Source organism: Chiloscyllium punctatum, chromosome X, assembly GCF_047496795.1.
Source record: "Chiloscyllium punctatum isolate Juve2018m chromosome X, sChiPun1.3, whole genome shotgun sequence".
Classification (NCBI taxonomy): Eukaryota; Metazoa; Chordata; class Chondrichthyes; order Orectolobiformes; family Hemiscylliidae; genus Chiloscyllium; species Chiloscyllium punctatum.
In genome coordinates, this window is record NC_092791.1 from 30,394,254 (window position 1) to 30,466,342 (window position 72,089).

Below are 72,089 nucleotides of genomic sequence, written 5' to 3' on the forward strand. Positions count from 1 at the left end.
AAAAAGCCTATGGAGAGCTGCAAACCAGCATCTACAGGAAAGTGACACACACAGACCAGATACTCAACTACAGGAGCAATTATCCCAACACCCACAAACTAAGCTGCATCAGGACATTTAAATGAGCCACAACACACTGCAGCACCCAGGAACTACGGGATGCCGAAGAAAAACACCGATACAACGTATTCAGGAACAACGGGTACCCGATAAGCACAGTCCACCGATTCTCACACAACAAACCTAAACAAGAAGATACAACATGCCCAGATTCTCTAGCTGTACTACCATACATTAAAGACACCTCAGACAACCAGACTACTCTAGCCCCTTGGCATCATGGTAGCCCACAAACCTACCAACACATTGAAACAACTCTTGATGAACCTGTACCAACAACCAGCAGAATGAATGTCATATACAAAATACCCTTCAAGGACTGCAACAAACATTACAATGCAGACTGGCAGGAAACTAGCCAGCAGGATACACAAGCACCAACTAGCCACCAAATGACATGACCAACTATCACTAGTATCCACACATTATAGACAATGAGGGACACCAGTTCAACTGGGACAATACATCCATTCTGGGAGAGGCTAAACAAAGATACACATGGGAATTCCTAGAGGCCTGGTATTTAAACCGGAACTCCATCAATAAGTACATCGATTTGGACCTCATTTACCAAACTCTCAGAAAAAGAACCACAAGTGATATCACCCACCCACAATGGACCAAGACACACAAATAGAGAGCAGGACAGAACACCAGTGCTTCAACAGAGGCTCACTGATGATGTTACCGAGCATGGTGACGAAACATCTGAAAACAAACCTTCCAACTCAGCGAGCAAACTTACAATGTGAACCTCAACCTGAGCTACAAATCTTCTCCGAACTTCAGCTTCAGCCTGAACTATTTCAGCAGCATTTCCTGAAGCACGTGTGTTGCCCATATTTCCCTTCTGCTGCACAATATTTCAGCTGTGATAAATTTCATCCATCATAATTTATTATTTTGCATGCACCACAGAAACATAGAAATTAGGAACAGGAGGATGCCATTCGGCCCTTCGAGCCATCTCCGCCATTGAACATGCTCATGATTGATCATCCCCTTTGGTCTGTTAAGCCCTAAGAGTTATATCTAACTCCTTCTTAAAAACATCCAACATTTTGGCCTCAACTGATTTCAGTGACGGAGAATCCCACAGGCTCCCCACTCTCTGGTTGAAGCCATTTCTCCTGATCTCAGTCTGAAAGGGTCTATCCTGGATCCTTAGACTGTGAGCCCTGGTTCTGGATTCCTGCTCATTGGAAACATCCTTCCTGTGTTTACTCTGTCTAGTCCTGTAGAATTTTATAAATGTCTATGAACTACCCCTCATTCCCGTGAATACAATCCTAACTGATCCAGTCTCTCTTCATACGTTAGTCCTGCCATCCCAGGAATCAGTCTGGGAAATCTTCACTCTACTCCCTCCATAGGCAGAACATCCTTCCTCAAGTAAGGAGACTAAAGCTACGCACAGTACTCCAGGTGTGGTCTCACTCTGTCCAATAGCAGCAAGACATCCCTGCTCCTGTACTCGAATCCTCTTGTTGTGAAGGCCAACATACCATTTACCTTCTTCACTGCCTGCTGCTCCTGCAATGTTTACTTGCAGTGACTGGCGTACCACAGTGCTATCACATGGTGTGATTGCATCTGCTGCATATTTCCAGACAACAGTGTTACTGAAGTGTATGTCAGCTGGTAACCCATGGTGAACTTGTACTCCAGTATATACGGTAATGTGCACCAACCATATCTAGTTCCGGTTGTAATCTTTTTACGATTTCAGTCAGTTAGGTCAGTGTAATTCTCTTAAAATCTCCTCATTGAGAAATGCAGGATGTATTTGCACGTCTATTGAGCTGTAGCGATTAGCTTCCTTGTGACTTTAAGTATTCAAACTCCACCCTCTGGGGTGTGCTTGTCTCAGCCTGTTGCGTAAGCTTTCCTTAAATGCCGAGTGTTTTCACGTTGTCCCATCTTTTACTGCATTCAAAGTGGAAAACCCTCGGGAAGAGGGGACGTTGGATTGTTCCAATCTACCGTAAACCAGGAGCACGTGGGACAAAAGCGTTGTCCACCTTCTTATTGTCCAGGTAAATCAAATCCAGACGATGAAAGGCTGAACACAAGCAAAAGCAAATTGCCAGAATCTCTGTTGAAAATATATGCACAGGTCATGCAGACCTCGATATGGGCTATGACTGGAGAAAGGTTCAGCAATTCAGTCAGGGTAACTTGTTAAATAGGTTAAGTGCAACATGTCTTTTTCCCAATTTGTTTCAGGTTTTAACTTGCTCTTGGTAAAGATGGGTGATTTACACTGAAGGTAACCAGGGCAACAGATGCCGAGCCAAGAAATATGTTCACAGCCAGCACTAACTTTCTGTCATGTGACATTCTCTTCACATATGTCTTGCAGCTGGGATCCCTGGATAGCTGTCAGGACTGGGAAACCAAACTACTTCATGTCTTTTGCCTTTTCCTTCAGGCTTGAGATCAGTTGTAATGGGATGCCTTTGCTCAGAAGTCACACAGCCCCAGGTGACCACTTGGATCTCAAGGAATACAGGGAGAACAAGCCATTTGGATACAGAACTGGCTCGAAGGTAGAAGACAGAGGGTGGTGGTGGAAGGTTGTTTTTCAGACTGGAGGCCTGTGACCAGTGGAGTGCCACAAGGATCGGTGCTGGGTCCTCTACTTTTTGCCATTTACATAAATGATTTGGATGCGAGCATAAGAGGTACAGTTAGTAAGTTTGCAGATGACACCAAAATTGGAGGTGTAGTGGGCAGCGAAGAGGGTTACCTCAGATTACAACAAGATCTGGACCAGATGGGCCAATGGGCTGAGAAGTGGCAGATGGAGTTCAATTTAGATAAATGTGAGGTGCTGCATTTTGGTAAAGTAAATCTTAGCAGGACTTATACACTTAATGGTAAGGTCCTAGGGAGTGCTGCTGAACAAAGAGACCTTGAAAGTGTAGTCAGAGGTAGATAGGATAGTGAAGGCAGCATTTGGTATGCTTTCCTTTATTGGTCAGAGTATTGAGTACAGGAGTTGGGAGGTCATGTTGTGGCTGTACAGGACATTGGTTAGGCCACTGTTGGAATATTGCGTGCAATTCTGGTCTCCTTCCTGTCGGAAAGATGTTGTGAAACTTGAAAGGGTTCAGAAAAGATTTACAAGGATGTTGCCAGGGTTGGAGGTTTTGAGCTATAGGGAGAGGTTGAATAGGCTGGAGCTGTTTTCCCTGGAGCGTCGGAGGCTGAGGGGTGACCTTATAGAGGTTTATAAAATCATGAGGGGCATGGATAGGGTGAATAGGCAAAGTCTCTTCCCTGGGGTGGGGGAGCCCAGAACTAGAGGGCATAGGTTTAGGGTGAGAGGGGAAAGATATAAAAGAGACCTAAGGGGCAACATTTTCACACAGAGGGTGGTACGGGTATGGAATGAGCTGCCAGAGGAAGTGGTGGAGGCTGGTACAATTGCAACATTTAAGAGGCATCTGGATGGGTATATGAATAGGAAGGGTTTGGAGGGGTATGGGCCGGGTGCTGGCAGGTGGGACTAGATTGGGTTGGGATATCTGGTCAACATGGACGGGTTGGACCGAAGGGTCTGTTTCTGTGCTGTACAACCCTATGACTCTCTGACTATAACCTGGTGCTGTCTGATTTCTGACCTTGTCCACCCCAATCCAACGCCTGCACTTCCCCATCTTAGTTTGTTTGGATAGAGTCAAAGTCCAAAGTTTGTTTTCTTGATATGCTACCGTACAGAACCGAATTGCGCCTGTGAGCATGTACACGCAGAACGATATGTTTTATGAATAAAGTATATATTTTAAAATAGAAGAAAAGTGAAGGTGGGTTGGTTGTGCTAAATTGCCCGTAGTGTCCAGGAGTGTTCAGAATGGGTGGGTTAGCCATGGGAAATGTGGGATTACAGGGTTAGGATAGGGGGTGGATCTGGGTGGGACAGTCTTTGGAGGGGTGCTGTGGACTTGATGGAACAAATGGCCTGCTTCCGCACTTTAGCGATTCTATATTTCGACTGAATCCCCTGCTCTCTCCCCATTCTCTACATACACGCACACACACACACTCACATACATATACACACGCACACACACACTCTCACATACATACGCACACGCACACTCACACAGAGACACACACACGCACTCACGCACGTGCATATACACACACACGCTCGCACACACACTCTCACACACAGACACACACACACTCACATACACACGCACATACACACACTCTCACACACACACACACACACATACAGACACACACACATACACATGCACACACAGACACACGCTCACACATGCACACGCACGCACAGACACACACTTACACACGCACACATACACTCTCACGCTCACACACACGCACATACACACTCTCACATACACACACACATGCTCACATGCACACACACTCCCGCACATACACACACTCACACACACACACACGCACACAAACACACCTCCACACACATGCACACACATGCACACAGACACACACACATATGCACACATACACAAACACACAAGCACGCACACACACGCATACGCACACTGACACACAAACATATGCACACATACACAAACACACACACACAGACACACATACACACGCACTCAGAGACACATACACAGACACACACAGGCACACACTCATACATGCACACATACACTCTCACGCTCACACACACACACTCACACGCACACACTCCTGCACATACACACACACTCACATGCACACACTCAGACACACACACGTACACAAACACACCTCCACGCACACTCTCACACACACACGCGCACACACGCACACAGACACACACACACACATATGCACACATACACAAACACACAAGCATGCACGCACACACATACACACACACACATACACACACTCATATACACACACTCACTCACATATACCCACACCCACACACCCACACCCCCACACCCACACACACACACCCACACACACACACACACACCCACACACACACACCCACACACACACACAATGCCGAGAGCTCATGACATGACTGGCCGAATGGAAGTCTGGACAATGGTTTCTGGTTTAAGGACCATCGGTTGTCAGATAACGATCAAACTATATGTTGGGGAATGCATGTAATCACTTGAAGCTGACAGTTCAGTCTGTTTGATATGTTCCTTTCACTGGAGACTGAAAGATAAAAGACATTTGCTGTTCACTGTGATAATCTCCTGAATTACCAGCTCAACTGGTTTTGGGAATGGGTTGTATTATTGAGCCGATGGAGCAGATTTGAATCTCCAATCACTGAAACCGAACTCCTTCATTTTCATTTTCCACTTCAACAGCAACAATTTACTGATTTTATTAAAATGTTAAAAGTGCAAGACTGTCAACGGAGACCAAAGGCACATTCCATGCCAATTTTCTTTCTTATGGCAAAGTTTTGCAGCTGACGGATGTTAAGAGACCAGTTCTCACACTGCAATGCACAGTGTAAGTTTAGGGGTGGTTTTGATTCACAGAGGCATAGGTTTAGGGTGAGAGGGGAAAGATATAAAAGAGACCTAAGAGGCAACTTTTTCACTCAGAGGGTGATACGTGTATGGAATGAGCTGCCAGAGGAAGTGGTGGAGGCTGGTACAATTGCAACACTTAAGAGGCATTTGGATGGGTATATGAATAGGAAGGGTTTGGAGGGATATGGGCTGGGTGCTGGCAGGTGGGACTAGATTGGGTTGGGATATCTGGTCGGCATGGACGGGTTGGACCAAAGGGTCTGTTTCCATTGCTGTACATCTCTATGATTCTATGATATGATGGTTTTTCTTATGATGAGAGATTGAGCAGTTGATGTTAATACTCGCTAGAGTTTAGAAGAATGTGAGGGGATTGAATTGAGGAATAGAAGACACTAAAGGGGATTGACAAAGTAGACGTAGAGAGGATGTGTCCTCTTGTGGGGCAATCCAGAACGAGAGATCACAGCTTTAGGATAAGGGGGTAGCAGATGAGGAGATGAGGAGAAATTATTTCTCCCAAAGGAACGAAGCTGTGGAAGTCACTATCCTAGAGTGCAGTGGCTATCAGAGTATTGAGTAAATTTAAGGGTACAATAGGCAGATTTTTAAACAGTAATAGGTTAAAGGGTTATTGAGAGTGGGTGGGAAAGTGGAGTTGAGGCCAAGATGAGGTAGTATGAAATGGCAGAACAGGCTCAAGGGGCTGAATGGCCTCATCTCGTTCCCAGTTCTTTCTCCATGTTTTGATTTCAATTGAGAGGAATGTGTAATGGATGACTGATTGACATCATCTGGTCAAAATAACATCACTGTGTTAAAATCCTCTTTCAAAAACATTGGACTGTTGTCCAAATGTCCAGTGTGATTGAAATCAGAACAATGTAGAACGCCGAATTATTTCAAATTGTTGTCCCTCTTTCTATTCTTATCTCTGTCACGTAAAGAGGTTTAGAAAGCCTTTCACAGGATGTGACTGGGCCCAGCATCTATTGCCCCCATCCCTAATTGCCCCTTGAGAAGGTGGGGGTGAGCTGCCTTCTTGAACCGCTGCAGTCCATCTGCTGTGGGTTGACCCACAATGCCCTGAGGGAGGGAATTCCAGGATTTTGACCCAACAACAGTGAAGGAACAGTGATATATTTCCAAGTCAGGATGGCGAGTGGCTTGGAGGGGAACTTGCAGGGGGTGGTGTTCCCATGTACCTGCTGTCCTTGTCCTTCTAGATGGAAGTGGCCGTGGGTTTGGAGGGTGCTGTCTGAGGATCTTTGGTGAATGTCTGCAGTGCACCTTGTAGATGGTACACACTGCTGCTACTGAGCGTCAGTGATAGAGGGAGTGGATGTTTGTGAATGTGGGGCCAATGAGGCGGGGGCTGCTTTGTCCTGGATAGTGTTGAGCTTCTTGAGTGTTGTTGGAGCTGCCCCCATCCAGGCAAGTGGGAAGTATTCCATCACACTCCTGACTTGGGCCTTGTAGACGGTGCTGGAAAAGCGCAGCAGGTCAGGCAGCATCCAAGGAACAGGAGAATCGACGTTTTGGGCATCAGCCCTTCTTCAGGAGCCCTTCTTCCTGAAGAAGGGCTGATGCCCGAAACGTCGATTCTCCTGTTCCTTGGATGCTGCCTGACCTGCTGCGCTTTTCCAGCAACACATTTTCAGCTCTGATCTCCAGCATCTGCAGTCCTCACTTTCTCCTTGTAGATGGTGGACAGGCTTTGGGGAGTCAGGAGAGGAGTTACTCGCCGCAGTATTCCCAGCCTCTGATTTATTTGGCTGATCTTGTTCAGTTTCTGGTCAATGGTAACCCCCAAGGTGTTGACCAGATTTCATCTCCAGTAGGTCTGAGTATCCAAATCGGTTGTGATATTTGCCAACACATCTGTGGCTGCACATCAAAACCAGCTAAATATTTGGTGGGAGAAGGTTCTTCGAGAGCAGAAACACCAGCATGATCCAGATGGGCCAAATAGCCTGATTCTGTGATATAAACACACTTGGTTCCTGGATCTGTAGTCATGAGCAACCTGAATTTTTTTTTTAATTTGTGAAGTATACTTTTTATTGAAAGATTTTATCAGCCTGTTCAAGAGTTAGCACACAGCTCTGGAACAGGTGGGACTTGAACACAGGCATCTGGGTCCAGAGGAAGACATTCTGCCACTACACCACAAGCATTCTCTTGTGTTAGGTGAAGGGCTAGATGTAGGGGTACGGGTGGGTTGCGCTTCGGGCGGGTCGGTGTGGACTTGTTGGGCCGAAGGGCCTGTTTCCACGCTGTAAGTAATCTAATCTAATCTAGTCTTAAACATGTGATGACTCCAATCCAGGGCAAGTGGAACTTGAACCCGGGTCTTCTGTCCCAGAGATAGGGTTGCTACCGATCCAACCAGTGCATCTCTGTACAACACAACCACCGTGTTGCAGTGTGCCTCCATTCCAGCTCAGTCGATGTTCTGATTTTGCTGGTACGCTCCCGTTTTACCGGAAACTGTCCCGTTTTCCTGACAATTTCCTAAAGAATAGTTCTGGTGTCCCCATTTGTAAACTTTTTCCTCCTGTGTCAAATGTTGACTGGGCCTGGGGAAAGAAAATCTGTGTGAAATGTTGTCCTCTCTGTGAAAAACCCATCACAGCTCATTTGGCCACAGGCAGTGGGCTTGTAGCCCTCCCCCCGCAGCGCCCCCTCCTGATCCTTCTCCTCTTGGCAGCTCCAAAGGATGCATCATAATCTTCTTGGCATTGCAAGGTGACATCATTGATGATGCCTTTTCATGAAACAATGGAACTGGCTGGGAGACACCATCACATGGCCTCTCACCATCACCCAGCCTCTGGCCACCCACTATGTCATTTATAGTTGGGTTCGGCCTTCCCACATTTCTTCAAGGCATCCCTGTTTTGACTTTTGAAAGTCAGCTCAGCCTTGCTTCCATGGGCTTGCTAGCAGTTACACCACATCACACCATCCAGCTGGTCCTTAATGTCCATCATCACTTGCAGGTTTGACATCCGAGTCCAGGTCATAGAATCCCTACAGTGCGGAAAGAGGCCATTCGGCCCATTGAGTCTGCAAAGACCCTCTGAAGAGCATCCCTCCCAGACCCAGACCCTCCCCCACTCCATCCCGCGTGGGGTTTTTACCGTGGATAACCCACTGAACATGGACACCATGGGACAATTGTTTGTTAGCATAGCCAATCTACCTAACTACACATCTTTGGACTCAATGTTGGGCAAGTATATAATTCATTTCCAATGAAAGCAATCGGGGCAACCGTTCGAAGCAAGGCAATGTTGTTTTTTTGTAGTTCCAAAAATACACTTTATTCACAAAAAAAACTTTGTATATATAGATAGTCACGAATGCAGTTTGGATTTGTACAAGAAAACGAACAAACATTGCAGTTGGACTCGATCCGAACAAACCAAGGACATCTCTTACACATACATGCATTTGAGGCACTAGGAGGGTCCAATAACTGAACAGACCCCCAATTAACTTCAGCAGGAAGACCTCAAACAGTGGTCTTTCCCCAATGTACCTTGCCAATGTAGGAATTGGAGCAAATCTTACTGGAAATTCCAGAGTAAATTTATACTTGGCTAATTTCACCTATTACCCAGATTCTCCCAGCTCACCTTTACATGTTTTTTTATATAAATATTTTTATTGAAAAGAAAGGCGTTTTGGTTTTTTTTCAACAAAATTACAGAATAGTGTAACCACTTTATAATACAATGGCAACATCAATATGAATTAAGAAAAAACTAACTACTAATCTACTTTACAAACTACCAACACACAAAGTAAGATAGAAGAAGAAAGACTACAATATTTTTATATTGTATTTTTATATTTTTATTTTTATACTGTAAAAAGACTACAGTATTTTTAAAAAAGACTACAATATCGTACATAACTAACAACAAAAAGGAAGAAAAAATCAGCACTCAAAATAAGATTATATCAAGTGATAATAAGAATCGGATTTCTACGGGATTCTTCCTCCCAGGGGCTCGCGAACCGATGGACATAATCCTAAACAAAGGCCCTAGACAGGATGGCGGGTTGATTTGCTTAAACATAAATTTGTACAGAGTGCCCTCAAAGCTCACCAGCTGAACGACTTTGAGAATGCAGTGACGTTAGACAGAGGCAGAGTTCCCTGCACAGTGAGGAAGCGACATTTGACATTTCAGTCGAATGTTTGAATCGGTTCCTATATTGAAGGCCATTGGAAATGGAGGGCTGGATGCTTGAGCTGAAGTAGCTGGTCTTTATTTGTGTTTTCCCCATCCACACTTCCCCAGGCTCCAAGCCACCGTTGGAAGCCTTGATGGGAAACACTCTGTCTAGTCCATGCACTTTGTCAGTATCTCTTTGGCTGGCTTGTCAGAAAGATCGCTCCCCTTCCCCCCACCCCCAGCCAAAAAAATGAACAGAGGCAAAGCCAATATCAGTCACCAGTCTGTCCTGACACAGGCCTGGATTTCTTTCATCACTTGTGAAACTGACAGCTTCAGGTATATTACTGTTTCATTTCCTGCCGAAGTAGCAAGATGTTTAGATTAGATTACTTACAGTGTGAAAACAGGCCCTTCGGCCCAACAAGTCCATACCGACCCTCCAAATAGCAACCCACCCAGACCCATTCCCCTACACCTAACACTACAGGCAATTTAGTATGGCCAATTCAACTAACCTGCACATTTTTAAACTGTGGGAGGAAACCAGAGCACCTGGAGGAAACCCACACAGACACGGGGAGGATGTGCAAACTCCACACAGACAGTTGACTGAGGCAGGAATTGAACCCGGGTCTCTGGCGCTGTGAGGCAGCAATGCTAACCACTGTGCCACCCACAAGGGTCATGCCCACAAGGTCATGCCCAAAGGTTGAAAATGAGCCAGGCTAGTTAATTATAACAGAAATGAATCAGCACACCCCTACAATGAGATTATTCCCGTTCTTTAGTGATTATCGCTTTAGATTGTAATCTATTGATGCCCTGTATTTATCTTCTTCATTACTGCTTATGGCTGCTTTCTCATGCTCTGTATTAACTGGGGCCTGGTTTGCAAGCGCTGCCTAGTTTATAGCATGTGCTCGGCTTTAAGCAAGATTAACAAGGTGAATCTAATCCTCAGTGAATGCTATTTTCACTGAGCGAGTGCCTGTGTAATAATACTGGGCTGTGAGAGTGGCCTGAAAGTGAGATCAGGGTAAATGCTGAGAACATAAGAGAAAGTCAGGCCAGTGGGATCAGTGCTCGGAGCTTCAGAGTTTGAAAGTTGGGGGATTCTGATCAGAGGTTGAAGTTCAAATGCAAGAAATCCAACCATTGTGCACTCACTGTCTCAGCTAGGCTGCCTGGCACCTTTCACAAAGCCTAATGCCAGGAGTGCCCAGTTGCAACTTCTCTACTGACTGTATAAGATCGAGTAGAAGAAGCAGGCCACTCGGTCCATCGATGCTGGTCTGCCATTCAATGAGATCACACAGTGATCTGATCACCCTCAACTCCACTCTCCTGCTCTCTCACCCCTAACCCTCGATTCCCTTCCTGAATAAAAATCTGGCTCTCTGTATATTGATGTGGAAGTGCCACTGGGGTGGATGAGGTCAGAAGTCACCCAAGCCCAGGTTATAGTCCAACAGGTTTATTTGAAATCACAAGCTTTCGGAGCACTGCCCCTTCATCGAGTGTAGTGAGGGAGAAGAGCACACAGACACAGAGTTACAGCCGGAGAGATCAAGGACAGCGAGGTCAAGCGATCACACAACTGGTGTGAGTGGAGTGTCTGCAGGTGACCAAGTGTGTTAGACAGTGTGAGGAAAGTGTCAACAAGCGATAATCTGATTAAATGAGGCAGAGAGATACTTACACTGAATTCAAAGTATGGTGGACAAAGTTAAAACTCACACAACACCAGGTTATAGTCCAACAGGTTTATTTGGAAACACTAGCTTTCGGAGCGACGCTCCTTCATCAGGTAGTTATACGAAAGCTTTAGGGTCTACCTAAAGCAACAAGTAATCCAAAACTGTACAAACCAACTAAGGGAGAGAGATCATAACAATTTCTCAGGGTGATGGTGTCAAAACAGGCCATCTTCTTCACACCCTTCCGCATACCATCGATGACAATGAGCACCCACATGGCTGCCTGCTGAATGACAGTGCACGGTGACGCCCTGGAGACAACACCAGGGCAGTATTCCAATTGGTTCGCATTCAATTCACATAACCCCACAATCACTATAAGAAAGCCCTAATGCACACATCACTGCCATCTGTGTTGCCCTCTACCCAGTCCAGCTCTTTTTTTTTTGCCAACTGATGCCCTCTTTTCTTAGTTCTGGTCGCCCTGCGATACTATTAGATTGGAGAGGACACAGAAAAGCCTTTGCCAGGATGTCACCGGGACTGGAAAGTTTGGGTTTATAAGGAGAGGCTGGGTAGGCTGGGACTCTTCACACTGGAGCGTAGCAGGCTGAGCGGTGACCTTATCGAGGTTAATAAAGTCATGAGGGTCATCACTTAAGGTGAATAACAAAGGTCTTCTCCCTAGGGGACGGGAGTTCAAAACTAGAGGTGGGAGGAGAACGATTTAAAAGGGATCTGAGGGGCATATCTTTACACTGGGGATGGTTCATGTGGGGAATGAACTTTATGAGGAAGTGGTGGATGTGGGTACAGTTACAATATTTAAAAGGCATTTGGATAAATACACGAGTAGGAAAGGAGCAGGCAGGTGGGACTAGGTTAGTTTGGGGATTATATTCAGCATGGACTGGTTGGGCCGAAGGGTCTGTTTGCGTGCTGTATGACCTGAGGCGTTTAGCCAGTCTGGATATGTGTATCTCTCCCAGTCCGCCAACACAACTGAAAGACAAGTCCTGTTTCGTCTTAAACCTTCCGATCCCAATCGATTCTAAGCTCCTTGTATTTCTGAATTCTGAGCACAAAAGGATTTGTCTGAGAGTCTCTGTTAAGTTAATCCTAATGCAACCTCTCGAGTGTGGATTTAGATTTCAGCCACTAAATCCCATGGAAGTAGCACATTGTTTCAAGAAAGGAATTACTTCTAAGCTGCTCTCTGAAGTGCATTATTAAGCAAGTTAAACAAGCTGCAGTTCTGAAGGAGAGTTGGACCAGACTTTCTCCACAGAGACGGCCAGAGTTTTTCCAGCATTCTCTGCGCCTGTTACAAAACAAGCTGGGTTTGTGCAGTTCCTGATGCTCTCCACAGTTTACAGGGCGATGGAGTAACTTTAAATCTTCTCGCTAATTTGTCACAGTCCTGTCCATTTTCACTGGGGCACTGCCTATGTTTCAGGTAACTCAGGGCTGATCAGGTCCAAGCCGATGATTTCAGTTGTCAAGACCTTGAGCCTTTAAGGTCAAAGAAGCAGTTGTTGTGAGTGATGCACAAATTTGTTCCTCTGAGACAGGTAAGAAGGGGTAAGATTAAGGAACCTTGGATGACGAGAACAGAGGAACTTCTCGTCAAAAGGAAGAAGGCAGCTTACGTAAGGTGGAGGAAGCAAGGATCGAGCACAGCTTTAGACGATTACAGGCCTGCTAGAAAGGAGCTCAGAAATAGACTGAGGAGAGCCAGGAGGGGGCACGAAAAAGGCTTGGTAAGAAGGATTAGGGAGAATCCAAAGGCGTTTTACTCATACGTGAGGAATAAGAGAATGATCAGGGAGAAGGTAGGGCCGATCAGGGATAGTGGAGGGAACTTGTGTGGGGAGTCTGGGCAGAGAGGGGAAGCCCTAAATGAGTTTTTTGCTTCGGTTTTCACCAAGGAAAGGGGCCTTGTTGTGAATGAGAACTTGGAGGAGCTGGGAAACAGGCTTGACCAGATCAAGATTGATGAAGTTGATGTGCTAGGAATTTCGGAAAACATGAAGATTGAAAAGTCCCCAGGGCCAGACCAGATTTATCCTAGGCTGCTCCGGGAAGTGAGAACGGCGATTGTTAAAACTGCTGGCAAAGATATTTGCCTCCTCACTCTCCACAGGAGTCGGACTGGGGGATTGGAAAGAGGTGAATGTTGTTCCTCTTTTCAAGCAGGGTAATAGGGAAATCGCTAGCAATTACAGACCAGTCAGTCTTATGTCTGTGGTCAGCAAGGTTTTGGAAAGAATTCTGAGGGATAGGATTTATGACTATTTGGAAAAGCATAGTGTGATTAATGACAGTCAGCATGGCTTTGTGAGGGGCAGGTCATGCCTCACAAATCTTACTGAGTTCTTTGAGGAGGTGACAAGACAGGTCGATGATGGTTGAACAGTGGATGTGGTGTATATAGACTTCAGCAAGGCATTTGATAAAGTTCCCCATGCTAGGCTCATTCATAAAGTCAGGAAGTATGGGATACAGGGAGATTTGGCTGCCTGGATTCAGAATTGGTTGGGTGACAGAAGGCAGAGAGAGTGGTTGTAGATGGAAAGTATTCTGCCTGGAGGTCAGTGGTGAGTGGGGTCCCACAGGTCTCTCTTCTTGGGCCTCTGCTCTTTGTAGTTTTTATAAATGACTTGGATGAGGAGGTTGAGGGGTGGGTTAGTAAATTTGCAGATGACACAAAGGTTGGAGGTGTCGTCGATAATATAGAGGGCTACTGCAGGCTGCAGCGCGACATAGACAGGATGCAGAGCTGGGCTGAGAAATGGCAGATGGAGCTCAACCTGGATAAATGTGAAGTGATGCATTTTGGAAGGTCGAACTGGAATGCTGAATATAGGATTAAAGACAGGATTCTTGGCAGTGTGGAGGAACAGAGGGATCTAGGTGTGCAAGTACATAGATCCCTCAAAGTTGCCACCCAAGTGGATAGGGTTGTTAAAAAAGCATATGTGTTTTGGCTTTCATTAACAGGGGGATCGAGTTTAAGAGCCGCAAGGTTTTGCTGCAGCTCTACAAGTCCCTGGTGAGACCACACTTGGAATATTGTGTCCAGTTCTGGTCGCCCTACTATCGGAAAGATACAGAGGCTTTGGAGAGGGTGCAAAGAAGGTTTACCAGGATGCTGCCTGGGCTGGAGGGCTTGCCTTATGAAGAAAGGTTGAATAAGCTTGGACTTTTCTCTCTGGAGAGAAAGAGGAAGAGAGGAGACCTGATCGAGGTGTACAAAATAATGAGAGGAATAGCTAGAGTCAATAACCAGAGACTTTTCCCCAGGGCAGGATTGACTGGTACGAGAAGTCATAGTTTGAAGATATTAGGTGGAAGGTATAAAGGAGACGTCAGAGGTAGGTTCTTTATGTAGAGAGTTGTGAATGCATGGAATGGGTTGCTAGCTGTGGTGGTGGAAGCAGAGTCATTGGGGACATTTAAGCGACTGCTGGACATTCACATGGAGAGCAGTGAGTTGAGGGGTGCGTAGGTTAGGTTACTATATTTTACATTAGGATTAAATCTCGGCACAACATCGTGGGCCAAAGGACCTGTTCTGTGCTGTACTTTTCTATGTTCTATGTTCTAAGGAAGGGCCTAGAGTAAAAGCAAACCAAGCTGATCACATATGAGAACTGTTCAAACTTGAGCAGAAACACGTGGACAGATTAAAGAAAAGCAACTCTTGAGAATTGGAATTGTGGCCATCTTAAAGCTGCTGTAAGGTCAGTTAGAAAGCAACTGTTAGAGAAATAGTGAAATCCACTTTAGATACTAAAGTATGTCATGCTGCCAATAGAGAGAGAGAGAGAGAGAGAGGACTTATACACTTAATGGTAAGTTCCTGGGGAGTGTTGTTGAACAAAGAGACCTTGGAGTGCAGGTACATAGCTCCTTGAAAGTGGAGTCACAGGTCGATCAGATAGTGAAGAAGGTGTTTGGTATGCTTTCCTTTATTGGTCAGAGTATTGAGTACAGGAGTTGGGAGGTCATGTTGTGGCTGTACAGGACATTGGTTAGGCCACTGTTGGAATATTGCGTGCAATTCTGGTCTCCTTCCTATCGGAAAGATGTTGTGAAACATGAAAGGGTTCAGAAAAGATTTACGAGGATGTTGCCAGGGTTGGAGGGTTTGAGCTATAGGGAGAGGCTGAACAGGCTGGGGCTGTTTTGCCTGGAGCGTCGGAGGCTGAGGGGCGACCTTTTAGAGGTTTACAAAGTCTTGAGGGACATGGATAGGCTAAATAGACAAGGTGTTTTCCCCAGGATAGGGGAGTCCAGAACTAGAGGACATAGGTTTAGGGTGAGAGGGAAAAGATTTCAAAAGGATCTAAGGGGCAACTTTTTCACGCAGAGGGTGGTGCATGTAAGGAATGAGCTGCCAGAGGAAGTGGTGGAGGCTGGTACAATTGCAACATTTAAAAGGTATCTGGATGGGTATATGAATAGGAAGGGTTTAACGGGGATATGGGCCAAGTGCTGGCAAATGAAGCTAGATTAGGTTGGGATATCTGGTCAGCATGGGCCGAAGGGTCTGTTTCCCATAAGTGGTGGTGGTTTAACCAGCGGGTCACCTCAATCAAGGGGGGAGAATTTGAGAAGGAGAGCCCTTCATGGTGACCTCAGCTAGCTATGACCCCATGCTGTTGGTGTTACTCTGTGTTATAGACTAGCCATCCAGCCAACTGAGCTAACCAACTGCCCAGCTGCTCGGGGACTGCATAGGGCAGCACGAGATGGACTTTCAGAATGTGGTGAAGGTTTGGAGCAACGTTTCCTCCTGTAGACTGTGGTCAGGCACCAGGAATGCAGGGAGCTGTTCACACTGTGCTTGTTAATGTCAGGGGAGAACATCCTTGAAAAGATTAAGAGGTCTGAAAGCACATTGAGCGGCTGGCTGAGGCAGCATCTTCCCCCGCAGTAACTGAAAGATTTGTGAATGCTATTCCGCTGTTTGCTGACATCTAGGGGCCATCGCTGGCAGGAAATTAGTGTCACACAATGTTCAGAAAAAACAGTCAGTCAGAAAATGCTGCAACCATTAGCTTGATGTCAGTTGGGGGAAATTTGTGAGATGGGATTTTTAGGGTACTCCTTGTAACAGGTCATGCCTCACAAATCTTACGGAATTCTTTGACAGTGACAGACTAAAGACAGTCAGGAGTAACCTCTGGACAAGGAAGTCAGGATTTATTAATCTGATGGAATTTTTTAAAGAGATTACCAAACTGCTGGTAACCCAGTCAGCATTTGTAAACAACAAATGCGGTGGGAGTGATGGGCAAGTCCTGTGTTCGACTTGGGGTTACATCCTCTTCAGATAGTTCCTGATCAGGATTTGTGCGGGGAGCTTGGGTGTTGATGGTGCACACATCACGGTCCGCACTGCTCTCCAAAACCTTACTGAAAAGAAAAGGTCACTACCCCAGCCAGACACACTGGAGAAATTATATTTAATATTGACGAAAGTAGCTTGGTACACATTGGTCGGGCTAGTGCCAAACATATATATGCCATGCTGGACTTGAATGTAATATTGTACTGATCTCTGAAGATTCGTGGTCAGTGATGAAGTCCTATAGAGAAAGCAACCAGTGCAATCGGCTGTAAGTAAAATACAAAACGTTAGTGACCCTGAACAATGCCTTCGTGGGGCTCCATTTAAATATTGTGTCCAGTTTTGGCCCCTCAAGCAGTAGAAGCTATAGAGGCCCTAGTTATGGCTAGCCTAAGAACACCTAGCTATTATAAGTGAGGGGCTGGGCCTATTTACCCTTAGGACTTTAAACAAACTTGGTTATATCATAGAGTGCTACAGGCCCTTCGGCCCAAACTGGTCCATGCCAACCAAAATGTTCATCTGTGCTAACCCAATTTCCCTGCACTTGGCCCATCTCCTTCTAAGTCAAGATTAGAGTGGTGCTGGAAAAGCACAGCAGGTCAGGCAGCATCCGAGGAGCAGGAAAATTGACATTTTGGGCAAAAGCCCTTCCTGATGAAGGGGCAGTGCTCTGAAAGCTGCTGTGCTTCCAAATAAACCTGTTGGACTATAACCTGGTGTCCTGTGATTTTTAACTTTGTCCAACCCAGTCCAATACCGGCATCAGTTTAATAACATCCTTCCTATAGCGAGGTGACCAAACCGAACACAATACTCCAGGTGCGGCTTCACCAACGTCCTGTACAGCTGCAGCCTAACTTCCCAACTACTCTATGTTTAAAATCATAAAGGGGCGTGTGGACAAATGATTGAAATTGCATAAGTTTTAACTTGAAATAGATAAGTTGAAGAGAAATCACATAAGCACAGAACCAGGTTCAATGATGGGAGGAGTTTTCAAAAACTCAAAGAACTGTGCATTCGGTTGTGGCTAATCCAGGTGGGTATGTTTTTGACGCAGAGTTAAAACTGAGACTCTCCTGGAGATGGCTGAGCTGGCTGCTTTGTTGCTCCATGGACTGCGCAGTTCATTGCAATTTCCTGGCTTTGGGAGAGGAAGGATTTTCTTTTCGCCCTAAACTGGCTGAGGGCTTTTTTTAAAGTCACCCGTTCGAGGTGCGGGGGAGAAACAGGGCAGGGGTTCCAATGCTTTGCATAGATGTTACCTACTCCTTGTGGCAGCGAGTCCCATATTCAATGGGAGGATGTGAGTCATTATAGTATGGCTGGATGATCACATGGGGCTGAATGGTCTCCATAGGAACATATGAATTAGGAAAAGGAGGAGGCCATTCAGCCCCTTACGCCTGCACCGTCATTCATTTTGATCCTGGCTGATCTAACTGTGGCCTCAACCCCATTTTGCTGTTTGTTGCCTGTAGCATTGACTCCCTTGTCGATCCAAACTCTATCTAACGCATTCGTGACTATACTCAACAGCTCAGCTCGCATTGCTGTCTGGGAAAGAGAATTCCACAGATTAATGACCTTTGCAGAGAAAAATTCTCCCCAACCCGGTCCGACCTTATCCGTGTTTCACTGAGGTGTCAGCTGGTGCCACCCAGTATCGTTGGCAGAAAACTGGCAGTAAACCATGTCCTGCCCATTTACGAGCTCTTTAACCTTGACTTAAATAATTCTGGAAATCAGGTCCAATTCCTCAGCATGTGACCAAACCTGATCACACAACGCACTATGTTCAAGGGTCACATGAGATGCATAAAAAGAAAGTCTTTGAGCTGCCTGAAAGCTTACCAGGGGCCCTATAGCCTATAGGCAGAGTTCTGGAACATTGTAAGTCAGCTGAGAATCTCGCGTAGAAGGAGATTAGTAAGTCATGAGCTCCTTACAGTCTGAAGAGTAAGCGCCGAGTGGCTAAAGGCTGGAAATAATGAGGCCCCTCACAGGAGCAGAATCTGAATGGGAGAGCTGGATGGAAAGCACAATAGTGAGCTTCCTCTGATTCAAAATCCAAGAACAAAAGCTTGTAATACAGGATGCATGTTTTCACCTCATTTTAAATTACTTTGATTTTCTTTTGGCAAACTACAACCAGACGACCGTCCCACGTTTTCACGATTGTTCAGGCATCTGGTGTTGCCTTGGTATGTTCTCTTGTACACACGTACAAACAGGTTCAAGAACAGCTTCTTCCCCCCCCCCCCGTTATCAGAATGGATCGCTCAAATGCTGATGTTGGTCTCTCTCTCTGCACCTTCTCTGTGGCTGTAACACTGTATCCTGCACTCTGTTCTGTTATCCTGATACACTTGTCTGCTTGTAAGGCACATAAGACAACACCTCTCACTGTGCTGAACTACTCGTGACATTAATAAATCAAATCAAATCAAAATTGCAATCTTTGCTGTTTTATCTTGTTTCTCCGAGACACCAATTATGTAAATTCATCTGTAGGTGATACTTAGAGAGATGGGGACTGGGATGATTTTATACAGAACCTCTCTGATTTGATTTTTTGATATCACTTTCACTGTCTGCCGGATATACTCATCCCAATATAGGAAGCTGCATTTAAACTAGACAAGAATGTCCTATATCCTATTTTCTGCCACTTCTGGATCTTAATCACTGCTCAATGAAACAGTTACCCAGCCTTTACTTTGGGGGGGAGAAAAAAAGCACTTCTTTTTAAAGCTGTTAATGGGATGTTGACATTGCTGCTAGGCCATCCCTAATTGCCCAGGGGGCATTTTAAGAGTCAGCCACATTGCTGTAGGTCTGGACTCACACAGTAGGCCCAGACCAGATGAGGTGAAGGACATTAGTGAACCCAGATGGGGTGTAATGAATTTCACTTTCGCCATCTGCCATGGTGGGTATTTGAAACGAGAGTGTGGCGCTATAAAAGCGCAGCAGGTCAGGCAGCATCCGAGGAACAGGAGAATCAACATTTCGGGCATTCCTGATAAAGGGCTTATGCCCGAAACGTCAATCCTCCTGCTCCCCGGACAGTCGCTTGAGGGTGGGATCGAACCCAGGTCCCTGGCACTGTGAAGCAGCTGTGCTAATGACTGAGCCAGCTCTGGGAGTTCTGAAGCACTGGGGCCAGTAACATTACTAACCACAGCCTCCCTAGCTAAAACAAGGCATCTTTGCCATCTATGCTGGACCCTACTTTTTCTATGTTTCTGCTTGCCTTTGAAGTCTGTTGAAATGATTTTGCAAACTGTAGTCACACAAGATGCCGATGCCTTCCCACACCGGAGGGAGCTTTTCATTTCTTGGGGCAGAGCAGGGCTCAAACTGGGGACCTCTGCTGGTTTGGAGGTCTCAGGGGGTACACTGAGGGGTGCATTGGCCAAGTAGGCCTTTTTGGGGCAGCTTCTATGGAGTATTCCATGGAAAAGGAGAATGATGATAGAATCATACTGTAGAATCTACACTAACACCAGTTTGCTGCATTAGGCCCAAGGCCTTGAATATATGAGTGAATATTGGCACTTTCCCACCCAGCCAGACCCCCACCACCCTCTGGGGGGTGGGGGGGTGGGGGAAGCCATTTTGCTCCAAGGCCTTCGAAACCTTAAAATGGCACCCCCCACCCCACCTTGCCTAACGAGTGTGATTTTGTGCTGTGAACTTGTGAGCGGGTCCCTCTTCCTTATGATTTGGTCTTGTTTCCCCTCAGCCTCTTCAAACGGTCTCCATGTGGGTGTACCTCCTCGCTGCTGCTGCTCTGCTCGCCGTTTGGTGGCTCCACCGAGACCGTCAGGAAGTCGGGCAGGTCAAAGACAAGTTTGTCTTCATCACCGGCTGTGACACGGGCTTCGGCAACCTCCTGGCAAAGCGCCTGGTGAGGCGAGGGTTCCGCGTCCTCGCTGGCTGCCTGACTCAAAAAGGAGTGGACGGCCTTCAGAGCAGTAACACGTCCACGCTGAAAGCCATCCTCCTGGATGTGACTGACTGTAGCAGCATACAGAAGGCAGCGGACTGGGTTCAGGCAGAGGTGGGAGAGAAAGGTACCTGTCAGCTTTGATTTTTTTTCTTCTTCAAAATAAGCTCCTCCTTAATGTGAGGACACAGAATCAGTCTCCTCTCCTCTTTTTAGCGTAGGGAAAAGAGCAGAGTCCTTCACTTCCACACTGATCCAGCTCCTTCAGAGACAGCTCTCAGAGTGAGCAGGATATCTGGCACTCCTGATTTTTTTTCTCTCTCTTGTTTTTTTTGTTGTTCAGGTGTGAGAGACACAAGGTATACAAATCTTTATTCAATTCCCACCACCAGGAAGAAAGGAAATACCCAAGTGACCAGTGACAAGCAGTGCCCTTCACATCAAAGGGCAATGCTGTGTGATCAAAACAGTGAAGGGGAGGGTAGGGATTAAATCAAAATAGAGTTGGAGGGGGGAATAATGCACTCCACTCCCTGCGGCGCCCACCTCTCCCTGAACAACTCCAGGGTGTTGGTGGACACCGCGTGCTCCTTTTCCAGGGACACCTGGGCTCTACCCGTCAACTTTTAATGTGTGGACCTTTAGGTTAACCTTCAAGGAGAAGGCCTGTTCATTTAAACACAGGAGGGTGCTGCAGCGAGCAACCACAGGCAAAGCCCCCTTCGGTTCTTGCGTCACTTTGCCTTCCAATCACCAGGAGTCGGAGGCTTGCCTGATGTTCCCCAGAGGAGCTCCCCCAGCACTTTTTGGGCGGCAGGTTTGGAGGTGGGTTGGCAAGAAAATGGTTTTCTCGAAAAAAAAAGGGTTGGGGTGGAGTCCAGAAGTTGAGGGCATAGGTTTAGGGTGAGAGGGGAAAGATTTAAAAGAGACCTAAGGGGCATCTTTTTTCACACAGAGGGTGGTACATGTATGGAATGAGCAGCCAGAGGAAGTGGTAGAGGCTGGTACAATGACAACATTTAAAAGGCATCTGGATGGGGATGTGAATAGATTAGATTAGACTCCCCACAGTGTGGAAACAGGCCCTTCAGCCCAACAAGTCCACGCAGACCCTCTGAAGAGTAACCCATCCAGACCCATTTCCCTCTGACTAATGCACCTAACATTATGGGTAATTTTACATGGCCAATCCACCCTGACCTGCACATCTTTGGACTGTGGGAGGAAACCCACACAGACACGGGGAGAATGTGCAAACTTTACACAGACAGTCACCCGAGGCTGGAACCGAACCTGGATCCTAGGTGCTGTGAGGCAGCAGTGCTAACCACTGAGCCACTGTGCCACTCCTAATAGGAATAGGAATAGGAAGGGTTTGGAGGGATATGGGCCAAGTGCTGGTAAATGGGACTGGATTAGGTTAGGAAATCGGGCCTGTTTCCATGCTGTACATCTCCATGACTCTGTGACTTGGGGTCTTCCTATCTCCTCTGATTTCCACAAGAGGTGGCTTCAGCATTGCCCAACCATTGGTGGAAAGCCCACTGAGGTCGTCAATGGGGATCTTCTCTGGGCTTTCCAAACGTCCAAATGATCGGAATTACCAGAGCACGCAGAGCTTGGGGAAAATGTTCACGTCTACTGTAACAGCAGAGCATTCGGAATACATTGTAAGATCAAGCAGAGTTGGCATGGGATCATAAAGTGTTCTAATCACAGATTCTTGTGCTTCTGGACTGGGGACTTGACACAAGGGATCTGCAAAAGGACACAGGCAGGTTAACTGTGTGGACAGGATTCTTAGGGAACATGACAGGGTAAATGCAAAAAGCTTGTTTCCCATTGCATGACAGTACAACCAGAGGGCATTGTCTCCAAGTAAGGGATGGCCCTTTCATGACAGAGATGAGGAGAGGTTTCTTCTGTCAGAGGGTAGTGACTCAGAGGGTAGTAGGGGCGTGGAATGCCCTGCCTGCAACAGCAGTAGTCGCAACCTTTACGGGCATTTCAATGGTCATTGGATAGACATATGGATGAAAATGGAATGGTGTAGGTTAGATGGGCTTCAGATTGGTTTCACAGGTTGGCGCAATATTGAAGGCCGAAGGGCCTGTACTGTGCTGGAATGTTCTATAATGCCTGAGAAAATTATTCAGGTTCTTTAGGGAGCTACCAAACAGGATAGGTAAAGGGGGGAAGGCAGTGGATGTAACATATTTGGATTGTCAGAAGGTAAAGGACAATACGTTAGGCTCCTTTATAAGGCCAGAGCCCACGGTGCTGGGGTGGTATTTTAGCCTGAGTGAAGACAGTTCTCCTCATCAGTAACTCCTCATTCTGCTCCTGGAATGCCTGGCTGCAGCCCCTCTTCCCAGTGTCCAAACTCTGGAAGTAGTTTTTGACAATCTTCCCTGGCTGTTATCCTTAACACCTCAAAAGCTTTGTTCAAATCGAGGATTGGCCAACTAATAAAAGACGGAGAGTTTGGATAAGGTGGGGGGGGAGAGGTGGGGGTGCTTTCTGAGGGTGACACAGGGATCAGTGCTGGGGCCACAGTTATTTACAAACTATATTAATGACTTGGATGAGGAAAGTAAATGTACTGTAGCCAAGTTTGTAGATACGACAAAAATAGGTGGGAAGACAAGTGGTGCGGATGGACACAGAGAGTCTGCAGAGGGGTACTGACAGGTGAAACAAGTTGGCAAAAAGCTTCAATGAGATCATGGCTGATCCAATCATCCTCAAACCCACTTTCCTGCCTTTTCCCCATACACCCTTCATTCCCTTCCCTGATTAAAAATCTGTCTGTCTCTGCCTTGAACATACTGAATGAGCCAGCCTCGACAGCCCTCTGTAGTAAAGAGTTCCACAGATTCACTCCCCTCTGGGAGAAGACATTCCTCCTCATCTCTGGCTGAAATATGTGACTCCTTACTCTGAGATGATGCCGTCTGGTCCTAGACTCCCTCAAGGGGAAATAACCTCTCCCCATCCACCCCCCCACCACACCCCCAGTCAAGCTCCCTCAGAATCTTGTATGTTTCAATCAGATCGTCTATCATTTCTTTGAAGAGAGTTCCAAACCTACACCGCACTTGGATGGAAACATTGAAACATAGAAACTGGGAATAGGAGTAGGCCATTTGGCCCTTCCAACCTGTACTGCCATTCAATCTGATCATGGCTGATCATCCAACTCAGTCCCCTGTTTCCACTTTCTGCCCATACCCTTTGATCCCTTTATCCCTAAGAATGATATTGAACTCCTCCTTGAAAAGATTTATGAGTTTGGCCACAACTGCTTTCTGTGGCAGGGAGTTTCACAGGCTCCCAGCTCCCTGAGTGAAGATGCTTCTCCTCATCAGTAACTCCTCATTCTGCTCCTGGAATGCCTGGCTGCAGCCCCTCATTCCCAGTGTCCAAACTCTGGAAGTAGTTTTTTGACAATCTTCCTTGGCTGTTATCCTCAACACCTCGAAAGCTTTGTTCAAATCACCATTCCGTGTGAGTTGCTTGTTATTTGGCGACGAGGGGCTGGGGAAGCAGAGCTGATAACAGGAAACCTTCTTCCTCGTGTTGATCAGGGTTTCTGCCAGCGGGAGTGATGAAAAAGGGACAAGTGAGTACATTGCGAAACCTGAGAAACTTAACAGGTCTGGCAGCAAGAGAGAAACAGAGCGAACATTTTGAGTCGAATATGATCCTTCCTCTGCATTTCCATTCTGAATAAGTCATCTTGGAGTCGAAAGGTGAACTCTGGCTTTTCTGTCTTCACAGATGCTACCAGACCGACTGAGTTTCTCCAGCGCCTTCTGTTTGTAATTCAGATCGCCAGCTCCCTCAATGTTTTGCTTCCGTTATATTTCCAAATCCTGCTGTTTCCTCAAAATGTTGTCCCCTTTCCCTGACAGGCCTGTGGGGGTTGGTCAACAACGCCGGGAGAGCCATTCCCATTGGTCCAACAGAATGGATGAAGATGGAGGATTATTTAAAAGTGCTGAATGTGAATTTGTTGGGATTGATGGAAGTGACGCTGACCTTCCTGCCACTGGTGAAGAAGGCCAGGGGCCGGATCGTGAACGTAGCTAGTATTCTGGGCAGGATATCGCTTGCTGGGGGTGGGTACTGCCTCTCCAAAAGTGGTGTGGAGTCTTTCTCCGACAGTCTGAGGTGAGCTTCTCCACTCCTGTTCACTTCTGTCTTGCGCAGTCAGATGAGAAAGTCTTTGCACGCCTATTATTCCTAAACCACACCAAAGGGCAGAAACGTTCATCAAAAAAGCAGCCTGACCCGCTTCATTACATGTACTCGTGGTTGACAAACCAAAAATTTTCAAGGGACCTGAGTTGTCACGATGGTTCACTTTCAGTTTTGTTTCGGGCCGTGGCATGGTGGGAAGCCCCAGGCTAATGTTCTCAGGACTGGGTTCAAATCCCTCTGAGGCGAACGGTGACTTTGCGATTCAATAGCAATCTGGAATAAAAAGCTCAGCTAAAGGTGGACAAAGTTAAAAATCACACAACACCACATTATAGTCCAACAGGTGTATTTGGAAACACTAGCTTTCAGAGCGCTGCTCCTTCATCAAGTAACTAGTGGGGCAGGATCATAGGACACAGAATTTATAGCAAACAAATAACATTGTCAGGCAATTAAAATGATATATTGAACAAACCTAGATTCAATATATCATTTTAATTGCATAACACTGTAATCTTTTGCTATAAATTCTGTGTTTTATGATCCTGCTCCACAATTACCTGATAAAGCAGCAGCGCTCTTAAAGCTAGTGCTTCCAAATAAACCTGTTGGACTATAATATGGTTTTTAGATTAGATTATTTACAGTGTGGAAACAGGCCCTTTGGCCCAACAAGTCCACACCGACCTGCAACCCACCCCCCAACATTTACCCTTCACCTAATACTACAGGCAATTTAGCATGGCCAATTCACCAGACCTGCACATCTTTGGACTGTGGGAGGAAACCAAAGCACCCAGAGGAAACCCATGCAGACACGGGGAGAATGTGCAAACTCTATACAGTCAGTCACCTGAGGCGGGAATTGAACCCGGGTCTCTGACACCGTGAGGCAGCAGTGCTGACCACTGTACCACCGTGCTGTGTGATTTCTAACTTTGTCCATCCCAGTCCAACAGCAGCCCCTCCACATCAAGGCTAAAGGTGACCAGTGTCCATTGGAGTAAAAGCCCAACTGGTTCAGTGATATCCTTTAGGGAAGGAAATCAGCTACCCTTACCCGGTCTACACGTGACTCCAGACCCACAGCAACATGGCTGACTCTCAACTGCCCATCTGGGGCAATTAGGGATGGGCAATAAATGCCAAGGACGCCCACATCTCCTGAATGACTAAAACCGGTCAAATATTCTGCCTGTTACTGCTGGTTGGGTAAAGGCCGTTGTCACAGTTGGGATGGTGTCAGTCCAGTCCCCCTCTCATGCGGCGCTGTCGGGACGTCGCGTTCTCAAGTTGCTTTTGGGTGAATTGAGCACAAACTCGGGCCGACACTGCGGGACTGAGTGAGGTGCCAGGGTAAAGTTTCCGATGAGGACTGTGGTGATATGCGGGGTGCGTTGCATCTCCGCACTGCATCAGCTCACGCCTCTTGGAGGCTCTCCGATGTTTATCACTCCCCCCCCCCCACCCCCACCACACTCCGCCCCGGCCACGCCTTCAGCTGCTGAGACCCTCCTCTCCAGAATCGCGTGCCCCCCCCCAAGTATAACTTTCCTTCTGCAAACTGACCTCTCTGTCACCTGACAGAGTGTGAAGCATCTTGGAACCTTTGCACTGCATTTAAAGGTGCCACATAAATGCAAATAGCTGTTCCAAAGTGCAAATGCAAATAGCTGTTCCAAAGTGCACATGAATCGATAAAAGGCTTTTCAGAACAGCCTGCTGAGAGAGAAGAAAAATGTTTCCTCATCTCCGTTTTAAATTTTAAAACAATGACCCTAGTTCTCGATTCTCCCACAAGAGGAAAGAACCTTTCCACATCCACCTGGTCAAGTCCCCTCAGGAGTTTATATGTTTCAATTAAGTCACCTCTGACTCTTCTAAACTCCAGAGGACACAGGCCTAGCCTGTCCAACCTTTCCTCATAAGGCAATCCACTTGTTCCAGGGATTAGTCTCGGAAACCTTCTCTGAACTGCTTCCAACGCATTAACACCCTTCCATCAGTACTGTACACACAACTTAAGTGTAATCTCCCTACTCTTGCATTCAAGTCCCCTTGTAATACAACATTCTATGAGTTTTCCTGCTCACTGACTTTCCCATTGTGTTTTATTAGGCGGGACATGCAGCATTTTGGCATCCAGGTTTGCATCATCGAGCCTGGCTTCTTTAAGACAGCTGTGACGAACCTGGAAGGCATCGAGAATGACCTGCAGCGTCTCTGGGACAGACTTTCTCCTGAAGTCCGAGAGAGTTACGGACAGAATTACTTGGCAAAGTGTAGGTATTCAGCCTGACAGTACCAACACCGCTCTGGTTCTGAGGGTCAGAAATTGGGCAAGGTTCAGCAAGTGGCATGAGAGAGGGCATCCTCCCAGTGGGTGAATGCAAAATGACGTGAGTGACAAAGAGGTTGGGTGTTCTGTTCATGCTCTGGGTTAGTACTCTCCCTGGTCAGTCAATGATTGAACATCCTAACCTTTATTCTTGGAAGCCCTGGACAACACCAGTTGGGGTGAGGCCAGTTAGGGTTAAGGTTAGTCAACGCAGGGCATTGAATGCAAGACTTGACCCATGTTTGTACAGCTCAATGCCACACTGCCCTTACCAACTGTGGCATCTTGACTGGTGGGTGGACTGAGTCGCAAAGTGGTGTGGCGCTGGAAAAGCACAGCAGGTCAGGCAGCATCCAAGGAGCAGGAGAGTCAACATTTCAGGCATAAGCTCTTCATTAGGAATGTGGGAAGGGGGGGGCTGAGAGATAAATAAAAGGGTGGGGGTGGGAATGGGGCTGGGGGAGAGTAGCTGGGAAGGCGATAGGCAGATGCAGGTGGGCAGTGATAGTGATAGGTCGGAGAGGAGGGTGGAGTAGATAGGTGGGAAGGAAGATGGACAGGTAGGACAGTTCAAGAGGGCGGTGTCAAGTCAGAGGGTTGGTTCTGGGATGAAGTTGGGGGACAGGAGATGAGGAAACTGGTAAAGTCGACGTTGATGCTGTGCAGTTGGAGGGTCCCAAAGTGGAAGATGAGGCGTTCTTCCTCCAGGCGTTGGGTGGCTTGGATTTGGTGGTGGAGGAGGCCCAAGACTTACATGTCCTTGGCAGAGTGGGAGGGGGGGGAGTTGAAGTAGGGTAGTGGGGTTGGTTGGTGCATGTATCCCAGAGATGTTCTCTGAAACGTTTTGTGAGTTGGCGTCCTGTCTCCTCAATGTAGAGGAGACCACATCGAGAGCAACGGATACAGTAGGTGAGATGTTTGGATGTGCTGGAAAATCTCCGCCGGATGTGGAAGGATCCTTTGGGGCCTTGGACGGAGGTGAGGGGGGAGGGGTGGGCGCAGGTTTTACACCTCTTGCAGCGGCAAGTTAAGGTGCCAGGAGTGGAGGGTGGGGGGGGTTCAAGGGTGAAGGTGCAGGAAGTGGAGGCGATGTGCTGGAATGCATTGTTGATTCCCCCAGGTTTGTGTAGCTGAGAATGTCTCTCTCTGATTGCTGGTTATTGTTGTTGTAACCCACTGAGAGGCGGTCTCCTCGCATCATCGCTGTTTGCTGTTTGTTTTCCACGGATTTGAGCTCATTCCAGGAGGGGACCTCATTGTCACCTCTGCTTGCAGCCTACCTCAGAACTGATGTATACTCTGGGGGTGGGGCAGGGCAGTGGTTAGAAAGGAACAAGGGGGCCTGTCATTTTATGGTTGTTGGATATCTTCCTGTAAGTGCGAGGGCGGGTCTATCAGCTGCTGTGTCATTTCCTTTTCAGATATGAAGGCCCAGCAGTTCTCCATGAATATCTTATGTGATGGTGACCTGTCCAAAGTCACAACCTGTATGGAGCATGCTCTAGTGGCCAGACACCCTCGCTCACGCTACGCTGCTGGATGGGACGCCAAGCTTTTCTGGATACCCCTCTCCTACATGCCGACCCGTCTCAGCGACTTCCTGCTCACCCTTCTGCTGCCAAAGCCTTTGCAAAGTGTCCAATGAAGAGCAGGGTAGGCTGGTCGCCAGCGCAGTTCACCCCCCACCCCCCATCCCCTCCCCCATCAGGGACTGGATTTCTGGGGCAACCGCTTGTCAACAGATCAAAAACGCAAGGACCCCACCTCCTAACCAAGCCCGTCTCTCCATCCCTGGTGGCCATAGCCAGTCCAGGCGTTTGCCTGTTTCAGATGTGACCGTCAATCAGATAAAGGTCGGCCATTCGGCCCATCGAGGCTGCTCCGTCATTCAAGCTGGTGGCACCAGCTTGTTTTTTGACCCTCCCTAATTGCGCCCCAGCTGACTGACTTGCTCAGCCATTCCAGAAGGAAGTTGAGAGCCAACTACATTTCGGTGGGTCTGGAGTCACGTAACCAAATAGGTTTTAACGGTTCATGATTGTGTGAGTAATGGTGACTCACTAGGTGAGAATTTCCTCACCTCCCCCTCACTTCATCCCTTTCAATCTCTGTCCCTCTCATTCCTGTTCCTTTTCCATGTGGGAACAGCTTGTCCCAATCTACTCTATCTAGCCCCCCCCCCCCTCCCCTCCCCCCATGATGTTGGAACCCTCTCTCAGATCTCCCTCTCAGCCTCCTTCTCTCCAAGGAGAACAGTCCCAATGTCTTCAATCTCCCCTCCTCACTGAAGTTTCCCATCCCTGGAACCATTCTGGTAAATCCCTCCTGCCCTCTCTCTCTCCAATGTGTTCACATCGTTCCTATAGTGTGGGGCCCACAACTGGACACAATCCTCCAGCTGAGGTCTAACAAGGGTCTGGTACAAGTTCAACATCACCTCCCAGCTCTTGTTCTCTATGTCCCTATTAATAAAGCTGAGGACACTGTGTGCTTTATTAACTGCTCTCTCCACCTGTCCTGCCACCTTAATGATCTATACACAGATACACCCAGCTCCCTCTGCTCCTGCACCCCCTTTCGAATTGTCCCCCTGATTTTAGATTGTATAATTTATGTGAGTTCATATCACAAACGTCTTTGGAATTAACTTGATGATGCTCTGGGATGAACCATTAAGATGAGGAAGTGCCCAGGATTGAATCTCTCAGTTGTGGTGAATCATAGAGTCATAGAGATGTACAGCACGGAACAGACCCTTCGGTCCAACCCGTCCATGCTGACCAGATATCCCAACCCAAACTAGTCCCACCTACCAGCACCCGTTCCATATCCCTCCAAACCCTTCCTATCCAGATGCCTCTTAAATGTTGCAATTGTACCAGCCTCCACCACTTCCTCTGGCAGCTCATTCCATACATGTACCACCCTCTGCGTGAAAATGTTGCCCCTTAGGTCTCTTTTATATCTTTCCCCTCTCACCCTAAACCTATGCCCTCTAGTTCTGGACTCCCCGACCCCAGGGAAACGACTTTGCCGATTTATCCTATCCATGCCCCTCATAATTTTATAAACCTCTATAAGGTCACCCCTCAGCCTCTGATGCTCCAGGGAAAACAGCCCCAGCCTGTTCAACCTCTCCCTATAGCTCAAACCCTCCAACCCTGGCAACATCCTTGTAAATCTTTTCTGAACCCTTTCAAGTTTCACAACATCTTTCATTTGGAAGGAGACCAGAGTTGCACGCAATATTCCAACAGTGGCCTAACCAATGTCCTGTACAGCCGCAACATGACCTCCCAACTCCTGTACTCAATATGCTGACCAATAAAGGAAAGCATACCAAACGCCTTCTTCACTATCCTATCTATCGAATCAGTCGATGGCAGAGGGAGGATAATGAACCTCATGAAGCTGGTGTGGGAGGGAGGAGGAGAATCCACCAGGGAGGGGGCCACGTATTCAGTCAGGCTCAAACTGACATCTCACATCCCCACCCAGTGAACGGGCCAGCGATGCCAAGTGGTGACCCTTATGCAGGAAGCATCTGAAACTGGCAAAGATCTGCAAGGTGGGGTCCAGCACTGCTCCAGAACTCCTTGATCGTCAGGAATTATTTCAGTTAACTGTATTCGAATCCAGGTGGAAATACATAGATGGTGCAATAAATTTTCAAACACTTGTTTAAGTTGACATCTCGTTATTTTTTTCAACAGAATTACCCATTCTCGACAGCACAGAAACACTCCATGCTAACATTAATGCAACACACTCACACCTACATGCACACACACACACACTCACACACACACAATCTCTCTCTCTCTTATACACACTTTCTCACATACGCACGCATAGATACACACATGCATACACATGCTCTCTCTCACGCTCACACAATCTCTCTCACACACTCTCTCCCACATACACACTTTTTTCTCTTGTGCATACACACTCACATACACACACTCTCTCACAAGGCGAAAGTGAGGACTGCAGATGCTGGAGATCAGAGTCTAGATCAGAGTGGTGCTGGAAAAGCACAGCAGGTCAGGCAGCATCCGAGGAGCAGGAAAAATCGACATTTCAGGGGGGAGCCCTTCATTCCTGATGAAGGGGTTTTGCCCAAAACGTCAATTTTCCTGCTCCTTGGATGCTGTCTAACCGGCTGTGCTTTTCCAGCACCACTCTCTCACACGCACACTGACACACTCACATACATACTCTCACTCACACTTTCACACTGACACACAGACACACCCTCACACACACATCCTCATAAACATGCTCTTACACACACACTCACTCACACACTCTTTTACACTTACACTCTCTCTCTCACACACACAAACACAAACACAAACTCTCACACACTTTCTCATGTAGCCTTAAAATGTTTGCTGAAAATCAGTAATGCTGTTAACTCGGGGTTCAGTTGGCTTGGTTTGCCAGACAGTTGCTTTGTGGTGGCAGCGTGGGTTCAATTCCCGCACTGGCTGAAGGATCCTCCTCCTCCCCAGCCTCTCCCCTTGCCTGGAGGCATAGTGACCCTCGGGTTAAACCAGCCCCAGCTACCTCTGTCCAAGGAGAGAGCTGCCCCCTGGTTCTCTGTGAGTATAGCCCCTTTACCTGATGCTCTCACTGTGGATTGATTGTAACAGCTCTGAGTCAGAGGGTAGTGGGACCAAGGCCCAACCTTGTGGGTTGTGCTGACTCTCCAGTGGAGCACGTACTGAGGGAGACTTCCACCGTGGGAGATGGCATCCTTTGGATGAGGCTCCATCAAAACTCCCCAAGTGGATGTCAAAAGAACAGGAGGGGGTGGGGGGGGAGAGGGTTTTCTTCTTGATATTTTGGCCAATATTTTTCCCTCGATAAACGTCATTAAAAATAAAATTATCTGGTCGTTCTCATAAGAGTCATCAACTATGCTTCGATTTGAGGGTGGCACCTGCTGCCCTGGGTCTTTGTGAGACACAGCAGGCCAATTCTCAAGCTGCAGATCTTCGGCCAAGCGGGACAGAATGTCCCAGAGTGCAGTGGGGCCTGGGGAGCAGGTTTCACTTCCTCCTCCCTCCCAGCTTCGACCGCGCTCTGGGCAAGAGAAGTCTACAGGCCACCGACCATCAGCGAGATAACAAATTCTCCTCATCGCTGCTTTAAATGGGAGACCTCTTATTTTTAAACAGCGTTCCCTTGCTCTAGTCTCTCCCACAAGGGGAAACACCCTCTCAGCATCCAGCCAACCAAGACACCTCAAGGTCTTATAAGTTTAAATCAAATTGCCTCTCATTATTCAAAACTCCAATGGATACAGGCCCAACTTGAGTCCTAGAGTCACACAGCATGGAAACAGACTCTTCGGTCCAACCAGTCCATGTTGACCATGTTCCTAAACTAAACTAGTCCCACCCACCTGCCCATATCCTTCCAAACATTTCTGATTCATGAACTTGTCCAAATACCCTTTGAACATTGTAACTGTGCCCACATCCACCACTTTCTCTGGGAGTTCATTCCATAAGTGAACCACCCTCTGTATAAAAAAGTTGCCTCTCACATCAGGGTGGCACAGTGGTTCAGTGGTTAGCACTGCTGCCTCACAGCGCCAGGGACCCAGGTTCGATTCCACCCTCAAGTGACTGTCTGTGTGGAGTTTGCACGTTCTCCCCGTGTCTGCGTGGGTTTCCACCCACAGTCCAAAGATATGCAGGTTAGGGTGGATTGGCTGTGCTAAATTGCCCATAGAGTTAGGTGCATTAGTCAGAGGGAAATCAGTCTGGGTGGGTTACTCTTCAGAGGGAATCTAATCCTGCCCTTTTTAAATCTTTCTCCTCTCACCTTTAAAATATATCCCCCCTAGGTTTGAACTCACCCACTCTGGGGAAAAGTCACTTGTCATTCACCTTATCCATGCCCCTCGTGATTTTAGAAACCTCAGTAAATTCACTCCTACGCTCCAATGAGAAAAGTCCCAGTCTAGTTTTATAACTCCCAACACTCTCCATTCCCAGTCACATTCTGGTCAATCTTTTCTGAACCTTCTCTAGTTTAATAATATCATTCCTATTTCTCAAGATGCGATCCCAGGAATAAACCATGTGAGCTAATTCATTTACATCCTCTTTTTTTTTAAAAAAAGGGAGACCAAAATTGTGTACAATGCTCCAGAAAACCTAGCAACTTCTGCGGAGAGAGAAACAGAGTTAATCTTCTGAGTCTGATATGGCAGGGTATTCAGGGTCTGGGTCTTGCCAATACCCTGTGTCACTGTAGCAAAATGTTACAACATGTTTATTCAAATCCATTTGCCTTCCTAATCGCTGGCTGTGCCTGCATCTTAACTTTGTCATTTATGTCCAGAGTGTGGTGCTGGAAAAGCACAGCAGGTCAGGCAGCATCTGAGGAGCAAGAAAAATCGACGTCTCGGGCAAAAGCCCTTCATCATTTCCTGCTCCTCGGATGCTGTCTGACCTGTTGTGCTTTTCCAGCACCATATTCTTGACTCTAATCTCCAGCATCTGCAGTTCTCACTTTCACCTTTGGGATTTACGCACCAGCCCATTCAAATGTCTGTGATCTCTCTCCATCCTCTCCTTGCTGAATGTGAACTTTCCCCATGTCGAAAAAGTTACTACACGTCCACAACAAAAATCCTCCATATCTGCGAGAGTTCCATTCCTGAGATCCCACGTGAATGATGAAAATCACAAAAAATAAAAGCTAAAAATAGGTTTAAAAAAATCTATTAAAATCCAAAGCGTGTTAGACAGAAGTTCTTCATTGTCCGCTGTCCACCCCTTGCAGCTTGAGAAAAGATTTCCCTTCCCTCTAACCAAACCAGAAGAACTGGTGAAACTCAGCAGGTCTATAGCGAGAGAGAAACACAGGGTTCCAGTTTTCGAGTCCAGTGACCCTTCCTCACTTCCCACTGTTCCTTTTAACTGCGTCATGTGAACAGTCAGATGACTTCTTCAAATTAATCACAACCAGTGTGATTGCAACCAACTTTGGTTCCAAGCTGTCGGATTGTGAAAGCTACGATCCAACGGGTTTGAAAGGTGAGCTGGACGTTAAAATGCAGAGCAGGTTGGCTCAGCAATGATCTGGTCTCTCTGTTTTCTCAGCGTGCTTTAGAAAGAGGAGATACTGACCTTATAAAGTGGGCGCAAGAGGAGGCCCTTCAGCCGCTTGAACAATAATGGCTGATCTCATCTCGACCTCGACCCCACTTCCTGCCCACTCTCCGTAACCCTTCACTAATTAAAAATCTGTCCATCTCCTCCTTAACGTTACGCAATGCCCCAGCATCCACTGCAATCGAGGGGGAGTGAATTTAGATTCATGACCCTTTGAGCAAAGTAATTTCTCCTCAGCTGTGTTTTGCATCTGCTACCCCTTTTCCGAAAGCGGTGACCTCTCGTTCTAGAATGCTCCACGTGGGGAAACATCCCCTCCACATCTGCTTTGGCAAGCCCCCTTTAGCATCTTATATACCTCCGTTGGTTCATAGAGTCCCTACAATGTGGAAGCAGGCCATTCGGCCCATTGAGTCTACACTGACCCTTTGAAGGTCCATCCAAACCCACCCCCCTACCGTATCCCTGTAAACCTGTATTGCCCATGGGCACTATGGGACAATTTAGCACGGCCAATCCACCCTAACCTTCACATCCCTGGGCACTATGGGACAATTTAGCATGGCCAACCCACCCTAACCTGCACATCCCTGGGTACTATGGGACAATTTAGCATGGCCAATCCACCCTAACCTGCACATCCCTGGGCACTACGGGACAATTTAGCATGGCCAATCCACCCTAACCTACACATCCCTGGGCACTATGGTACAATTTAGCATGGCCAATCCACCCTAACCTGCACATCCCTGGGCACTATGGGACAATTTAGCATGGCCAATCCACCCTAACCTGCACATCCCTGGGCACTATGGGACAATTTAGCACGGCCAATCCACCCTAACCTGCACATCCCTGGGCACTATGGGACAATTTAGCATGGCCAATCCACCCTAACCTACACATCCCTGGGCACTATGGTACAATTTAGCATGGCCAATCCACCCTAACCTGCACATCCCTGGGCACTATGGGACAATTTAGCATGGCCAATCCACCCTAACCTGCACATCCCTGGGCACTACGGGACAATTTAGCACGGCCAATCCCACCCTAACCTGTACATCCCTGGGCACTACGGGACAATTTAGCATGGCCAATCCACCCTAACCTTCACATCCCTGGACACTATGGAGCAATTTAGCACGGCCAATCCACCCTAACCTGCACATCCCTGGGCACTATGGAGCAATTTAGCACGGCCAATCCACCCTAACCTTCACATCCCTAGACACTAGGGACAATTTAGCACGGCCAATCCCACCCTAACCTTCACATCCTTGGGCACTATGGAGCAATTTAGCATGGCCAATCCACCCTAGCCTGCACATCCCTGGGCACTATGGGACAATTTAGCATGGCCAATCCACCCTAACCTTCACATCCCTGGGCACTATGGAGCAATTTAGCACGGCCAATCCACCCTAACCTGCACATCCCTGGGCACTATGGAGCAATTTAGCACGGCCAATCCACCCTAACCTGCACATCCTTGGGCACTATGGAGCAATTTAGCATGGCCAATCCACCCTAACCTGCACATCCCTTGACACTATGGGACAACTTAGCATGGCCAATCCACCCTAACCTGCACATCCCTTGACACTATGGGACAATTTAGCATGGCCAATCCACGCTAACCTTCACATCCCTGGGCACTATGGAGCAATTTAGCACAGCCAATCCACCCTAACCTGCACATCCCTTGACACTATGGGACAATTTAGCATGGCCAATCCACCCTAACCTGCACATCCCTTGACACTATGGGACAATTTAGCATGGCCAATCCACCCTAACCTTCACATCCCTGGGCACTATGGAGCAATTTAGCATGGCCAATCCACCCTAACCTGCACATCCCTTGACACTATGGGACAATTTAGCATGGCCAATCCACCCTAACCTGCACATCCCTTGACACTATGGGACAATTTAGCATGGCCAATCCACCCTAACCTTCACATCCCTGGGCACTATGGAGCAATTTAGCATGGCCGATCCACCCTAACCTGCACATCCCTTGACACTATGGGACAATTTAGCATGGCCAATCCACCCTAACCTGCACATCCCTTGACACTATGGGACAATTTAGCATGGCCAATCCACCCTAACCTGCACATCCCTTGACACTATGGGACAATTTAGCATGGCCAATCCACCCTAACCTTCACATCCCTGGGCACTATGGAGCAATTTAGCATGGCCAATCCACCCTAACCTGCACATCCCTTGACACTATGGGACAATTTAGCATGGCCAATCCACGCTAACCTTCACATCCCTGGGCACTATGGAGCAATTTAGCATGGCCAATCCACCCTAACCTGCACATCCCTTGACACTATGGGACAATTTAGCATGGCCAATCCACCCTAACCTGCACATCCCTGGGCACTATGGAGCAATTTAGCATGGCCAATCCACCCTAACCTTCACATCCCTGGAGACTATGGAGCAATTTAGCATGGCCAATCCACCCTAACCTGCACATCTTTGGACTGTGGGAGGAAACCAGAGCACGCGGACAAAACCTGGGTCGACACAGGGAGAATGTGTAAACTCCACACACACAGTCGCCTGAGGCTAGAACTGAACCCAGGTCCCTGGTGCTGTGAGGCAGATTTCTCCTTCACCCACTACATGCTGTTTCTGACGTGTAGTTGCCAATATCTGTGAGGTACCAGCAGACAGTGTAATCCTATCGACGTCTGTCCTTGTAACCCTCGATGCTAATCTTACTTGGATCGTCAGGGTGCTGTTTTGTTCGCTGATTCCGAATTGGTGGCTTAGCTGTGGATTTATTCCTCATGATCAGCACGGCATGAGAGAAAAATCCTTGTTCCTGTTATCAGAAACGCTTCTGGGGTAGCACATTAGGCAGCCACTCCGAATGGGATTGCAGGTGAGATGGCATCAGTTAATGATAGGCTGGTACCTGGGACAGTAAGTGGGCATCATGTGTCCCTGCAAGAGTTGGTGCCCTTAAGTCAGAACATTGGCCGGCAATTTCAGCAGCTTTGCAGGTGTTTGAATGTCAATATCCACTAGAGGGCAGCAAAAGGCAACCGGCCACATAAAAGGGATATTTCCGTGGGTCAATAATTGGGTGGGGAAAGGGAACAGCGCTCAAACTGGATGCTAAGAATCTTTGAGGAGTTTGTAAGTTGGGTGCTCTGTTCCTGTCCTGTAGCATTATCTTGGCTTGTTGTACAGCAACAACTTAAGAGTCATAGAGTCACAAAAGCACGGAAACAGACCCTTCAGTCCAACCAGTCCATGCCAACCATAATCCCCAAACTAAACCAGTCCCATCCCAGCCTGCTCCTGGCCCATATCCCTCCAGACTTTTCCTACTCATGTACTTATCCAATTGTCTTTTAAGCGCTGCAATTGCCCACACATCCACCACTTCCTCAGGAAGTTCATTCCACACGTGAACCACCCTCTGCATATAAAAAAAAATTAGCCCCCATGTCTTTTTAAAATCTCTCTCCTCTCACCTTAAAACTGTGCCCCCTAGTCTTGAAATCACCTACCCTAGGGAAAAGGCAACTACCATCTATACCCCTCAATATTTTATCAACTTTCTTCAAGTCACCTCTCAACCTCCTACGCTCCAGTGAAAAAAGTCCCAGCCCATCCAGCCTTTCTTTATAACTCAAGCCTTCCATACCCGGCAACATCCTGGTAAATTAATCTGAACCCTCTCCAGCTGAATAATATCCTTCCTATAACAGGGTGACCAGAACTGGGCAAAGTACTCCAGAAGAGGCCTCATCAACACCCTGTACACGTCCCTCCCAGGAACATTATTGGGACTGACGGCAACACCAAATCACATGGGATAGTCAAAGAGGAAGGTGCTGAAGAGTATTTGAAAGTAGAGGCCAGGAGTTTTAGGGAGGCTGGTACCAACAGTGGCTGATTCACTTCAGGTTTCCACTCTAGATTACAGCATTGTTTTTAATGAAAGAACCAGTGAGCTAGTCTCAGTTTAACCCAGCTCTCTGCTACTTTAACTCGCTTCATTCAAATAACTGTGTTGTGTAGCTCCAGTCATCTGACTGAATAAAGTATTCCTAATATCTGTTGGAAATTGATTTCAACTTATTTAATTCCATATCCTCTTGCGTCCTCGTTTTACTCTGAAGCAATATCATCTGTTAGCCATTTAATAATTTCCGTATCTCAGTGAGGCGCCCTTGTCACCTCGTCCAGTAGATTTTGAGGGCTTTTGACCTTCCTCCTTCACATTTCGTGCAAAATGGCCTCTTGTTCCAAGGCCCCTCCCTGCGTTCCCTCTGCCAGTTCAACCTGAAGCCGTACTTACTAATGAGGTGGGACCAGTGCTGAAGTGAACCTGCTCATCCTCTGCTCAAACACACACCAGTTTAATTCTTAGTGTAAACCTTTCGCCTGATTGGCCACCTAATACCCTGCCGTGACAGGTTATTACGATACTGTGAGCATTGTCTCCTCATCTGCAGGCCACCATTAGACGCTATAATTAACAGGTGACCTTCAAATCACCTTGCCTCTACTTCTCTCCATTCCCCATACTTTCTCTCCTTCTTGTCTACAACTTCTAACAGAGCATCCTGTTTTATTTGATTCTGAACGTGGGCATCCACTCACAAAGCTGGCATTTATCACCCTGTCCCTAGTTGCCCCTTGAGAAGGTGGGGGTGAGCTGCCATCTTGAACCGCTGCAGTCCACGTGCTGTAGGTAGACCCATAATGCCCTGAGGGAGGGAGTTCCAGGATTTTGACCTGGTGACCCTGAAGGAACGGTGATATCTTTCCAAGTCAGGATGGTGAGTGACTTACCAAAAACAGAAATTGCTGGAGAAACTCAGCAGGTCTGACAGTGTCTGTGTGGGAAGAGAGACGTTTCAAGTCCAGCTTGACTCTTTCCCAAAATTCTGAAGAAGGGTCCGACCAGACTTGAGCCATTAATTCTCTCTCTCTCTCTCTCTCTCTTTGTACAGACCTACTGAGTTTCTCCAGCATTCTCGGTGTTTATTTCAGATTTCCACTGTCCTCAGGATTTTACTGAGGGAACAGAATCGACCACAATCGTTGCTGTCACATTCGGACAAGACCAGGTATGGCCTTAAGTAAATCAAGTTGGTTGTTTTTTTTTTAAAATGACAGTCCAATAGTTTCGACTGTTTATCACTGAGACCAATTCTATATTAATTTCACAAATTGAACTTAAATCCCTCCAGCTGCTATGGTTAGATCTGAACTGACGTCAGTCGATAACTACTCATCCAACTGTGTAGCCACGACACTCATATTCCAGTGTTTAATCCAGTGTGACATAAATAGGTCTGAGACTGGAACTGTACAGAAATGTCTTTGAAACTGACGGGTCAAGTTGTGAAAGCTGTTGAAAAGGAACTTTTAGCCCTCGGTAAGTCGAGGTTTTTATAAAGCGAGGCAGAGAGTGGAAGATCCAGGAACCAGGGGGCAGAGATTGAAGGTTAGTGGTAAAAATGTCTCGAGATGATATGAGGAGAGTTGTTTTTTATCATGCAGCAATTTTCCCTGGAGTGAAAGCAGATTCTATCAGAGAGTGACCCAGATCAACTACCTGAGGGGAAGAGTTTGCAGGCTACGGGCAAAGGCCAGGGCTGTGGGCTCATTCAAAGAGGTGACCAAAATATGACACCCCCCACCACTTCTTTTCTTTTGTCAAAAGCTTTTTGAAGACAAATATCTGAATAAATTCAGCCTTTTTAGCGTGTTCAGCCTGAGCTGACCCAGTGATGGATGGACAATGAGCTAGTATCCAGAGAGTGAATGCCATGCTGACGGCAACACCCCCTCCCCCCCCCCCCCCCCCCCCCCCTCATCGACAGAGCTTTTTCATTATTCACACTTGGGGACATGGGAGTCACTGGCTGGGCCCAGCTTTTATTGCCCCATCCCTAGTTGCCCCCCCCTTGAGAAGGTGGGGGTGAGCTGCCTTCTTGAACCGCTGCAGTCCATCTGCTGTAGGTTGACCCACAATGACCTGAGGGAGGGAATTCCAGGATTTTGACCCAACGACACTGAAGGAACGGTGATGGTGAGTGGCTTAGAGGGGAACTTGCAGGGGTTGGTGTTTCTGCTGCCCTTGTCCTTCCAGGTGGGATTGGTCAGGGGTTTGGAAGGTGCTGTCTGAGGATCTTTGATGAATTACTGCAGCGCATCTTGTAGATAGTACACACTGCTGCTACTGAGCGTCAGTGGGGGAGGGGGTGGGTGTTTGTGGATGTGGGGCCAATCAAGTGAGGGTTGCTTTGTCCTGGATGGTGTTGAGCTTCTTGGGTATTGTTGGAGCTGCCCCCATCCAGGCAAGTGGGGAGTGTTCCATCACACTCCTGACTTGGGCCTTGGTGATGGGCTTTGGGGAGTCAGGAGGTGAGTTACTCGCCGCAGTATTCCTGGTCTCTGACCTGCTCTTAGAGCCACTGTGTTTACATGGTGAGTCCAGAGTGACCCTGCCATGATGGGTGGGTGCTGAGGGGGGTGGGGACCCAGCATTCACCACTAGAGGGAGTGGAATGGTGACCTTTTACCCTGCCCTCCTCCTCAATCACTTCGTCAATTGAGACTCAGGGCAGCAACCTGTCAAGGTCAGAAAGGGGCCTCACAGCGCCAGGGACCCAGGTTCAATTCCAGCCTTGGGCGACTCTCAGTGTGGAGTTTGCACATTCTCCCCGTGTCTGCGTGGGTTTCTTCCGGGTACTCTGGTTTCCTCCCACAATCCAAAGATGTGCAGGATACAGAACCACCCTGAGCCCGATGCCCTGGATGTAACATGGCAGAAATAACGAGGTCACTTCAAGTGTTTGTCGGTGTGGAAGAATGAAAAAAAGTCCCATCACTCTGCCAGAGATCAGCAAATTGCACCGTGACCGAATTTATTTCAGATATTTGTGTGTCCAGAAAGGTTTTGACAAAGGCAAAGAGGGGGTCATTTGGCCCATCTTATTTGTGCCACCTCTTTGGTTGGCCTCTTGTCATTTACTGCCAGGGTGTGGGCACATTTGTATGAGAAAGGGGCCAATAGGCCTCCTGCCTGAGCTGCTGCAGTCTCCATGGTGATGGTACTTCATGAATGGCAATCGTGAGGAAGTTCTAGCAGCAATAAATGAACAATAAAGCATGTTCTAGAACCTTCTTGGTTGTCACCAGCTCCCCAAGTTGGCGAGGCCATGAACAGAAATAACCCAACTAAGCGCTGGCCTTTGTATCGCAAAGGGTTGAGTTAACTTGTGCCAAACATATATTAAACCCTGGTGAATCTTACTATTTTCTTCTGTTTTAGATTCCCTACAGTGTGGAAATAGGCCCTTCAGCCCAACAAGTCCACACCGCCCCTCCAAAGAGTAACCCATCCAGACCCATTTCCCTTTGACTAATACACCTAATGCTATGGGCAATTCAGCATGGCCAATTCACCAGACCTGCACATCTTTGGATTGTGGGAGGAAACTGGAGCACCCGGAGGAAACCCACGCAGAAACGGGGAGAATGTGCAAACTCCACACAGACAGTCACCCGAGGCTGGAATCAAACCTGGGACCCTGACGCTGTGAGGCAGCAGTGTTAGCCACTGAGCCACTGTGCCACCCTCTTTTTTGGCCAAGTGTAATTTCCTTCCAATGCCTCTCATGGCATACAGCGGCATGGCTGGCACTTCTTTGCATCTGGAACGGCACAACGGACCATGGTTTAAGCACCAGGGTGCACAGCTTGTCTATCTGTAGCCACATCGTCATCTCACAGCCCTCCCTAAATTAGTGCCCGTCCTCTCCCAGTACCTGCTGTAGACCAGTATCACCCTCCTCTCCACCCCCACCCTCCACCCCTTTCTCTGTGACTGTCCCTGGACAGACCATCATTGCTGAGCATCAGGGCAGGAATGCTATGAGGATGTGGGTCAGTGCTGAGTGTGTCTTCACTAAGAGAGTGAGTGAGCCATCCTGGTCCATTCTGGAAGAACTTTAATGGTAGTTTCTGGTGAACTCCAAATTGCAGGATGGCAGTGCAGTAGCAGAGTGAAAGTGGATTGGGAGGGTGTGCCAAGATGGTGCAGAGCTTGGCATGTGTCAGAGGGCAGCATCAATGGATGTGGGCTGTGGGTAGTCACTGCCCATGGTGTGTACTTTGAGATGTTGGTGCAGGGAGTCTAATATGGAAGGCCATAGGAGCATGTGGTGAGTTGGTGTCACCAGGTACCTGTCAGGAATTCTCACCGTCTGCGTATCATTGAGGTGAGATTCAGTCACAGTGAGGGTAAACAATGAGTAATAAGCCTCTCATGGCTCACTGGTGAGAATCTCACCTCAATACCAGAACTCTGATGGAAAACGTGACCCATTGCTCCCGACAACAAAAAAGGCCTGGCACGATTTTCCTGGATTTCCCAGCAGGCCCCACATCGTTCAGGCCTGGGGCTGATCCTGGCTGGAGAGGAGTGTGTGCAGTTCGGATTGTACTCAGAAAGGAGGGTGATAGGATATCAAGGTCCCACCTCAGGGTGTGATGGCCAAAGAGGTGCATTGTAGAATCATAGGATCCCTACAGTGTGGAAACAGGCCCTTCGGCCCATTAAGATCACACCAACCCCATTCTCCTACAATTTATTCTTGACTAATGCACCTAACCTACACATCCCTGAACACTGTGGGCAATTTAGCATGGCCAATGCACCTGAATTGCACATCTTTGGACTGTGGGAGGAAACTGGAGCACCCAGAGGAAAACCATGCAGACATGGGGATTTCTGATGAAGGGCTTATACCCAAAATGTCAATTCTCCCGCTGCTCAGATGCTGTCTGACCTGCTGTGCTTTTCCAGCACCACACTCTCGACACAGGGAGAGCGTGCAAACTCCACACAGATAGCCACCCAATGCTGGAATCAAACCCAGGACGCTGGCACTGTGAGGTAGCAGTGCTAACTGCTGACCCACTGTTCCACTCCATGTAACACGCTTTACCCTGTCTCTAAACCTGTGCTGTCCATGTCCCTGGGAGTATTTGATGGGGGACAGTGTAGAGGAAGCTTTACTCTGTATCTAACCCTGTGCTGTCACTGTCCTGGGAGTGCTTGATGGGGGGACAGTGTAGAGGAAGCTTTACTCTGTATCTAACCCTGTGCTGTCCCTGTCCTGGGAGTGTTTAATGGGGACAGTGTAGAGGAAGCTTTACTCTGTATCTAACCCTGTGCTGTCACTGTCCTGGGAGTGCTTGATGGGGGGACAGTGTAGAGGGAGCTTTACTCTGTATCTAACCCTGTGCTGTCCCTGTCCTGGGAGTGTTTAATGGGGACAGTGTAGAGGGAGCTTTACTCTGTATCTAACCCTGTGCTGTCCCTGTCCTTGGGAGTATTTGATGGGGGACAGTGTAGAGGGAGCTTTACTCTGTATCTAACCCTGTGCTGTCCCTGTCCTTGGGAGTGTTTGATGGGGGACAGCGTAGAGGAAGCTTTACTCTGTATCTCACCCCATGCTGTCCCTGGGAGTTTTTGATGGGAGGACAGTGTAGAGGCAGCTTTACTCTGTATCTAACCCTGTGCTGTCCCTGGGAGTATTTGATGGGGGACAGTGTAGAGGGAGCTTTACTCTGTATCTAACCCTGTGCTGTCCCTGTCCTGAGAGTATTTGATGGGGGGACAGTGTAAAGGAAGTTTTACTCTCCGTTTAAAATAGTGGGCAGGATGTGTCTGTTGCTGGGGACATTATCACTGGGCACTGGCAACATAAGATAGTCACCAAGAATGGAGCCTAAAAGTAAGGAAGTCTTATGAAAACGATACAAGGCGCTAGTTGGACCACAGCTGGAATAGTGTGACATTGGAGGCAGCCCAGGGAAGATTCACTTGGCTGATCCTTGGTATGGAGGGACTGTCTGATGACATGGGGAATTCAGATGGTACCGTTTGCCCAGAGAATGATAAGAACATGGAAGCCGCTCCCAGAGGGAGTGGTTAAAATGAAGAGGCAGGATGGATTTCAGGGGAAGCTAACAGGTATTAGAGGGAAGTGCATCGAGTGGTAGATGTCAGTGAGATAGAAGGAGACTTGGGTGAAGCAAAAAGCCTGACATCAACTGGTTGGACTGAATGGCCTATTCCTGTGCGGTATATCCCACGTGATCGTGTGTAACATTGATCTACGCAGATGTCGAGACAGCAAGCTCTCACAGAGTGACTCCTCTGAACAATCCATTGCAAATCGAATTGATGCTCTGCTGCTTTCAGCAGGTTATCTCAAGCTCAAAGTGAGAATGTTCGGAATATTGCGTGCAATTCTGGTCTCCCTGCTACAGGAAGGATGTCGTGAAACTTGAAAGGGTTCAGAAAAGATTTACAAGGATGTTGTCAGGTTGGAGGATTTGAGCTACAGGGAGAGGCTGAACAGGCTGGGGGCTGTTTTCCCTGGAGCGTCGGAGGCTGAGGGGTGACCTTATAGAGGTTTATAAAATCATGAGGGGAATAAATAGAATAAATAGACAAAGTCTTTTCCCTGGGGTGGGGGAGTCCAGAACTAGAGGGCATAGGTTTAAAGTGAGAGGGGAAAGATAATAAAAGGGACTTAAGAGGCAACTTTTTCACCCAGAGGATGGTGCATGTATGGAATGAGCTGCCAGAGGATGTGGTGGAGGCTGGTACAGTTACAACATTTAACAGGTATCTGGATGGTTATATGAATAGGAAGGGTCTGGAGGGATATGGGCCAAGTGCTGGCAAATGGAACTAGATTAATTTAGGATATGTGGTCAACATGGATGAATTGGACCGAAGGGTCTGTTTCCATGCTGTATAGCTCTATGACTCTAATATATTCATAGCCATTTTAAACTCTTTTCAAACCCTACAGTGCCAAGTTACCTGCAGCAAACACACTGTAAATATAAATGGACAGTGTGCTAAGGTTTGTATAACTTTTGTGGAAGCTACTTTATAAGAGTTCTGTTTTGCTTTCTGTAATTTCAGCTACATCTGCCACCTTCTGTTATTTGTCCTTCTGCTAATGCCCTGAAAAATGTTTTGGTTATTTTCGTAATGAGGGTGAGATGTTATTTTCCAGGCATTGCTCAGTTACTATCCATGGCCTCGTTCCCAGTGTGGTTTCCCAGGGTGATCTGCAACATGTGGCTCGGTCTTTGCCCACTCGGCCTGGGAAAGGGTGCAGTTCATAAACCTGCCACCAGGTGGAACACTCGAGAAACTCCTTGTGAAAACGTCCTTGCATTTTGGGACCAAATTAATTTCCCTATTGCCCCTCTGCTGAAGGCACTGTTACTTGCTAGGGCCTAGTTTCAGGGACACTGCCTTACACTCTCACCACATGGCACTCTTCCGATGGACACCTGTAAGCCCAGCCCTGGTCTCCCTGATATTTACTGATCTGTCATTACTGACACATAGCTCACTGCCATAAGGTTTCAATCTCACAGTTCAACCCTGCACTGCTGAGTGATAGTTCCCTTCGACTGGACAGACGCCATTCAGCCCATCGAACTTGCTCTGCAGTACAATAAGTACATTTCCCCCCCGCCCAGAACATAAGATTGTCAGAAATGCAGAAAGTGGGCATTGCAGGTCCAGCAGGTAATGAAGAAGGTAAATGGTATGTTGGCCTTCATAGCAAGAGGATTCGAGTACAGGAGCAGGGGTGTCTTGCTGCTATTGGACAGAGTGAGACCACACCTGGAGTATTGTGTGCAGTCTGGGTCTCCTTCCCTGAGGAAGGATGTTCTGGCAATTGGGAGAAAATGCAATAAAGGTTAACCAGACTGATTCCTGGAATGGCAGGGCTGACGTGTGTAGACAAACCACATCGATTAGGATTATATTCACTAGAGTTTCAAAGAACGAGGGGAGGATCTTATAGAAATCTATAAAGTTCTGTCGGGATTGGACAGAGTAAACACAGGAATGATGTTCCCAATGACCCGGGGAGTCCAGAACCAGAGGGTCACAGTCTAAGGATGCAGGATAGACCTTGGAGTGCAGGTTCATAGCTCCTTGAAAGTGGAGTCGCAGGTAGATAGGATAGTGAAGAAGGTGTTTGGTATGCTTTCCTTTATTGGTCAGAGTATTGAGTACAGGAGTTGGGAGGTCATGTTGCGGCTGTACAGGACATTGGTTAGGCCATTGTTGGAATATTGTGTGCAATTCTGGTCTCCTTCCTATCGGAAAGATGTTGTGAAATTGGAAAGGGTTCAGAAAAGATTAACAAGAATGTTGCCAGGGTTGGAGGATTTGAGCTATAGGGAGAGGCTGAACAGGAGCTATAGGGAGAGGCTGTTTTCCCTGGAGCGTCGGAGGCTGAGGGGTGACCTTATAGAGGTTTACAAAATTATGAGGGGCATGGAAAGGGTAAAAAGACAAAGTCTTTTCCCTGGAGTGGGGGAGTCCAGAACTAGAGGGGCATAGGTTTAGGGTGAGAGGGGAAAGATATAAAAGAGACTTAAAAGGCAACTTTTTCACACAGAGGGTGGTACGTGTATGGAATGAGCTGCCAGAGGAAGTGGTGGAGGCTGGTACAATTGCAACATTTAAGAGGCATTTGGATGGGTATATGAATAGGAAGGGTTTGGAGGGATATGGGCCGGGTGCTGGCAGGTGGCCGAGTGCTGGGGGTGGGGGAGCTGTTTCTGTCGGTGGAAGGATTGAGAGGCACAGATTTAAGGGGACTGGCAGAGGAAACTTTTTTTTCACAAAGTAGGTGGTTCGGATCAGGAGTGCACAGCCTGAGAGGGTTGGGTGAGGCTGGTTGAATCGACCCTTTCACAAGTGGAATCGGATAATTACCGGAAAAGAAGGAACGCGCAGGGAGCAGCTGGGGGAGAGGCACAGACACAAAGGACCAAATGGTATCCTTCTATGTTTTAACCATCTAAAAACGAGGTTTAAGGTGAGAGGAGCAAGATTTAGTAGGGAGCTGAGGGGCAACGTTTTCACACAGAGGGTGATGCGTGCGTTGTGGAGGCTGCTACAATTGCAACATTTAAGAGGCATTTGGATGGGTATATGAATAGGAAGGGTTTGGAGGGATATGGGCCGGGTGCTGGCAGGTGGGACTAGATTGGATTGGGATATCTGGACGAGTTGGACCGAAGGGTCTGTTTCCATGTTTCCCTCAACATCACACCCTCCTCACATCATTGCTCAATGGATAGTGTGCTGGCTTTGGACAGCACTACCTTCATCGGTTCAGCAGGAATCCCTTAGTCTCTGTTGAATTCCCTCCGTAGAGAGCAAACCTCTGGGTTTCCAGCTCCAATTTCTCATCTCTGTCCTGTCACACCCCATGGATTGATCGTTGGCATCTCGCTAACAATGTCGAATATCCTGCCTGCCTTGCCCCAGCTGGTTTAATCAGCTAAATTTGCAGCCCCTTGGAAAATTTGTAAGCAAGTGTGTGTGTGTGTGTGTGTGTGTGTGTGTGGGTGTCTGTGTTTGACACAGAAACATGAGAATGCTGTGAAATGTGTGATTAAAAGGTAATTAAGACACAAAACACGGGTGCTGTTTTTTTAATGAAGTAGACATCACTTGAAGAGTAAAGTGTAACCCAACCTTTGTACAGGGATCAAAGTGATGTGTATTAAGCACTTGTTAAGTGACAGCTCCATTTATAAAGTCTCAGTCATATTAATGCAAGGAAAGTAGGCAATTTAAATCCCACCAGTGAATCACAGAATAACCAGGATGTGTAGCACAGAGAAAGCCACTTGACAAACGTGATTCTGTACAAGCAGGGGAGTCGTACATCCTTGTCCTTCCTTCACCTTGTGTGTAGCACCTGGGTTGTTTTATCCCAACTCAACGCCCCAAGTCATGGAGTCATACTGCCCAACTCCTCTGCTGCTGTCTTTCCCTCTCCACCCCTTTTGAAGACGCCATCAAATTCCTCCCAGTAATTTGGCCAAGGCACCATTCCCTGTTTGCGTGAAGCTTCCTCCCACTCTAAGGACACCTTCTGATGGTGCCCAATATCCTCAGGAAGAAGCCTTTCAGTTCCTTGAGGCTGTCCTGGCATTCAGTCAGATGGGGAAACGAGGTAAAGACTCAGGGGCTGAATGGTACAGCTGCCCCCTGGTACACATCCGGGCAGAGTGGGGCAATGGTCCAGAATAAGGTCTGCAGCTGGCAGGTGTGGGGTCGGTTCAAGCCCATTACTTGGCTGAGATTAACCAACTCAGGACCAACCAGGATTAAACCTGGCCGACTCTAATCAGGACGGACCAAACTTGCAGCGAACAGTGGCTCTTTCTTCACAGTGGGAGTGTCCCTACCTCTGAGCTCAGGCTCCCCAAGTTCAAGTCCTGCCTGTTCCAGCTGTGTGTTGTGATATCGCCAAGTCGATCCGAAACATCAAGGATTTGTAAAGCCACGGGCTTGTGCGGAAGTATTGGGCGGTGGTTGGAATTCCATCCCAGACCTGCGGCCACTCGACATTTGCCGACCGGAGTCAGCCAACAGCTCTGCAAAAGGAACATTCCTGGTGGCTATGGCAACCAGGAAAATAAAGGCCCAAATGGAAATCGCGACCAAAACAAAATTCCCAGTTCAGTCTGAAGAACATTGACGTCACCTATCGCCAGACGAATAGCGTTCCCTGGATGGGTTGCTTGATTTCTGGGATTGCTGGGTAAAGGGGATCCAGCGTTATGGGGACCAAGGTGAGTGGATCCAGTTCAGATAAGGGTCCGCCATAATCTGATTAAACGGGAAAACAGGTTGAATGGCTTCCTGTTGTTCTTACTGGAGGTGGGAATGCAGGGATGGGATCAGAAGGTGTCATTAGACCGGGCAAATGTTTGTGTGAAATGTTTTCACTGTTGAATGCTGCCAAAAGGGTCCCTGAACATGTTTCTGTCCTCATTGCCTCTTCCTTCAAGAATCGCACTGAGTGATAGCACCTGCCCTAATCTGTTCAGCCCTGTCAACAATATATTTCACCACAGCTCAGAGAGGCCACCCACTCTATCCTGACTCAGGGACACACCTCTCCAATCATTCTGCTTTCTGACTGTAGTTTTCAGACAGGGAGAAGCTGAACAGGCTGGGGCTGTTTTCCCTGGAGCGTTGGAGGCTGAGGGGTGACCTTATAAAGGTTTATAAAATCATGAGGGGCATGGATAGGATAAATAGACAAGGTCTTTTCCCTGGGGTGGGGGAGTCCAGAACTAGAGGGCATAGGTTTAGGGTGAAAGGGGAAAGATTTAAAAAGAGACCTAAGGGGCAAGCTTTTCACACAGAGGGTGGTACGTGTATGGAATGAGCTGCCAGAGGAAGTGGTGGAGGCTGGTACAATTGCAATATTTAAAAGGCATCTGGATGGGTATATGAATAGGAAGGGTTTGGAGGGATATGGGCCAAACGCAAGCAAATGGGATTAGCTTAATTTAGGATATCTAGTCGGCACAGATGAGTTGGACTGAAGGGTCTGTGTCTGTGCTGTACATCTCTATGACTCTGTGTGAAAAATGTAGATCTGGACTTTTTTCTGCTATTTCAGATGTTTAGCAGAATGAGGGGGTGGATCTCATAAATATCTATAAAATTCTAACAGAATTAGACAGGCTAAACACAGGAAGGATGTTCCTGATGACCAGGGAGTCCAGAAGCAGGGGTCACAGTCTAAGGATACAGGGTAGGCCATTTGGAACTGAGATGAGGAGAAATATCTTTACCCAGAGAGTGGGGAGCCTGTGGAATTCTCTGTCACAGAAAGTGGGTGATGGCAAAACATTGAATTGGTGGAGGCTGGTACAATTGCGACATTTAAGAGGCATTTGGATGGGTATATGAATAGGAAGGGTTTGGAGGGATATGGGCCGGGCGCTGGCAGGTGGGACTAGATTGGGTTGGGATATCTGGTCAGCATGGATGGGTCTGTTTCCATGCTGTACATCTCTATGACCCTATGTTAGATACAGTTTTTTTTTATTAGATTACTTACAGTGTGGAAACAGGCCCTTCGGCCCAACACGTCCATACCGCCCCGCCGAAGCGCAACCCACCCATACCCCTACATCTACCCCTTACCTAACACTACGGGCAATTTAGCATGGCCAATTCACCTGACCTGCACATCTTTGGACTGTGGGAGGAAACCGGAGCACCCGGAGGAAACCCACGCAGACACAGGGAGAACGTGCAAACTCCACACAGTCAATCGCCTGAGGCAGGAATTGAACCCAGGTCTCTGGCGCTGTGAGGCAGCAGTGCTAATCACTGTGCCACCGTGCCGCCCCGAAGGTCAAATCTGAGTTCAGTTTCTGGACAAACAGGGGGCTCTGCTTTTATAACAGCCTGTGGCATTTTCCCCATGACTGATGTTCGGCTAACCAGTCCATAATTCCTAGTTTTCTCTCTACCACCTTTATTTTAAATAGTGGGCTTCCATTAATGACCTTCCGATCTATAGGAACTGTTCAGAGTCTATTGAATCCTGAACGATGACTATCTATGCCTGCACTATCTCTAGGCCAGCTTCCTATTGCACTCTGGGCTGGAGATTATCAGGCCCTGGGGATTTATCTGCCTTTAGTGCCATCAATTTCCCCAAACACCATTTCTCTACTAATAGAGGTTTCTTTCAGTTCCTCCCTGTCACTAGACCCTGGTGTTCCCCAACGTTTCTGACATGTTATTTGTGTTCGCCTTTGTGAAGGCAGAACCAAAATATGTATTTAAATGGTCTGCCATCTCTTGGTTCCCCTGTTTCTGGCTGCAAGGGATCGCCACCTTCACTAATCGGTTTCTCGTCACATACCTATAGAAGCTTTTCCAATCAGTTTGTGTGTTCCCTACAACCTTTCTATCTTGCAAGGATGCCTGCCTTGAAGAAGTTTTCCTCCTCTCTCTATAAGAATCTCAGGGAGTCCCTGTCCCACTGCAACTCCCAGGTCATTTCCTCTGCCCTGAAGCTCTTCCACCTATCCACTCCATCCTCTCCTCCTTGACCTATCACCTTCATCCCCTCCCCCACTCACCCATTGTACTCTATGCTACTTTCTCCCCACTCCCACCCTCCTCTAGCTTATCTCTCCACGCTTCAGGCTCACTGCCTTTATTCCTGATGAAGGGCTTTTGCCCGAAACGTTGATTTTGAAGCTCCTTGGATGCTGCCTGAACTGCTGTGCTCTTCCAGCACCACTAATCCAGAACCTTTCTATCATACTCTATTCACCCTCTCTTAATCAACCCCTTTGTCCTCCTTTGCTGAAATCTAAACTGCTCCCAATCCTCAGGCCTGCTGGTCTTTTTTTGGCTAATTCGGATGGCCCTCCCTTGGATCTAATACGATTCCTAATTTCCTTAATTAACCATACTTGAGCCACTTTTTACTTTTGATTTGTGTGCCAGACTGCAATGAACAATTGTCGCAGTTTCTCCAAGTGTTCTTTAAACATTTGCTGTTACCTATCCGATGTATGCCAATGTCTATCCAATGTGTGTCCTTACCTTTCCACAGACATACATAGGTCAAAAGGGTGTGAAGTGCAAACATTAGGTTGACAACTCTCCCGGGTTGCCCTGGAGCCTCCAGGAATAAAGGTTAATCGCCGGAACTCTGCTGCAAATAAAAGGACAAAAATCTGAGGGGCAACAATGTAAACAGTGGGTTTCTGTACACTTTCTTCCAGTTAGCAGCAGCTGGTTGGAGATGAGGCAGCAGAAAAGGTTGTTCAAGCGAGGGTTTTATTTGGTGAGACCTCCAGCAGCACATCCAAGCAGAGCTGATTGTGAAGGGGCTGGTACCAGGTCCACTTGGGAATTTGAGCACAGAACGCCAAGGCCGTATGTCCGTGCAGTACTGCGGCTGGACTGTTGGCGGTGCTGTCTCGGGATGTTAAACCTGCCTGCACGCCCTGGGAGGGGGGTGAAAAATGTCACGGGTCTCTTTCAAAGAGAAGCTGGCAGCTTCCGGTCTCCGGGGGGGGGAAAGTTTCTGTGGTTTGTTATGGTGTTGCTGTTCGTGGGATCTTGTGCGCATTCCAGTGGCGACATCTCAAAAACCATGAAGTGTCTCGAGGTATTTGAAAAACGCTATATGAATGCAGACCTTTTTAAGCAGGTGACAGTTTTAAAAAAATGAGGAATGGTCAATGCACTGTATATTGAAACTTTCCCAGCTACTGGCTGAATAGTTCTGGATTTATTACATCTTTCCAAGCTCTGTAGTAGACTTTTCATTCAATTAAGCTTGATATACAAACCTGGCTTCTGGACCCTTTATTAATTTAGCACATTTGCTTAAAAGTGTGAATTAAGCCTAATTATGGTTTACTACCAGAAGCCATTAATAAGGAACAAATAAAAGCTAAGCTTATGAAGCCTAACACGCTTGATTTCTTTTGGCGAATTCCTCCGATAATACAGTACAGCTGATGATTAGTAAGTTAAAATCTGCCTGCTCATTTTCAATACTTTAGTTCATCTCCAAGAGCAAAGTATACTTCAGTTATCCAGGACATTGGTGAGGCTTCTTCTGGAATACCGTATCCAGTTCTGGTCTCCCTGTTTTAGGAAGGATATTATTAACCTGGAGAGGGTTTACAAGAGATTTACCAGGATGTTGCTGGGTTTGGAAGGTTTGAGTTATAAAGAAAGACTGGATAGGCTGAGACTTCTTTCACTGGAGCATAGGATGTTGAGAGGTGACCTTATAGAGGTTCATAAAATTATGAGGGGAATAGATAAGGTGAATGGCAGGTGTCTTTTCCCTAGGGTTGTTTGGGGAGGGGGGGATTTCAGTTCTTGGGGGCATAGTTTTAAGGTGAGAGGAGAAAGATTTAAAAAAGACATGAGGGGCAAATTTTTTTTACAGTTGTTTGTCTGTGGAATGAACTTCCTGAGTGAGTGGTGGATGTGGGTACAGTTATAATGCTTAAAAGACTTTTGGATAAGCACATGAGTAGGAAAGGTTTGGAAGGATATGGGCCAGGAGCAGATAGGTGGGACTAGTTTAGTTTGGGATTATGGGTGGTATGGACTAGTTGGACTGAAGGGTCTGTTTCCATGCTGTTTGATACTACTGGTCACTGAGTGGTGTGTTGCATTAGAACCAATTAAGAGAATGTTTATTGAACTATTCCCTGGAATATGCAGATTGCCTTATGAAGAAAGGTTGGACAAGCTGGGCCTGTATCGTCTGGAGTTTATAAGAGTCAGAGGTGACTTAATTAAAACATAAAATCCTGAGGAGACTTTACTGGGTGGGTGTGGAAAGGATGTTTCCTCCTGTGGGAGAATTCTAGAACTAGGGTCATTGTTTAAAATTTAAAACGGAGATGAGGAAACTAGGGGTCATGGTTTTAAAATAAGTGGCCGCCCATTTAATACTGAGATGAGGAAATTTTCTTTTTCTCTGAGAGTTGAGTCTTTGGAATTCCCTTCCTCAAAAGGCAGTGGATGCAGAATCTTTCAATATGTTGAAGGCAGAGGGAGATAGATTCTTGATGACCAAGGGGGAAGAAAGATTATCGGGGGATATGCAGGAATGTAGAGTTGAGGTTGAAATCCGATCAGCCGCGATCTTATTGAATGGCAGAACAGGCTCAAAGGGCTGAGTGACTGACTCTTGTTCCTTGTTTGTCTGTCCTGCGTTTGCTGGAAATCTGAAAGGTGGAAAATTCTGGAAAGACACAGTTGGCCTGGCAGCATTGGTGGAGAAACTGAGTGAATTGGTAGGATTTCCCTGCTCCTGGGTAACAGTCTGGGAAGTACAGGGGGCAGTGTTGACATAGTAAGCACTGCCACTGGTAGGAAAGACGGCCAATACTGTATTGCAGGAATCTGTCTTCAAGCCCCATAGCATTTTATCAATTTATTTCCACTTCCTTCTTCCCCCCCCCCCCCCCCCCCCCCCCCCAAATTAAGGCTGTTGTGCCCTGATTATGCCAGCAGCATGAGATGCCTGGTTGCCCTCTTCCATTGGATGGTGATCCCAGAGGGGGTAAAACCATCACGCTAGTCCCACTGCCAGCCTGCACAGGTCCCAACCCCTCATTTCATTGGAATGCCAGGGTCCTGAAGGACATGGGGAAAATTCAGCCCCAAAGCTTTTGTTTCGGCTTCCTTGAAACTCGTCCAGGGAATTTCAAGCGCTGCTGTGTGAGGCAACCCCAGCCAAACATGCACACGGGAATGAAGAACAGGAGGAGACCATTCCGTCCCTCAAGCCTGCTCCACTATTTGGCAAGATCATGGCAGATCCCATCATAACATCAACTTCACTTTCCTGCTTCTCTCCCCTTTTCTCCCCCTCCGCCCCTCCATGACCTTTGCCTCCTGTGTTGGTCAACATCTCTCTCTCTGTCTCACAATGGCACGAGGGTGATGCAGCAAATGTTCTTGTAGGGTGGCAGCAGCAGCTGGAGATGGATAGTGGGTTTCTTTAAAAATAGTTTTGAGGGGAAGGAAGGGGTTAAATCATCCAGAAGTGCTCTGTATCATTTGCACCCCCCCCCCCCCCCCCACCACCACCACCACCACCACTTCAAAAGAAGAATGAAATATAGGAGCAGGAGGAGGCCATTTACCCTTTGACTCTGCTCCCCCATTCAATCTGATCATGGCTAATCGTCCAACTCAGTCCCGTGTTCCTGCTTTCTCCCCCATCCCCTTTGATCCTTTTTCTACCAAGAATTACAAGGGGCTTGGAGACCAGAACTAGAGGGCATAGGTTTAGGGTGAGAGGGGAAAGATATAAAAGAGACGTAAGGGGCAACGTTTTCACGCAGAGGATGGTACGTGTATGGAATGAGCTGCCAGAGGAAGTGGTGGAAGCTGGTACAATTGCAACATTTCAAAGGCTTTTGGATGGGTATATGAATAGGAGAGTTTGGAGGGATATGGGCCAGGTGCTGGCAGGTGGGACTAGATTGGGTTGGGATATCTGGTCGGCATGGACGGGTTGGACCGAAGGGTCTGTTACCGTGCTGTACATTTCTATGACTCTATAACAGTACCAAACGCCTCCTTGAAAACATTCAGCATTTTAGCCTCAATTGATTTTGGTGACAGAGAATTCCACAGGCTCCCTAGTTTCTGGGTGAAGCCATTTCTCCTGATCTCAGTATGAAATGGTCTATCCAGTATCCTTAGACTGTGACCTCCTGGTTCTGGACTCCCCGGTCCATCCTTTCTATGTTTACCCTGTCTAGTCCTGTCGAGTTTTATTGGTCTCTGAGAATCTTCCCCCCTCTTTCCCCCCTCCCCCCATTGAAACTCCATTGAATATAGTCCTAATCAATGTAGTCTCTCTTCATACATTAGTCCTGCTATTCCCAGGAATCAGCCTGTGAAATCTAGCTGCACTCCCTGCATTGCCTTCCTCAGGTAAGGAGACCAAAACTGCAGTGTGTTGGGAAATTGCATGTTGCTGCCGTTTATTTCCATTCTGTAATTAGTGTGTGTTAGTCACAGAGAGAGAGAGAGACATGTTACATTTTGTCTGGGATTATCTCATTGTGAATCCAACTTCCTGTCTCCTCCATCTCAGGTGGGTGTGCCTGGTGTCAGGCTGCAATTAGCCCTCAGTTTGGAGGGGTGGGACATAGAACTAGTCACGGCTCCTCGCTCTGTCTGCAATACAGTGATGCCCTCCTTAGGCTTGTGGTGCCAGAGCGGAGGTGGCTTTTTGGAATCTGCTGTGATGCCTCACCCAGTCAAATAGCCAGGAGTGGCCACTTGGGCAAGGCAAGGCAGCAAGGGGTTTTCTCCAAAGAAGAGGAACATACTTCCTGATTGGCTGGCATTATTGTGAGAGAGGACATTTCTTCAAATCACTTCCTGGAGATTATTTTTCCGAGATAGATAGTCGGTAATAACTCTAGGCATTTTAACCCGGAGATTAAGTCTGAGAAGCTGGGATTGTATCTCTCTAGGAGCAGAGGGGAGATTTGATTGAAGTGAAAACCAAGAATTATGGAGACACTCAGCTGGTCTGGCAGTATCTGTTGAGAATGAAACTGGGGTAATGCTGTGACTCTTAACTGAAGACTCTGAAAATTGTTCTGAAGAAGACTTCTACCAGATGCAAAACATTAATTCTTCTCTCTCCACAGATATTGCCAGACCTGCTGAGTTTCTCCAGCACTTTCTGTTTTTAGTTCAGGTTTCCAGCACCTGCAGGATTTTGCCTTTTTATTCGAACATACATGACTATGACAAATCGAGATAAGGTAGACACACAGAGAGGCTGTCCCTCTTAATCAGTGGTACAAGGGTTAGGAGACGCAGATTTAAGGTGAAATGTAAAGGGATATAAGGTAGATTCCTTTACATAGTAGATGGCCCCAGTGAAAACCTCACCACCTACAACATGGGCAAGAAATGGAAACGACAGCTGATTTTTTTTAAAAACGTGAAATTAGTTGGGGCGCAGAGGGAAATAGACTTTCAGGAAGTGAAGGGAAAGAATGGGCGAGTTTTCAGCCTGATTCTTGCATGAGGCATGGGAATTACTTACAGGACCACCACTTGTCACCCATTCCTAGTTGTCCTTTGAACTGAGTGACTTAGAATCATAGAACTGTACAGCATGGAAACAGACCCTTCGGTCCAACCTGTCCACACTGACCAGATATCCCAACCCAATCTAGTCCCACCTGCCAGCACCCGGCCCATATCCCTCCAAACCCTTCCTATTCATATACCCATCCAAATGCCTCTTAAATGTTGCAATTGTACCAGCCTCCACCACATCCTCTGGCAGCTCATTCCATACACGCACCACCCTCTGTGTGAGGAGTTTCCTCTTAGGTCTCTTTTATATCTTTCCCCTCTCACCCTAAACCTATGCCCCTCTAGTTCTGGATTCCCCCACCCCAGGAAAAAGACTTTATCTATTTATCCTATCCATGCCCCTCATGATTTTACAAACCTCTTTAAGGTCAGCCGTCAGCCTCCAAATGCTCCAGGGAAAACTTGAAAGGGTTCAGAAAAGGTTTACAAGGATGTTGCCAAGGTTGGAGGGACTGAGCTATAGGGAGAGGTTGAATAGGTTGGGGGCTGTTTTCCCTGGAGTGTTGGAGGCTGAGGGGTGACGTTATAGAGGTTTATAAAATCATAAGGGGCATGGATAAGGTAAAATGACAAGGTCTTTTCCCCCTGTGGTGGTGGCGGGGGGGGGGAAGAGAGTCCAGAATGAGAGGCCATAGGTTTAGGATGAGGGGGGAAAGATATAAAAGGGACCCAAGGGGCAACATTTTCACGCAGAGGGTGGTGCGTGTATGGAATGAGCTGCCAGAGGAAGTGGTGGAGGCTGGTACAATGACAGCATTTAAAGGGTATCTGATGAATATATGAATAGGAAGGGTTTGGAGGGATATAGGCTAAATGCTGGCAAATGGGACTCGGTTAGTTTAGGATATCTGGTCAGTATGGATGTATTGGACTAAAAGAGCTGTTTCCGTGCTGTAAGACTCTGGCTCATTCATTTCAGAGGACAGTTAAGAGTCAGCCACCTTTCTGCATGACTGGAGTCACGTGTAGGCCAGACCAGGTAAGGATGGCAGATTTCCCTCCTGAAAGGACAGGAGTGAACCAGGTAGGTTTTATATAATCATTGATGGTACTTATCATGGACACCATCACCGAGACTAGTTTTCAATTTCAGACTTTTGTTCCATTAAAATTTGTTGTGGTGCGATTCTATCCCATGTGGTCTCCTCCACTACACCAGCACTATGGTGGGGGAATTAAGACTGACTGGATCCCTCTTCAGAGAGCCAGGAAGGACAGGATGGAGCGAATGGCCTCAATCGGTGCTGTAAGTGACTGAAATCAATGGCACAGAGTGGGCTGAGGTGAATAGGACAGATGTACTCAAGTGGAGGTGAGATGAACACACGGAGGAGAAAGGAATCGAGGGCGTTGCTGAGAGAGTGCGATGAGAAATAGACATTGAGGCAGATCAGTGATGCTGGTGTTTCTGTGGCTTCGAGGGAAGGTTTATAGCAATGTTCCTGCAAGTAGAAGGAAATCATGCAACATGTAATTGGGAGTATGGTTGCTACATTCTGTCTGCCTGCGCACTGAGTGGAGAACTGTCACAATCAATCCCACTGGGTTTCGAGGAGTCTATTCAGCCTGTCGTGCCTATACTGATATTATCGTACATCAAGGGTTCAGATCATGGACCGCATTAAGTAGCCAGCAATGAGACACCTATAAGAGACAGTTTTGATGGGGATATTCTTGTTCTTTCCCCACACCTCTTCTGCTCTCCCTTGTTGCAAATAACACACTTTCTCCCCTCTTGTACTTAATGTGCCAATTCCTGGTTGATGACAGTGCCACAGACGTTACTTTCCCTTACCAATACAGTAATTCAATGCCAATACAGCATGGCATTCCAATTGGAACTCTATCAACAAACACATTGAGTTAGACCCTATCTACCACCCCTGAGAAAAAGAACAGGAAATGACACCACCAACCCGAAGAAACCCAAACATATAACTAGAAAGCAGAAATCATCAGCAGTGCTTTGCCCAGAGGCCCACTGAAGAGGTTACCTAGTAGGGTGACGAATCGTCTGGAAATGAACCTTCCAGCTCAGCAAGCAAACCTACATCCAGAACCTCAACCTGAGCTACAAATCTTCTCAAAACTCTGTCATTGTTCGTGTGGAGTCAGGTCATAGAGCAGCCATGGTCTTGTTAATTGGCTGAGCAGGCTCAAGGGACTGAATGGACACCACCTGTTCCTGTGCAAACAATGAGTATTGGCAGACCCGTCCACTATATAAGAAGACATTGCAGATGAACTCAGCGCATTAGAGAGCGGTTCTCAAGCAGCCCATGACCACCTCTAAACTTCCAGCTCATCCGAAACGTATAATAGTCCAATTATCTTCAGCTGCTTCAATGACCTTCCCTCCATCATAAGGTCAGAAGTGGGCATGTACAATATCTTCAGTGAACAATGTTCAGCACCATTAATGACTCAGATACTGAAGCAGCTCATGTCCAAATGCAGCAAGGTCTGGACAATATCCAGGCTTGGGCTGACAAGCAACGTAGGTGGAAGTGGGGCCGCAGATGCTGGAGATTAGAGTCAAGATTAGAGTGGTGCTGGAAAAGCACAGCAGGTCAGGCAGCATCCGATGAGCAGGAGAATCGACGTTTCGGGCAAAAGCCCTTCATCAGGAATGAGGCTGGGAGTCTCTGGGGTGGAGAGATAAATGGGAGGGGGTGGGGCTGGGGCGAAGGTAGCTGAGAGCACAGTAGGGGGATGGAGGTGGGGGTGAAGGTGATAGGTTGGAGAGGAGGGGTGGGGTGGATAGGATAGGTGGGAAGGGAGACGGACAGGTTATGAGGAAGGTTGGAACTGGGGTAAGATGGGGGGAGGGCAAATGAGGAAACTGGTGAAACCACATTGATGCCATGGGGTTGGAGGGTCTCTAGGTGAGGATCTAAAATCTGCATTTAGGCTGTTGTCAGGAGCGGCCGTTTTGTGCATGCTTTTATTAACCACAAAATGGCTTCTCAATGCAAGGTAACATAACAAAATGGCTGCAGGCTGCAAATTAACACTATTTAAAATGGCTTCTCATCCTGCTTAAAGCTGCATTCCTGCCTTGCTGAGCTAACTGAATCAAAAGATAAAGCAGACAATGGAGCCTTCCCAGTATGGAAATAACTAAGCTAGATAGGATATTACTAACCATCCCAGTGAACCTTGAAATGCAGGTGCGGAGAGTAAACAACTTTGTTTCCCAGGAAATATCATTGGATTAACCTGTCTAATGTCATTTTTATTACACTTTATTGGATTTACTCTGCAATTAAGGCTGTATATGTTTCTTAAGGAATAGTAAAACTTGACTTTGTTCCAAGTGAAGTTGCAGTTTCTCCAAAGAAGCTGTGAACGTCTGTGTTGCTGGACAAACCTGTGCGCAGTGTCGAAATAAACTGAAATCTTGCTGAAGCAGTCTGCATTCCTGTTGATTATTTGACCGATCGCGGAACAGAGACACCCCTCCCAAGGGTAGAGATCTTCAGAGGCTGAGGCATTCTTCCTCCAGGTGTCGGGTGGTGAGGGAGCGGCGGTGGAGGCGGCCCAGGACCTGCATGTCCTCGGCAGAGGGGGAGAGGGAGTTGAAATGTTTGGCCACAGAGTGGTGGGATTGATTGGTGCGGGTGTCCCGGAGATGTACTCTGAAGTGCTCTGCAAGAAGGCGTCCGGTCTCCCCAACGTAGAGGAAACCGCATCAGGAGCAACGGATACAGTAAATGACGTGTGGAAGTGCAGGTGAAACTTTGGATGTGGAAGGCTCCTTTAGGGCCTTGGATGGAGGTGTGGGCGCAGGTTTTGCAATTCCTGTGGTGGCAGGGGAAGGTGCCAGGACGGGAGGGTGGGTTGTTGGGGGGCGTGGACCTGACCAGGTAGTCATGGAGGGCCCGAAAACTCGATTTTTTTCCTGCTCCTTGGATGCTGCCTGACCTGTGCTTTTCCAGCACCCCTCTAATCCTGGCAAGTAATATTCACAGCCTGTAAGTGTCAGGCAATGGCCATCTCCTACAAAAGAGAGAATCTGTTCCATATCTCCTTGATATTCAATGGCACTACCATCATGGAAGACCCTTCCCCCAAAACCAACTATCAACATCCTGGGAGTTAGCATTGACCAGAAACTGAGCTGGACTTGCCATATCAATGTGGTGGTCTGCTGTAGTGCGGACTCGGTGACCATTTTGTGGAACTCTGCCTGCAAAACAGGCCCTGAGCTTCCAGTTACCTGCCACCTCAACACCCCACCCTGTTCCCTGGCCAACATCTGTCTCAGGCCCCACCCCCACACAGCAGACCTTGTCATCACATGGGCTACTACTAAACACAAGCCATTGTCAGCCACTAATAGCCCCAGACTGACCTTTACCCACTCCTTTGTCTGCCTGCCTCCTCTCTCTTTGGGCTCTATCTCACCTCTTGTTTACTCCCCAACTGATCATCTGCATATGTACCAAACTTTTCCCAGCTACCATCAGTTTTGAGGAAAGGTCACTGGACCTGAAAGGTTAACTTTGCTTTCTCTCCACAGATGCTGCCAGACCTGCTGAGTTTCTTCAGCAATTTCTGTTGTTTCTGATTTCCCGCATCTGCCGTTTTTTTTGGTTTTTTCGCTATGTGGCTGGGAATCCTGCAGTGAGTAACTCACCACCTGACTCCCTTAAGCCTGTCCACCATCAACAAGGCCCAAGTCAGGAATGTGATGGGATACACTTGCTTCATCGAGAAAATTCCACTCCACCCACTTGAGTAATCGAAATTTGTGGTCAGTGCTTCTGTCCTCAAGATTATCTTATTTATTGTTCCACCCATCTTTTATATCCAATTATCTCCACCCTAGCCAGGAACTGCATGTGATGAAATAGTCATGGTGACAGCCAGCTTCCTCAGTCCGCCATTCTCTGGGAAGTGAAGGAACTGCTGACCTCTAACCTTTGTGCAATGATCCCTGGTCCTTTGCCAGTAGCTGCATTGACAAGGTAGGCCCAAAGTGGCATAGAGTATCATGTACCTGGCAGCAACGGTGGCATCTGCATTGGCATAGTCCAGTGAGGACTTAGTGGCGACGGCATCAGTGGAGGTAAGATGGCACCAAAGAGTGGCAACTTTTGTTCCAGTAGCAGTGGCACAATGAAGGGGGCGCACGCCTGGCCCCCAGGCCCATGGCAGACCACTTTATAGCCCTCCTTGTTAAGTTGGGAACTGTTTTTTTTCTTTGTTCTTCTGCCTTTGTTTTACGTCTGTGTCTATAGTGCTCCTCCCAAGACCTGGGCAAAGTGGGCCACCCACCTCCACCACATTCTCCAAATCATTTAAAATAGTTTTTACTTCATGTAATTAGTGGTTCAGTACTAAATTTAAACAGTCTAGTCTCCTGTAAAAGTGACTAGGGGGAAAGGAGCCCGCAGCTCTCAGCAGGCTGGAACCCCTCCCCAGCTGCAGCAGAGGTGTCCACAGCCGCCCCGGGGGACCTACCTACAAAAGCATGGCCGAGGCATCAAAGAAATTGAGTGCTGAGTCGGAGGGGCAGAGCTAAAGGCCACATCCTCTGAGATCATAGCAGAATCGGCCGTGGATCGGGTCCGGACTCTTGAACAGCAAGTCCAGACCTTAGAGAATCACACTGACGACCTCTATTCTCGAGGTTGTTGAAACAATATTTGTTTGCTGGGCCTTCCCGAACGGGCAGAGGAAGGCCAGCTTAGTGTTCCTCGAGCTGTGGCTTCCACAGATTTTAAATCTGGAGGCTGGATCAGGCCAGGTAAGGGTGGAATGGGCCTACCGGGTTGCAGGGCACAGGCCCGGCTCGAACCAGCGCCCCCGCCCGGTCCTGTTCTGGCTGCAGAGCTACAAGGAGAGGCAGATGCTCTTGGAAGCTTCCAGAAACCTTGGGAAAGATCCCCAAGCCATGATTTATAAAGGATCCAAGATTGTTATTTCAGGACTTTTCCCCAGCTTTAGTCTGAAAGAGGAAGGCGTTTGATGAAGCAGAGGCGTTTAAGGGACTTAAACATTCAATACTCCTTGCGCTACCCAGCTATACTACGCTTCAGCCGTGAAGGGTCCGTGTATAACTTTGGATCACCAGAGAAGGCCGAGGAACTTTTGGACTCTCTTAGGTAAATTATAAGAGTTAATTGATGTTGTTTTGCCCTCCCCCCACCCCAGTTTACCCCCTTTTTTGTTTCCTTTCACTAACTTACTGTTTAATATTATCTCCGGGGGGTGGGAAGAGGGGTTTATTTATTTATTCTTCACTTAGTGATTTTCTTCCCCCTTTTTTTATATATATAGGCCAAGGGGTCTAGTTAATGTAGATTATCTTTGTCCTTAGGAGTGGGGTTGTTTTCCCCTGTTATTCTGTATTAATTGTTATTTGCTGAGACTGTAATTTTATAGTCATTTGTTCATATATGGTATTAATATTACCAAATATACCCAGGTGTTGGTGTGGGTGGGGGATAGGGTACTCCCTGTTGGTTCTACCTCAGTGGTATACTTGAATTTTCTTTATCCTATCGTGGGGTGCCTGGGTCAAGGGTGGAGCACTGGTTGGGAGAGGTTATGATGGGCTTTTTGGAAAGGAAGTGATGCCCCCTGGGAATAAGGGGGAAGATCTCTGTTTAAATACGTTTTATATTTGTTTTATTTAGAAATTAGTTTTTTATTGTATTGATCTGAATGTATTAAAGAGCTTTTACTTTTGTGAATTTTATATGCTCTATGCTCGGGTGTTTTGGATAGGGTTTCTTCTCCCGGGGGGGTCTTGGACTTGCCTGGTGATTATGGGTAATTGGTCGATTAAATGATGCACCTGGAATGTCACGGGGAGTAATTCACCAATCAAAAGGAGGAGAATATTATCAAACCCCAAGAAAGAAAGGGTTGATATAACTCTCCTATAGGAGACACATTTATTGGATAAAGAACACTTGAAATTACGACAGGGAAGAGATGATTTTACATTCTCTCTTTCTGTGCAAGGAAAAACATTTTGGTAAACTGGGTGGCTGAGGGCCCTCATGGACTTTCGAGTTGGCACAGAGTAATTATGGGATATACTCCCCCTGACCTCCTTACAAATATGGTGCACCGAGAGAAAAACCGAATTACTCCAGAAAATATGGCAGCCCTTCTTGACTTAACAAGGGCCTTTATTTAATTGAGAGGGTGAACCTGGCTGGTCCGGGGCCCCTTAGGAGAGGAATCCTGCACGAATACGGCTTTTGTTGTGATCTGATGTTAACACAGTCCGAGCATGTATATCACTGCTCAATTTCTATGTTATCCATTGGATTTTTTTTTCTCTTGAATAGTGTAAGAGTTTTAATCATACACTCTAGTTAGTTGTAGGTTAGATGAGTAGTTAGTTGAGTTTTTTTTCTCTTGGTATTTCTTTTTTTCTTGTTTGATAGATTTTGGTTATTATTTATTTAAGATTTAACTGTATATCAATGTTTATACTTGGGTTTTTTTTACTTTTCTTTTGTAAATGTGTAAAAACATGTTAAATTTTCAATAAAAATATCTATATAAAAAAAAGAAACTGAGCGAGTGAGTGAAAGCTGTTCACACTGCATGGGGATATGAGATGTGTGTGACTGCGCCTCTTTCAGACCTACACACCTTCCTGTCTCTCAGGCACAAGAGCTTGCTCTTCTGTTTATGTGACACCTTTGTCATGCTTCAGGAACAACCAGGACCTCTCTGCAAACTATGAATTCACTAGCATTTGTTGGCAAACTGGGTGACTGTTTTGAACCTAAGCCAAGTCAAACACCAATGAGCGGAGTGTCCGGTTCGGCAGTGTGTACCCAGGGTGGGAATATCAGTTGGGAGCAGCCTGCGTTCCTTCTGCCTAGGCTCTGTGAAGTTACTTTATCATCAGCATATCCTCTAGATACAGCCAAAATGGCCATTTTATGTCATTCCTTTTATGGACATTAGTGAACAAGATAGGTGTTTTCCAACAATGAATGGTACCTTTATGCTTGCTATCACTTCAATTCCAGATTTAGTAACTGGAGTTTAACGTTCTATAAGCTGTCATGGTGAGATTTGATCACCCTCTCAGAGCATTCCAGTGCGAGGCTACTATACTGCCATTTGCTTTTGTAGGTGGCACCAATGATCTGTTGGGTGAGGAGCTTGGGAGTTAATCCCAATGTCCTGGGAGCCATTATTTACACTTCAATCAACCTGGCTGCAATTATGAGACATTACTCACTCACGCCATTGCTGGGTGCACAAATCACCCTGCATCCCAACAGTGACAGCACTTTGCAAGGACGCCAATGGCTGGTCATCTCCTTGGGATGTGATGAAATGAAAGGTACTATCAGAATGCAAGTCCGTCTTTCTCTCTACATGACAAGCAACAACCCCCAGCCCCTCCCCAAGCAATGAGACAGTTTAAACCAGAGTTCATCTCCAACCCCCATAGGGGGTGAGAGCTTGTGTTTGCAGTTCTTTGTAGGGACCCACTCTATTTCTCTTGAACAGAAAGCAGCACTCTGTCTGAGGACATAACGGGTCAAATATGAAAGGACAGAACAATATCTTCGCAGCCCATCTTTGACGTGGCATTGCAGTCACTGGAGCTGAGTTTCCTTTGCAAAGTAATGGCTAGGCAATCATCAAAGGACAGATCTCTGGAATCTGGGGTTATCACTTTGACAGCAGCCTCTGTATAAATTGGTCTGTGATCTCCCGCTTCAGAAATGCAATAAGTTGTCATGCAAACTGTAGGATCTAGAGACTGCTGAAATAACATGGGCTTGTTATTGTTCCCTTAATGACTTAAGTTACAACAGTCAGTGTCTCTCAAAGTCATGCATTGTATGCAAAGTACCTTGAGCTATCCTGACACATAAGAAGGTTTGCATAAGCAGGTGAATCCTCCTCCTCCTCCTCCTCCTCCTCCTCCCCTCCCCCTCCTCCCTCATTCATTTCTTATGTGATCTCCTCACTGTTGGATATAAGCTCTGGCCCTCCCTCTCTCAGCCCACTCCACAGTGTCAAGGTGCTAAATCTGTGATTTAGTAAGTTAGTCTTAGAATCACAGAGATGTGTGTACCCCAGCAACAGGAGGAAGCGTTATGGCCCACCAAGATCATGCCAACATTGCTGTACAATTGTGAGTGGGTCTGGGCAGAGTCGAGATGGAGTTCAATCTGGGTAAATGTGTATGGAATGAGCTGCCAGAGGAAGTGGTGGAGGCTGGTACAATTGCAACATTTAAAAGGCATTTGGATGGGCATATGAATAGGAAGGGTTTGGAGGGATATGGGCCGGGTGCTGGCAGGTGGGACTAGTTTGGGTTGGGATATCTGGTCGGCATGGATGGGTTGGACTGAAGGGCCTGTTTCCGTGCTGTACATCTCTATGACTCTATATGAGGTATTGTATTTTGGTAGAACAAGCAAGGGTACGGCTTATACAATTAGTGGTAAGAGCCCTGGATAGTGCTGTAGAACAGAGAGACCTATGGGGTTCAGGTGCATAATTCTTTGAAGTTTGCATCACATCTAAACAGGGTAGTTAGGAAGATGCCTGCCTTTATTGTTCAGTCCTTTGAGTATAGGAGTTGGGACGTCATGTTGGGGTTGTACAGGACAGTGGAATACTGTGTCCACTTCTGCTCGCCCAATTTATAGGAAGGATATTATTCAGCTGGAGAGGGTTCCAAAGAGATTTACCAGGATGTTGCCGGGTATGGAAGGTTTGAGTTATAGAGAAAGGCTAGGACCTTTTTTTTCACTGGAGTTTAGGAGGTTGGGAGTTGATCTGATAGAAATTTATAAAATCATGAGGGGCATAGATCATGGTAAATGTCTTTTCTCTAGGATGGGATTTCAAGACTGGGGGGCACTTTTTAAGGTGAGAGGAGAGAGATTTTAAAAAGACATGAGGGACAAACTTTTTACACAAGAGGTGCCACAAGGATCGGTGCTAGGTCCACGACTTTTCATCATTTATATAAATGATTTGGATGTGAGCATTAGAGGTACAGTTAGTAAGTTTGCAGATGACACCAACATTGGAGGTGTAGTGGACAGCGAAGAAGGTTACCTCAGATTACAACAGGATCTGGACCAGATGGGCCAATGGGCTGGGAAGTGGCAGATGGAGTTTAATTTAGGTAAATGCGATGTGCTGCATTTTGGGAAAGCAAATCTTAGCAGGATTTATACACTTAATGGTAAGGTCCTAGGGAGTGTTGCTGAACAAAGAGACCTTGGAGTGCAGGTTCATAGCTCCTTGAAAGTGAAGTCGCAGGTAGATAGGATAGTGAAGAAGGCGTTTGGTATGCTTTCCTTTATTGGTCAGAGTACTGAGTACAGGAGTTGGGAGGTCATGTTGCGGCTGTACAGGACATTGGTCAGACCACTGTTGGAATATCGTGTGCAATTCTGGTCTCCTTCCTATCGGAAAGATGTTGTGAAACTTGAAAGGGTTCATAAAAGATTTACAAGGATGTTGCCAGGGTTGGAGGGTTTGAGCTATGGGGAGAGGCTGAACAGGCTGGGGCTGTTTTCCCTGGAGCGTCGGAGGCTGAGGGGTGACCTTATAGAGGTTTACAAAATTATGAGGGGCATGGATAGGATAAATAGACAAAGTCTTTTCCCTGGGGTCAGGGAGTCCAGAACTAGAGGGGAAAGGGAGAGATATAAAAGAGACCTAAGGGGCAACTTTTTCACAGAGGGTGGTACGTGTATGGAATGAGCTGCCAGAGGATGTGGTAGAGGCTGGTACAATTGCAACATTTAAGAGGCATTTGGATGGCTATATGAATAGGAAGGGTTTGGAGGGATATGGGCCGGGTGCTGGCAGATGGGACTAGATTGGGTTGGGATATCTGGTCGGCATGGACGGGTTGGACCGAAGGGTCTGTTTCTGTGCTGTACATCTTTGTGACTCTATGACTATGTGTGGAATGAACTTCCTGAGGAAGTGGTGGATGTAAGTGCAGTTACAACATTTAAAAGATATTTGGATAAATGCATGTAAAGGAAAGGTTTGGAGGGATATGGGCTAGGAGCAGGCAGGTGGGACTCGGTTAGTTTGGGATTATGGTCAGCATGGACTGATGAGACTGAAGGGTCTGCGTGACTTTGACACTCTGACCTGCTGAGGTAACCTGGTAGTTTCTGTTTCCATTGTGTTGCTGTGTGTTGGATCATGCTGTGCACAAATTGGCTGCCCAATTTCCTGTATGACAAAAGGTAACTGCACTTAAAAACAAAAGTATTTGATTCGATTCGATTAGATTCCCTACAGTGTGGAAACAGGCCCTTCGGCCCAACTAGTCCACACCAACCCTCCAAAGAGTAACCCACCCAGACCCATTCCCCCTAACTAATGCACCTAACTCTACGGGCAATTTAGCATGGCCAATTTACCCAACCTGCACTTCTTTGAACTGGACAGCATCATTGACTGGACAGCACCTTAAAAAATAATGAACAAAATAATGGAACAGGAGCCTTTTATTGTCTTTGAACTTTGTGAAGCTGACTTGCAAAGCTGTCATGACAATCAGCTTGTGACATAGTTATGTTTTATATTATTTGCATGTATTTACAGTGTTCATATTGTGAACAGACTAACATTTGAAGAAATCTCCCATCTGCTTTCAGGATCTATTGATATAGAAGGCTGGTCCACTTGTATAAACATAAGTAAACCCTTGTAAATTCAGCCTTGAGCCCTAGTGCCTGGGTGGGTATCCTTGCTTTATGCAGCTCAGCAAGTATCTATTATCATTCTTTCACAGGATGTGGGCGTGGCCAGCATTCATTGCCCATCTCTCATTGAGAAGGTGGTGGTGAGCTGCCTTCTTGAACCACTGCAGTCCTTGTGTTGTAGGTACTGATGATATTTGATGTAGGTGTGGGTGGGGCAGGGAGTAGATGCTTGTGGATGTGGGGCCAATCAAGCAGACTGCTTTGTTCTGGATGGGGTCAAGCTTCTTGAGTGTTGGAGCTGCACCCATCCAGGCAAAAGGGGGGAGGGGGGTATTCCATCACACTCCTGACTTGTGCTGTGGGGAGTCAGGAGGTGAGTCACTCGCTGCAGTGTTCCTGATCTCTGACCTGCCCTTGTAGCCACTGTATTTATGTGGTGAGCTGAAAATGTGTTGCTGGAAAAGCACAGCAGGTCAGGCAGCATCCAAGGAACAGGAGAATCGACGTTTCGGGCATCAGCCCTTCTTCAGGATTCCTGAAGAAGGGCTAATGCCCGAAACGTTGATTCTCCTGTTCCTTGGATGCTGCCTGACCTGCTGTGCTTTTCCAGCAACACATTTTCAGCTCTGATCTCCAGCATCTGTAGTCCTCACTTTCTCCTATTTATGTGGTGAGTCCAGTTCAGTTTCTGGTCCTTGGTAATCCCAGGTTGATGATAGTGGGGCATTCAGCGATGGTAACACCATTGAATAGCAAGGGGTGGTGGTTAGACTGTCTCTTACTAGAGATGGTCGTTGCCTGGCATTTGTGTGGCATGAATGTTACCTGCCAGTGACAGCCCCAGCCTGGATATTGTCCAGATCTTGGTGTATTTGAACATGGATTGCCTCAGTATCGGGGGAGACTGGCATCGGCCATGGTGAGATTTGTACCCAAGTCCCCAGAACATTACCTGGGTGTCTGGATTATTTAGCCCAGTGACAATAGCACTACACCATCAGCTGCCTCCACTGGAGGCCATTTTCTGATGGTCAAAGCATGCTGCCCCTCTGGCGCAGTAGTAGGCAGATGAATACCCAGTTGCCGTGGAAATTGGTTTGGGGCCAGGTTTCAGACAACTGAGTGCTCTTCATCAGTCTGGAAACTGGCCTCTTTCCAGCCTCTTGGAATTTCACATGGTGTGGTGTTGAATTTCACATTTATAACAGCTGGAGTTACTCCCAGCCCAACTGCTTGTTCTGTGGCGCTGTGGAGTCCGTGGACCATGTATATATTGGGTGTGGGCGTTTGCACTCCCTTTTTGGTTTTTTTAAAAACCTTCTCCTCTGCTTTTGGCTGCACCTCAGTCCCACGCTCCTGATCTTCGGGCACCCGGTACGGAGGAGGGGGGGCAGGACCGAAGACCTCCTCGTCGGTCTACTCCTGGCCCTGGCCAAACTGGCCATCAACAGGTCCAGGCAGCGGGCCGTGAAGGGGGTCGTTAGGGCCGACTGCCTGCCCCTCTTCCGCGGTTACGTTAGAGCCCGGGTGTCCTTGGAGAAGGAGCACGCGGTGTCCACCAACACCCTGGAGTTGTTCGGGGAGAGGTGAGCGCCGCAGGGAGTGGAGTACATTATTCCCCCCTCCAACTCTATTTTGATTTAGTCCCTGCCCTCCCCTTCACTGTTTGGTCACACAGCATTGCCCTTTGATGTGAAGGGCAGTGCTTGTCACTGGCCACTCGGGTGTTTTCCTATTTTCCTGGTGGTGGGAATTGAATAAAGATTCGTGCACTTTGTGTAAAAAAAAGAAAAAAAATAACAGCTGAAGTTCTGGGGGCAGAGAGTTTTTTTTTAAAGCATTCACTCACTGGATAAGGGCATCGCTGGCTTGGTCAGCATTTACTTCCCAGTTGTTAAGAGCCAACCGGATTGCTATGGCTCTGGAGTCACATGGAGACCCAGATCAGGCAGGGACTCCATCCTTATCTGGTCTGGGTGACATGTGACTCCAGAGCCACAGCAATCTGGTTGGCTCTCAGCTGCCCCCTAAAACCAAGCCACTCGGTTGTGTCAATCACTAGAAAGTCACAACAAAGCAATGAAACCAGACGACCTGCTGGCTTCGACCTTGGAACTGGGAAAGACAGCAGTACAAACAGCCCTGTCGACCATGCAAAGTCTTCCTTCCCACCGTCTGGGGGCTAGTGCCGAAATTGGGAGACTGTCTCACAGACTAGTCAAGCAACAGCCTGACATAGTCATTCTTACGGAATCAGACCTTACAGATAACACCCCAGACACCACCATTACCATCCCTGAATATGTCCTGTCCCACCGGCAGGACAGACCCAGTAGAGGTGGTGGCACAGTGGGATACAGTTGGGAGGGAGTTGCCCTGGGAGTCCTTGACATCAACTCCGGACCCCATGAAGTGCCATGGCTTCGGGTTAAACATTGGCAAGGAAACCTCTTTCTGGTTACCACGTACCGTCTTCCTTCGGCTGATGAATCAGTACTCCTCCATGTTGAACAACACTTAGAGGAAGCACTGAGGCTGGCAAGGGTACAAGCTGTATTCTGGGTGGGGGATTTCAATGTCCACCATCAAGAGTGGCTGGGCAGCAGCACTACAGAGCGAGCTCATCAGTTCCTAAAGGATATAATGTCTAGACTGGGTCTACAGCAGATGGTGAAGGAACCAACAAGAGGGAAAAAAATACTTGACCTCATCCTTACTAATCTGCCGGCTGCAGGTACATCTCTCCATGACAATGTAAGTAAAAGTGACCACTGCACTGTCCAACAACACTCAAGAACAACACCATCCAGGACAAAGCAACGCACTTGGTTGTGTGTAGATGTGGTGCCACTGCTGCCCAGTCGCGTCTACAAGATGCGCTGCAGACATTCACCAAAGATCCTTAGACAGCGCGACCACTTCCACCTTAGAAGGACAAGGGCAGCAGATACATGGGAACACCAACCCCTGCAAGTTCCCCTCCAAGCCACTCACCATCCTGACTTAGAAATATATTGCTCTTCCTTCACAGTCGTTGGATCAAAATCCTGGAATTCCCTCCCTCAGATCATTGTGGGTCAACCCACAGCACATGGACTGCAGCGGTTCAAGAAGGCAGCTCACCCCCACCTTCTCAAGGGGCAACTAGGGACGGGGGCAATAATTACTGGGCCCAGCCAGTGATGCCCAAGTCCCACAAATGAATTCAAAAAAGGATGGCAGTTTCCTTCCCGAAAGGGCATTACTGAACCAGATGGGTTTTTCTGACAATGGATTCACGTTCATCACTAGACTGTTAATTTTTTAAAATTATTGAATTAAAGTTGAATTGAATTGAATTTATTGTCACCTGTACCGAGACACAGT

At 47.3% G+C, this 72,089-nt stretch overlaps 1 protein-coding gene across 2 annotated transcripts; it reads left to right on the plus strand.

Annotated features, from left to right (window-relative positions):
- Nucleotides 1-1,860: 1,860 nt before the first annotated feature.
- On the plus strand, nucleotides 1,861-31,034 carry rdh5 (retinol dehydrogenase 5 (11-cis/9-cis)). 2 transcript variants are annotated; one of them, XM_072567117.1, is made up of 6 exons: nucleotides 1,861-2,156; nucleotides 2,552-2,669; nucleotides 20,610-20,940; nucleotides 24,728-24,986; nucleotides 27,135-27,298; nucleotides 28,776-31,034. In XM_072567117.1, the coding sequence occupies exons 1-6, from the start codon at nucleotides 2,014-2,016 to the stop codon at nucleotides 28,997-28,999; spliced, it is 1,239 nt and encodes a 412-aa protein (XP_072423218.1). In that variant the 5' UTR covers nucleotides 1,861-2,013; the 3' UTR covers nucleotides 29,000-31,034. The 2 variants fall into 2 exon arrangements, with proteins under 2 accessions (XP_072423218.1, XP_072423219.1); XM_072567118.1 differs by lacking the exon at nucleotides 2,552-2,669 and having other exon boundaries at nucleotides 2,031-2,156.
- The last annotated feature ends 41,055 nt before the right edge of the window (nucleotides 31,035-72,089 follow it).

Excerpts from the sequence above, each read along its gene's own strand:
- rdh5 (XM_072567117.1), top strand. The coding sequence starts at position 2,014 with ATGCCGAGTGTTTTCACGTTGTCCCATCTTTTACTGCATTCAAAGTGG. Across the intron at positions 2,157-2,551 it reads TCCACCTTCTTATTGTCCAG|GCTTGAGATCAGTTGTAATG; the intron begins GTAAATCAAATC and ends CTTTTCCTTCAG. Across the intron at positions 27,299-28,775 it reads ACAGAATTACTTGGCAAAGT|ATATGAAGGCCCAGCAGTTC; the intron begins GTAGGTATTCAG and ends TTTCCTTTTCAG.